This window comes from Globicephala melas, chromosome 5 (assembly GCF_963455315.2).
Source record: "Globicephala melas chromosome 5, mGloMel1.2, whole genome shotgun sequence".
Lineage (NCBI taxonomy): Eukaryota > Metazoa > Chordata > Mammalia > Artiodactyla > Delphinidae > Globicephala > Globicephala melas.
In genome coordinates this window covers 54,198,036-54,270,124 of record NC_083318.1, presented here as the reverse complement: position 1 = coordinate 54,270,124, position 72,089 = coordinate 54,198,036, and positions in this window count along the sequence as shown.

The following is a 72,089-nucleotide window of genomic DNA, read 5'->3' as shown; positions in this document are numbered from 1 at the left end:
TTATAATGTATAATATCACTTAGAGTGCCAATTTAAATTCATATTTCTGGGCTTCACCCTTTAAAGAATATGATTTATGAAGGGTTTTGAGATGTGCTGCTGATGCAAAGTTTATATTTACAAAAATATTTCAGAAATTCTGGTCTAGGAGTATGACATGATGAATTCTAAGGTTTATTCCAATCGTTGTATGCCATGAATTAATAAGATAAATGCCTCTAGCAGAGATGTGATTCAGTCTGGGCCTCAAATGATGAGTATACTTTCACAATGAAACTCAATATCGTACAAAATGACATTGCCCTGACTAGCATTATCTAAATCAGGGGACAGGTAAGTCTTTAACTTCAACTAATTTCTAAAATATTAGCAATTTCTATAGTAGGGATCAAAGATATTTGACCTAATGATAGTATCTCTCCAGTTACCATATCTTACATATAATGAAGCAGAAATCTGGTGGCATTTATTGCTTCTGAGACAATACATGATACTTAATGTACTCTATATTAATGAATGTTTATGTCATTGTAACCTTACTGAGCAAACTGCAATATTTATTTCAAAATTCAATTACTTCTTGAAGTAAGAAAAACCAAATGTATTTTAACAAAAGTATGAGCTATTTCGGAACTGGTGCAAACTTAGCACTGTACTTTTGAAAACTGACAGTACTTTAAGTCCAGTTGGTTGGAATGAATAACAATAACATTTCATGCTTATAAAAGCCTGCTACTTATTAAGACGGCATAATAAGTAGAGGCATAAGAATCATACAATTCTATGATTTTCACCCTGGGAATATCATTTTTTTTATTTAACAGCTTTCCCCTGAATGCATTTAAAATAAGAAGAACAAGGGTTTTATGTGCAATTATATATTCTAGAACGTGTAGTGTTAATTCATATTTATTAAATATTTAAAACACATTACTGTTCAAATATTTTTGAAGGTGATATATAACTAATCTCCCATTCATCTCTCATTCTACTATATTTAAATAATCATAACCAAGAAGTAAAATCAGCTAGAATATAGCAGGGTGTGGCTACTTTTGACACTAAAACCAGCTTCATGCAGAGATTTTATAACAGCAGCTTAAATACTTGAGATTTTAAAATTACGTAATTTCCAAAAAAAATAAAGACATAAGTGAGAAAGAAATCTGCTGTTTTAAAATGGGGTTACTTTCACATCCCAAATTTTAAAAATGGTATAATCTTCATTAAAATGCAACTATTAGCCAGTATGTAAGAAACATTACTTCACAGTTGATGAAACCCTATATTAGCAACGGTAGAGTTGTCTCACATTGTATATGAGCATGTATCCTAAGCAAAGGAAAGTATTTCATTCCCCAAAGCAGACACCTGAGCTAGTGAGGGTTTGTTATTTAACTTGCATCACTTGCATTTTGTTTGTATTAGAAAAATTTCATCAACCAGAGACTCTTTTTCATATTGCTATATGATAGACACCCCTCCAAAAACCAGCAAAGAAGAGGATGTCTATTTCTGGAACCACTACGGCATCATCAAGAACGGGGAAAATTCTGGGGTTTGATTTAGCCTTGTGTTTGTAATTAGCAGTTCTGAGTAAAGATGTTTTAATAACCAAATAAAGTTTATAAAACATTGAAGTAGCATATTGACTTGTCTCTGTGCCCAAAAGACAAGAGAAGCCCCTACTAAAAAAAAGAAGGCTCTGATTGACTCCAAATTTTTGCTTTTTATTAAGATTCACTGTCTATTATTTTCTTTCTCTCTCATCAGCATAGAGGATTGATCACATCTATTCCCCAACTAATAGCATCAAAGAAAGTTTAAAGTTCCGCCTTAGAGCTTCTGGTGTTTGGTTCCTCTTCGTATTGTTTGCTAATTTCTTCTTCATTTTTTGATCTTTCTTTTTTTATAGTTTTTTCTTTATTAATAATTGCTTTAGTATTTTTTTGAGTTTACAAATATACTCTGTACTTAGGCTTAAGCTAGTTGTGATTCCAGCTATTGAGTATACTTTTTATTTTAATGATTGTATATGTTTCCTTTCCCAGATTTCCTGCTGGTTACTTTTTTTTTTTTTTTTTTTTGCGGTACGCGGGCCTCTCACTGTTGTGGCCTCTCCTGTTGCGGAGCACAGGCTCCGGACACGCAGGCCCAGCAGCCATGGCTCACGGGCCCAGCCGCTGCGCAGCATGTGGGATCTTCCCGGACCGGGGCACGAACCCGTGTCCCCCGCATCGGCAGGCGGACTCTCAACCACTGCGCCACCAGGGAAGCCCTGGTTACTTTTTATATCCATCAGTTCTTGATACATATTCATTTATTTTGTTTTATTACTACTTCTTGTTCTTTTTTAATGCATACTGTCATTTCTCAAACTTATTGAGAACCTAAATTTAGTGAACTTTTGTTAACTTTTAAGTTACTGTGGCAGTTGCCTACATAGTACTTTGGTTAAGTTGGTAAGTTAGTCTGACATAAAGTGAAAATGTCCAGAAAAAGACACTTGTCCAGATAGCAGTTGGTAGATGAGACTAGATGACAGAGTTTTCCCAGTGTTCAAAGCTTGTGATGGCCCATGAGCTCTGGGGTAGAGAAGACAGAAAAATAACATACAAAATACATTTTCTGGATCTTGAGAGTGTGGGACTCAGCAACAGTATGTTCTAATAGGATAAGGTACTTCACCAAAGAGTGTCTTAATTTGTGACACTCACTACCTTCTGTAGGTGCTCAAGTATTCCTGTGTAAATATTCTGGGGACTCAGGAGCAATCATGAGTACACTGATCACCTGAAATGAAAGAAGGAAAGAGGAATAAACAAACAAATAAATAATAAAGGCATGAACATGCAGAGGAAAAAGGATAGACTTGAGATTAGAGGTCTTTTATTTAAGTCCTTTATTTAAGAGTTTTACAATTATGGGCAAGTAAATGTCTGAATTTTCATATCTGTAAAATGGGGATTAAAATACTACTTAAATTCCAAAAATGTCATAGAAATTATGTTATTCACCTTAGCTTTGATGTTCTTTGAAAATTGTAGAACCATAAAAATGTCAAATGGTATTAAAGTATAACAACAACAACAACAACAAAAATTCCAGAAAATAGGGCTTCCCTAGTGGCGCGGTGGTTGGGAGTCCGCCTGCCGATGCAGGGGACGCGGGTTCGTGCCCCGGTCCGGGAAGATCCCATGTGCCGCGGAGCGGCTGGGCCCGTGGGCCATGGCCGCTGGGCCTGCGCGTCCGGAGCCTGTGCTCCGCGGTGGGAGAGGCCACAAGAGTGAGAGGCCCACGTACCGCAAAAAAAAAAAAAAAAAAAAAAAAAAAAATTCCAGAAAATATATTGTGTAACCATGCTTTGTTTAAAACCATCTCAGGACCACTAGTGGCTTAAACAATGCAGCCCCACTAGAAAATAGAAGAAATTATCTTAATATGCTTTAAAATATATATATGTCCCATATATGAATAACAGTATCTCTAGGTTCTCCTAGGTTCTGGTTAAATTGTTACACATAGGTACTGGGAGATAATATAGCAAAGATTTGAGTCCATTAGACTTAGTATCTATTGCAGCTTTGCTACTTGTCAAATTTGTACCAATGAAACTATGATATTATCATAAACTTCTTAAGATTGTTGTGAGTATCCAATGTGAGTAAAATTGTGTATGATTCCTAATTCATGCCTACCACATAGTAGGCACTTGAAAATGTTATTATCAAAGAAGCAAAGAAAAACAGACTTAGAGTAAATATGTTGGTTCACCTCACTCACCTTCAACAGAAACCTCACTCCCAGTCGGTGGGGGAAGTGACTCATTCAACTCCCTGGACTTGGAGGTCACTTTCAGACAGCCAGCTCTGTAATGAGAGCACCAGCATGAAACCCATTGCCCTGCCATCAAAGCACTGGACCAACACAGGAGTGATTTTAATTACTTGGAGGACAGATGTCTTGCCAGTGGTCATGGGTACGTGTTCCCCAGTAGTGTCTCCCCATAAAGTCGATGGTAGCATAAATTTGCAAACTCCTCATCACAATTCCAGGCAAAAGAAAGTCAGTTTTAATGGAAGTCCTTTCCAGATGAATATGGCAATAATTTGTGAGCCTGAGCATCCCATTGTTCAGGTTGTTGCTGCTGTTTTCAGCGCCTAAAGAATCATTGTGCAACACCTCATTGCATGTGAATTTATGCAAATTGACAATTAAACAAGGGGGTTATTTTAGTCAAATCAATCAGATATTGTATCTATTTGAAACGATAATACAAGCATAACTGATGGTGCATAATTAATGATTATCCAAGGCTGTTAATAATGAAATGATAAGAAGGTGTGAGAGGAGGGAGGCGCCAAGGAACTCGGGCTCTAAAGAAACTAAAGAAGACTTTTGCTTCATTTCCTCAAACTACTGGAACCGTTTCTTGCATTTATAACCATATCCACATCTTGTGAGCCTGAACACTTGCACATTGTTCTCTAAAAACATTCTTGAGGTAGTGAAGTGAATAAATATGATGGTGTTACAGAATCCTGACTGGTTGGAATCCTGGATCTTTCTGTGTTTAAATCCTGGTTCTAACAGTAGCTAGCTACCTGACCTTGGGAATACAATTAATCTCTCTTAGTTTTACATTCCTAATTTGTAAAATGATTTTTATGTTATAGAGCCATGTATATATACTTGTGGTGAGGATTAAATCAAATATCAAATGTAAAGGTCTCAGATGTTTTCCAGAAACTTTAAACATACTAAATAAATATTTATAATTCTTATTTCTTTTGAAACCTCTTTAGTTCTCATTTTCCCACATAAAAAGTTACTTTATGACAAGAATTTAAACCATAGTGTCTCAGCTTTCCTCTTAACTCTGAGCTGAGAAACCCCTGCTAAAAAATATGGGGTCACAACACAAAGGGCACAATTTATGAAAGAAATAATTGCTAAGCTGGACTTCATTAAAATGAAAAGCTTCTGCTCTGAGAAAGACAATGTCAAGAGAATGAGACGACAAGCCACAGACAGGCAAAAAAACATTGGTGCATATATATCTGATAAAGAGCTGCTTTTCCAAAATATACAAAGAACTCTTAAAGCTCACCAATGAAAAAAACTAACAGCCTCATTAAAAAATAGACAAAGACCTGAATGGACACCTCCCAAAGAAGACATAGCTTTGGTAAATAGGCATATTAAAAGATGCTCAATATCATATGTCATTAGAGAATTGCAAATTAAAAAACAATGAGAAATTCCTATGTATCTACTGGAGTGGGCAAAACACAAAACAATGAGAACAACAAATGCTGTTGAGGATATGGAGCAATAGAAATTCTCATTTATTGCTGGTTCCCGCCCAAATGCAAAATGGTACAGCCACTTTGGAACACAATTTGTTAGTTTTTTATGAAACTACACATACTCTTATCATATAATCCAGCAATAGCAGTCGTTGGTATTTCATGAAATGAACTAAAGATTATGTCCACACAAAAACCTGCACCTGTATGTTTTATAGCAACCTTATTCATAGTTACCAAAACTTGGATGCAATTAGATGTTCTTCATCTAAAAAAAATGGATGAATACACTGTGGTGAATCCATAAGATGAAATGTTTTTCAGATTTATCAATAAAAGCAATAAGCGATCTGGCCTTAAAAAGACATGGAGGAATTTTAAATGCATATTACTAAGTGAAAGAAGCCAATCTGAAAGGTTACATACTGTATGATTCCAACTATATGACCTTCTGGAAGAGGCAAAACTATAGAAACAGTAAAAAGATCACTGATTGCCAGGGGTTAAGGGGAAGGGAGGGATGAATAGGTGGAACACAGAGGATTTTTAGGACAAAATACTCTGTATGATTTTATGATGGGGAATACATTTCATTATACATTTGTACAAACCCATAAAGTACACAACAGCATAGAGTGAAACCTAATGTAAACTATGGATTTTGTATGATAATGATGTTTCATTGTAGGTTCATCAATTGTACCAAATGTACCACTCTAGGGCAGGATGTTGATAATGGGGATTGTGCATGTGTAAAGGTGGAACACTTCATATCCTCCACTCAATATGTCTGTGAACCTCAAGCTGTTCTAAAAGAAAAAAAGTTTATTAAAAAAAACATGGAATCTCAGTCTCTGTAATGCCCATGCTTGTGGTAACATCTCATATCTCATTTAATGACATTCTTCTTGCCCCCAGAGCTATCCGAATTCAATTGATTTAATAGCTATAGGCCTATTCAGATGTCTGTTTCTTCTTGTGTGAGTTTTGGCATCTTGGATCTTTCAAGGAGTTGGTCCATTTCACCTAGGTTGTCAAATTCATGGGCATAGAATTGTTTATAATATTCCTTTATCATCATTTTAGTGTCCATGGGATCTGTGATGATGTCCCCTCTTTCATTTCAGGTATAAGTAATTTGTGTCCTCTTTCTTTTTGTCTTAGTTAGACTGACTAGAGACGTATCAATTTTATTGACCTCTCCAAAGAAACAGCTTTTGGTGGTGATTTTCTCTACTGATTTGCTGTGCTCAATTTAATTGCTTTCTGCTCTAATTCTTATTTATTTTCTTCTCTTACTTTGGATATAATTTGCTTTTCTTTTTCTACTTTACTAAGTTGATTGATTTTAGTTCTTTCTTCTTTTCTTATGTATGCGTTCAACAGCATAAATTTCCCACTAAGTACTGTCTTTGCTGCATCACACAAATTTTGATGTGTTTTTATTTTAATTTACTTGAAAATAATTTAAATTTCTCTTGATATTTCTTCTTTGACCCATGAGTTATGTAGACACATATCATTTAATCTCCATGTATTTTGGGAGTTTCCAGTTTTTCCAGTTAATTCTCTGTTATTTGTTTCTAGTTAAATTCCATTGTGATCTGACAGCAGACATTATTTGATTTCTATTCTTTTAAATTTGTTAAGGTATGTTTTAGGCCCAGATTGTGGTCTATCCTGGTGAATATCTCATGTAAGCTTGAAAATAATGTTTATTCTTCTGTTGTTGGATGAAATTGTCTATAGATATCCATTATATCCAGTCCATTGAAGTTGTTGTTGAATTTGACTATGCCTTTACTGATTTCGGGCTTTCTGGATCTGTCCATTTCTGATAGAGAGGTGTTGAAATCTCCAACCATGAGAGTGAATTCATCTATTTCTCCCTGTGATTCTATCAGTTTTTGCCTCATGTAGTTTGATGCTCTATTGCCAGGCACATACACGTTAAGGACTGTTATGTGTTCCTAGAAAAGTGATCCCTTCATCATTATGTAAAAGCCCTTCTTTATTCCTAATAAATCTTCTTAATGTCTTCTCTGCCTCAAATTAATAAAGCTTCTCCTGTTTTATTTGCTTAGTATTATCATGGTATATTTTTCAACATCCATTTGGTTTCTAGGTATCTTTATATTTACAGTGAGTTCCTTGCAGACAAAATATAATTACATAGTATTTTTGTATTTACTCTGATGAAGTGTTTTTTCATTAGATCATTGACAGTCAAAGTGATTATTAATATAGTTAGATATCTACCATATTTGTTACTGTTTTCTATTTGTTGCCCTTGTTCTTTGTTCCTATTTTTGTCTTCCTGTCTTTTCTGCATTTTTTGGTTTTAACTGATCATTTTGTATGATTCCATTTTCTCTCCTTGCTTAGCATATCAGTTATACATTCCTTTAAATTGTTTTAGTGGTTGCTCCCATTACTTTATATCCTATTCAGTTTCATGTTTTTCTGTAATCTTCTGCACATTGTAATCCTGAGTGAATTATTCTTTCTCTAACACCATTGTACTACTTATGACACTACAAGATGTTTTGAGGTATCTGAAATACAAACATAGACACCAAAAAGGCATTGTTTAATTATTGCTCAAGTACAAATTCCATTCTTACACATGCATAACTTTCTTCCCCATGGTAATGTTAAAGCCATTTGTTGAAATTTAATACATACTATATTAATTGTGTCAGTGATGCATATCACAACCATGCTGAAACTCAGCAGGATTCAACAATGTTTTCAATAACCTCATGAGTCTGAGAGCAAGAGATATATATTGACCTTGATTGGGTGTCACTTTCAATCTCTGCCCAGTTCAGTTCCATGCCTGGGTTGGCTAGCTGTCAATTGATTTAGACTGTCCTTCCTTGGGTGACTGTGCTATTGGCATTTTCAGCTCTTCTACACGTATCTCCAACCTCCTACATGTAACCTCAGTCATGTTTTAATGGAAATGGTAGAAACACAAATGCACAAGCAAATTATATAAGTGTGTTTTTAAGCCTCTTCATGACTTCAAGTCTACTCACATCCACTGGTCATGAGTCACAAAACCAAGTTCAGATTCAAGAGGTGAGGTAGATCTTGTCCATAATGGTTTGACACTGGAAAGTTATATGACAAAGGATATGGATTAAAGCAGGGCAAAAAAATTGAGCCAAATACTTTAATTTTCCATATTCACTATCCTTTTTATCAGGTTGGCCAAAACGTTCATTTGGGATTTTCTGTAAAATGTTAATGGAAAAACCCAAACGAACCTTTTGGCCAACCCAATATTTTTAATCAGTTTATGATGTATAGAGCACAAATGTTTTAAAAATACCAGTTAGTATTTTGCTTGAATTTTGCCGAGAAAAATGACACAAAGACAATGACTGCAAAGCAAAAATGCATTTCCTACTTCTGATTTTTCTATTTCAAAAGACAGTTACTCAGAGGAACAAAAAAGTGTTCTAGAAATCTGTTTGGGGTGCATTTTTTGTGTGTCTAAGAACGAGCACATTCAATAGTCAAGGCAAATCTCTAACTGTCCCATTCAGTTATGTAGGACATATTAAGTTTCTGTAACATGTCACATGGTGCTATCTCTTGATTTGTACGTATATAAGTGTTTCAGTTGCAGTGCTGTGTAACTAACTGCCACATATCTGAGTAGTCTGAAACGATGGCATTTATTTTGCTCACTAATCTATAATTTGGGCAAAACTCTGTGGAGATAGCTCATCTCTGTTCCACATGGCATGAGCCAGCTCAGCTAGAAGGCTGAGGCTGGTTTGTTCACTTATATTTCTAGTGGTTGACACTAAGAAGACTCAAATGATCAGGTACTGAAATTTGAGGGACTACTTGGACATCTCTTTCTAATGCCGTGTGGCTTCTTTAATATGTAAACTTCATGATAGATGTGCACCTACATGTCAGCTCACAGATCTCAAGGTCAGATCCCAAAAGAGAAGGAGAACCAGCTAGAAGCTGCATCACTTTTTGTTAGCCATGGAATCCATGAAGTGTCACTTCTACCACACGATGCATGTCACCATATATGATTCCTTTTTGAGGGGACAACATTCAGAATTCACCTTTTGATGGGAAGAGTATTGAAGTTCTGAAAGACTATGTAACACTAGATATTTTGCTGTGACCATTTTTGTAAAGTGCAATTAACCAATGATGCTCTAAGACAAGAGCCCTGTCACAGTGCCCACCTTTATGGCTAGAGCAAGCTGTTCCCTCCCAGCACCATTCCATGGACTCTAGCATTTCAACTGATGTTTTGTACCTTTTATACCCTATAAAACAGTCACTGTGTGCTTCATTTCTTGAGGACCCTGTTCTCTTACAGGACAAAAGTCCTAGTAAGGGCTAACCAGATAAACACAGTCACTGAACATGTACAATATTTAAAAAATACATTAAGTTGTTGATATGTAGAAAAGAAAATGTATTCTTTCACAGTATATGGTGATGGATTTGAACTATCCTACTGAAGAAAATTGATTATCAGTTTCATAAAACATATCTGAAGTTAATTTATTTATTGCTTATAATTTCTCCCTAAAACTGCCCCCGCCCCGCCAGAAAGTATGATCCAAGAGAACAGGAACCCGTACGTTTTGTTTTTACCAGTGTATTCCCAGTACACAGAACAGTTGAATGAATTACTGAATTAAAAGCAAAATCAATTATGACTACAAACAAATAAGGGAGTTATTAGAGAAGTAAGGCCAGACTTTACACACAATGGATAACAAGAAAATCTGTTTTGTCAACAATTTGACAAAACTTGGATTAGAGTTCCCGCTACGGAGCAAATTTCTTTCTCTCTGCAGGCAAGAAAACTGAGGTCATTTTATTTGGACTCTTCATGAGTTAAGACACATACTATACTAAAAAATGAATTGATCCTTTCAATTATATTCCTCGGGACTGAAAAAATACTATAGAAACTTCTAGGGTGCTTATAAAAACATATTTAACTAGGCAGGAATCCAAAGACACTTCACTGTCTCTGAAAGCTCTTAAAAGCTTAAATAAGCCATTTCTATTTCTATAAGAAGTTTTACCAGCTCTGTTTATGACTTGGACCAAGGATTATGTGGCAACAGAGTCCACTTAAAGTGAAGGCTCTAAACATCTGTCTCTGAGAGATTGTTTTAAGTGAACTATGGATGTGAAATTTAAACAACTGAAGTATCATAAGAATACCACTCCTTTTTATTTAATTGGAGATGATTATTAACATTCTAATGAAAATCTTTGTCACTTAAGATTAAGATTTTGAATTCTATAAGAAAACAAGTTACATTGATGTGAATAAGCTTTCTACTACTATCATTTAGCATGAGGTGGGGAAGAGAGTATAAATGTCAGAGGAAGACACACTTAGATTTATATCACAGTTCCAACAACTACGACTCGAGTGTCTTTGGACAAAGTACCTAATCCTCAGGAATCTCAACTGTTTTTCCCATTTTTTGGTTGCACCTATAAAGCTTAGCACACACTTTGGCTTTTAAGATTAAATGAAAGAGCATATTTAAGCATAAAACAGTGCCCAGTTAATAAATAGCAGCTGATCTCCAAATTCCTACTTATCGTAGATGCTTAATATTAAATAAATTACACACTTTTGATAATAAAGAGGAATTTAGTTATTACCTCCCATAAAAGCCAGAAAAATGGAAGTTACACTTGAAATTTTACTTATCAGTCTTTCTCTAATAATTGAACCTCAACTTCTAACAACACAGGCAACCATCCTGCAACAGTCAATCCCTTCTGCTGGTTGTCTTCCTCCTGGATGCCTGGGTTCAGGGCATCTCCTAGGCAGTCCCCAACCCCCTGTGCTTTATATCACAATACTGCTTACATTCTAATATTATTTCCCATTGGTTTCCCAAGTTCAAACATAGATTCTCTCTATAACAGTTGTAACAGTTTATTACTACTACATTGTACAGCCCATATCACAGTGCCTGGCACATAATAGGGGTTCAAAAAGTGGTTCCAAAAAAAAAAAAGTGGTTCCAGAATGGCAGAATTCATGGACGTGTCCCACTGTGCACACATCAGCAAGGACACAGAAGCTTCATCAAAAGTGTCCACACTCACTACTATACATAAAATAGGTAGCTAGTGACGACCTACTGTATAGTACAGGGAACTCTACTCAATACTCTGTAATGGCCTATATGGGACAAGAATCTAAAAAAGAGTGGATATGTGTATATGTATAACTGATTCACTTTGCTGTACACCTGAAACTAACACAACATTGTAAATCAACTATACTCCAATAAAAAAAAAGTGTCCACACTCACAGTATAATCACATCATCACGATCATTACCATTAAAATTCAATTGCATATGATATTTTTTAGCTTTTGTAAGTTATTGAATTCCCACCATTTCCAGTATCCAGCTCCATTTTACAGCAATCAGTCTTAAGTAAGTTTCTATCACCAATTTTCAGGTAGGGCCAGAGGGTCAAAGCAGTTTTTCTACAGTTATACGTACACTTAATAGCACTGATGCCCTCAGAACTCGTGTCTTACTTCTCGGGCCAGATCTTCCAGGATCACTTCAATTATTCCTAGGGATTCCTGCTCTGTAAGACTTATGAAAGTATTATTTAGGATGCAAGATTTTGATTCCTGACACATTATCCTTTCTGTTCCCATGGGCTAAATAGACCAGGAATTAACATATTTTGTATGGATTAAAGCTTTCATTCAATATCTCTGTGGAGAAGGTCTTAAAGCATTGTGTTCTCTTCCATGCATGCTGATTTGAGGAAAGCAGGAGAGAGAATGCTTATTTGTTGACATTTTGGTTTTGGTAAATAAAGTGACCTTTTTTTTTTTTTTTTTTTTTTTGGCAGTACGCGAGCCTCTCACTGTTGTGGCGGCATGTGGGATCTTCCCAGACCGGGGCACGAACCCGTGTCCCCTGCATCGGCAGGAGGACTCTCAACCACTGCGCCACCAGGGAAGACCTAAAGTGACCTTTATCTTCAGTCACACACTTGAATTTAAGTAAAGATAAGTGAAAGTCTGGAAAGCCTGGCTAAAAGCCAAGTATATTTTGAACGAAGTATGCCTTGTCCTCAGAGGAAAATACTCTTTACTTCTTCCTTCAGGCCTACTTTCCTTTAAAATATCCAGATAATCATGAAAGATAGATTAGATAAACAATTCCTGACCCAACAGTTTCATTTTTCTTTGCAAAAGCATTGATAATAGAATTCTTTCAAAAAAGCAAGTTCCTTGAGCAGATGTAAAACATCAAAGACTCTGGCCCGGCAACTTTGTGCCTTTCTTCAATGGAGATGCATGCAGTGGTCCAGGCACTGTGCTAAGTGGTGAGGCTTCACAGAAGGCAAAAGACACAGTAATAATTTAGGCTTTTTAAAAGAAGCAAGACAGGGCTTCCCTGGTGGTGCAGTGGTTAAGAATCTGCCTGCTAATGCAGGGGACACGGGTTCAAGCCCTGGCCTGGGAAGATCCCACATGCCACGGAGCAACTAAGCCCGTGCGCCACAACTACTGAGCCTGAGCTCTAGAGCCCACAAGCCATAACTACTGAGCCCACATGCCACAACTACTGAAGCCTGCGCGCCTAGAGCCCGTGCTCTGCAACAAGAGAAACCACGACAATGAGAAGCCCGCTCACTGCAACAAAGAGTAGCCCCTGCTCACCACAACTAAAGAAAGCCCGTGCACAGCAATGAAGACCTAACACAGACATAAATAAATAAATTTAAAAAAAAAAGAAGCAAGACATAGTTCATTATTTTTATATCTATTTTAAGAGGACCTTCACTGACAGGTAATATTAAACCTACAGGCATAGATTCAGCTTTTATCTAGATAAACATGAGCTGTGCATTTGCTTGATGTCAGAGAAGTTTTGGTAAGGAACCAAGTACTGATTATCTTTCAGAACAAGCCAATGGACTTTTCAAATGAGTTCAGATGTCTATCTTTCCTAACACCAACGTGCCCATACATATCTATTATAGGTTATGTTCTCATTCTAATATTTAGGTGGGAAAGATTTGTATTTTATCTGCTCCAGAGATAGTTCATAGAGTTACAAGCATCCTTGCCCAAGTCTCACTTTTACCTCTGTTTTGCTTCCTGTACCCTGTTCCAGACCCTCCCCAGGAACATGGATCTTCCTCTGATGAAATATGGCTGTGATTATTGTCCTTAGCAGAGAGGTGACACAAAAAGGCCTCACATACTTATGTCTCAGTTTCAAAATTTTCTACTATTCCACTAATACATGACTAGTGTGCATGAGTGGCAGAAAGAGAGAGAGAGAGAGAGAGAGAAAAACCCCTTCTTTAATTTTTGATATTGCCAATCCCTCCCCTCTTTGGAGCATCTCAACGTCTACACATAGAACATGGTATCCCTCTAGGATCCCCACCACTCACTTCACCCATACAATGGCACATAATAATCCACAGAGTACACTGTTTGGTCTCTGAGGGATTATTCTCAACATCCCATAGGGCTTTATCAGAGTAGTCCAGGAGTGGGTCTGTGATGTTTAATTTTATGTGTCAACTTGACTGCGCCACAGAGCACCAGATATTTGGCAAAACGTTATTCTGGGTCTGTGAGGGTGTCTATAGAGGAAATTAACATTTAAATTTGTAGACTGAGTAAAGCAGATTGCCCTTCCAGTGTGGGCAGGCTTCATCTAATCCATTGAAGGCCCGAATAAAACCAAAAAGCAAAGTAAGACAAATCACTTTCTCTGCCTGACTCTCTTCGTGCTGGGACAGTGGCCTTGTATTATCTTTGGACTTGGACTGGACCTTAAACCATTGGCTTCTCCGTCTTCTCAAGTCTTTGGACTCAGACCAGAACTACAGATTTAGGACTTCTTAGCCTCCATAATCATATGAGCCAATCAATTCCTTATAATAAATTTCTCTCTCTCTCTCCTCTCTCTCTTCTCTTTCTGTCTCTATCTATCTGTCTACCTGTCTCTCTGTTTTTCTCTCTTTCAGAGAGATAGAGGGATAGAGATGATAGAGATAGAGACAGAGATAGAGATATTCATATCCTATCTGTTCTGTTTCCCTGCAGAATACTAACACAGGGTCCAATCCCACTAGAAGTACTGCAGCCAGTGTGAGGTGAAAGTATGTGCCTTTTAAAAAAATTTCTTCTGGCAACTTTTAATTATTGAGCAAAGCACACACACTTGCATTTACGTATATACTACAAATACCTTGAGAAACCATATAAAGAAGATAACTATTTTTTCAAAGAACATGTAATCCACAGACATTCCTATGGACCACAAATAGAGTATATCTTTCACATTACCCCACAGAGTAGTTTTAGTTCCATTCTTTATCCTTCTCCTTTTCCATATTCATTTTCAGCCTGTGCACTGGAAATTTTAATTTTAGTCTTTATTTGTAATACTTTTTTCAAAACCTTGGAGCCATCAACGCTCCCCACCCCCAATATAAGGAGTCACTCCTTCATTCTGCACCAGCTGGGCAGAAGCTTTACAATTTGAACCTTTTCCCATTGGAGATAGAAATTGAATTATTTGACAGTTGTGTTTTTCCTCCCCAAAAACTCCATATGTGAAAGGGAAACAGCATAATAAGAGTGTATTTTGCCCATTCCAGAGAAACCTTCATGGGTCCCAGAATCTCAGAGCTTCATGACAGACTCTCCTTACACTCAGGCCTGGGCATACCCCTGCTGGCTGGACGCTACTTACTGTCACAAATTCTATGACTGTATCATTATGACAATAGAAGCCCATTGAGGACAGGGATTTGATCTGTTTTGCTCTTTGTCTTATGCCCAACTCTTAACATAGGGCCTACACATAATTTTTACTCCCTAAATAAGCTCAAATGAATCGCAATAATTCATACATTCAAGACATTTCCTAAGGGCACATTAGTGCCAGGAACTGAGAGAAAAAAGTGAGGAGAATGTGCAAGAAAGAATACTGAGATGAATAAAGTAGTCCTAAAGTCCAGTCACAGGCATAGAACTAAAATGCCAAGTGTTGGCTAAAGAAAAAGAAATAGTGTCTAGGAACTTCTATGGCCCAGCATCATTTTCTGTCTTGCAGCTCATATTTGAAAGACAGATTGCATTTTTTTTTCTCAGTTCATCTTCTTTTTTTTTAAACATCTTTATTGGAGTATAATTGCTTTACAATGGTGTGTTACTTTCTGCTTTATAACAAACTGAATCAGCTGTACATATCTCACCTTCCTTTTATGTGTTATTAAACAATGAGGCAGAGCATTTTATCCTATTTTCATCAAAAATTTTAGTTCTAAAGTTTTCAATGAATAGAAGCATTAGAATTGAATTATAAGAAGAATAGATGTACCACAGCAGTACTACAGCAATTTCAGAGTGATTTTTTTTTTAAAGATAGACTATTAAATTTAACCACATTGTGCCATGTGGTTATTAGTCTACTTGGTATTCATCTTCAAATACTATTTTTTTAATGAAAGAAATGCCAATTCAGCCATTTGGGGATATTTATTATAATGATGGTTTATGGGAAAACAAACTACCTAATTGTTAAAGGATTTTAAATCTATTAAAGTGGATGACAGAAAGAGAGACCGAGTGAATATCGGCAAAAATTATACATTGTTTCCTGGAGAGTAACTAAGAAAATTGGAGTCATTAGAATTTAAAGATTATTTCCAATAAATACTAGTAGGTTCAAAAGAGTTGAATGGGAAATTTAAGAGAGGTAAAGACACAAAGATTAACTCCCATGTGAAAGTAAACTTTAAATTTTGTAATATCTTGTTTGCAAACTCTGGCATTTTCTTGTCAAAGAACATAAAAGTAATAAAAATAATTAATATTTGCTTAGCATTTGTACTATGTCAAGTTCTGTGCTGATTATAAATGATCAAATTTAGACTTCAAAACAAACGTATGAGGTGTTTACTTTTTATGCCTATTTAATGAATGGGCTATAGTGGGAAGTTCATACTGGTTAGGTAACAGTACAAGGCCAGGAAGAGTCAGAACTTAGGTTTAAAACTATTCAGTCAACTTTCTTATTCATCAGGTTAAATTGCCTCTCACAGTGGAAAAGAGGGAGAGAAAAGGAGGAAGGAGTAGAAAGAAAGATTGTAGGTAAATGCATGGCTCTGAGGGATATTTTTTGTCCTCGATTCTATCAGTTCAGGTAGCAATTTTGTATTTAAAGCATCGATCTCTTGCTCACTAATTTTGGACCTTACAACGACTCTCATTCTGGTCCTTCTTCTTGGTTCTGAGCCCTGGTATTTCATAAATATCTCAAGCATGCTCCACTGCCACACAGCAATGCCAGCATACTCTTACCTTCCTACCTCAACTCCCAGAACCTTAGCCCATGACATTGTTCCAGGCCTTCCTACATGCCTAGAATGAGCATTCAAGGGCATTTTAATCACTGGATCGTCCATTGCAAGTATCTCTAGAAAGTTCATCAAATGGCCTCATGCCTTAAGTCTCCACGTTGCCTTCCATGCACTAACAAGCAGACAAACAAAAAAAACCAAAACTTTACATACAAAAGATAGTTCTCAGTGAATCAGAAGAGTTGCCTAGTTTTATTATTGTTTTTAGTTAAGTATTCCAGCTGTGACTGTAGAGTGGCCAGCCTTTTCTTAATCAATCAAAAATCTTTTTTGACTCACTTTGCAGAAAGAAACAGATTTGCCACTGCTGTTTCATTTTGCTTTTCATTTGTGCTATTGTCCATCAATCCTTTTCAGGCTCCTAAAAGTAAGTAAAATATAGCTTTGCCAGTATGGGATTACATTTATCTGCTGTTTTAGATTGCCCTAGTCCAGCACTTTTATGTAATTATTTCCCTTGATTATTGAATCATATTTCCAAGATTCAACTCTTAAAAGAGAATATCAAAAAAGAATTTCTTTAAAAAGGAGAAACACATTGGCTTTTGAAAGAAAAAATATTATTATGTTTCTCTGTACTTCCCTAGTGTTTAATTTCAAAGAAATAGTGTACTGCAATCAAGAGTTTATAGACAATATTCAGAAACCAAGTGTATCATCTTTATAAACAAATATCTGTCTGAAGGAATAGTTTGATAAACAGAGTTTCAGATCTCTGATGATATAGAGTTGGGTGTTCTGCTGCAAAAGAATAAACTCAATAATACCGGGTGACTGTAAGTATGGAATAGAATCATAATTCGATCTGGACCTCTGGGTCACAATATAATTTTCCTGGGTCTTAGTCATTTTTGTGTTTGTGGGTCGTTTCTTCAACTAAACAATAAACTTGCATTTTATGATTGTTTTCATATAAAGGTGAATGTAATCCAGGCTGGTTATATTAATTTATTTTTCTGATTTTACAATAAATTAAAGCATTCTTGTGCACCTTTAAACTTATCACGGGTCCTAAGATGCTATGGCATCTTACCTAAGGGATAAGTTGGCACTCCTGGATTGGTTCAGGGTCAAGGTAGGAAGCTACACCCATAGTATGCTTTAGATGTCGTTTTGAGATTCTGACTTTCCAAACCGCCCAGCTTATTTTAGCACAGCTCTCACTTGATAGTTGGTCTAAGATATTTAGTTTTTACGTTGCTCATTTGAATAGAGATCTGTGGACAGTATGAAGGTATCATTCAACCTGAGGCAATAGGAGTTTTCAAGATGCATTTTCTTGTTAGTTCGGTGGAACTCTCAAATTTAGTTTTTTCAAATGATCTAATCAGGACCTTTGAAGGAATAGGGTTCAGACATTACAGGCTGACATGGGAGTGATTGTGCAGAGGCTCTGGAAAACTGGGAAAGTGGTATCTAGAGTATGCTCCTGTCCATTTCCAAAACCTGCTGTATCTACAGTCTAACTTTCTCAACTCAGTTAATATCAATCCTGTCCTTCCAGATGTTCAGTCAAAACCTTGGAGACATCCTTGACTCTTCTTTTTCTCATACACCACATCAATCAGTTAAGAAATCACATCGTCTCTACTTCAATAGACTCAGAACACTTCTCTCTAATCCCATTGCTATCACTTTCTGGATTATCGCAATAGTCTCCTAATTGGTCTCTCAGTTTGTATCCTTTCTCCTTTCCTGGCCCTTCTCAACACAGAGGCCAAATATTTCTTTCTTTTTTTTTTTTTTTTTTTTTTGAGGTATGCCGGCCTCTCACTCTTGTGGCCTCTCCCGTTGAGGAGCACAGGCTCCGGACGCGCAGGCTCAGCGGCCATGGTTCACGGGCCCAGCTGCTCCGTGGCCTGTGGAATCTTCCCAGACCCGGGCACAAACCCGTGTCCCCTGCATCGGCAGGCAGACTCTCAACCACTGCACCACCAGGGAAGCCCCAAATGTTTCTTTTAAAAAGTAAGACATTCATCTGTTTCATACTCTTTGATGCCAATCTTTTTGCCAAAAGTAACAGCCCAAGTCTTTACAATGCTTTACACAGCTGGACACAATCTGGTCCCTCTTTTCTTCCTAATGTCACCTCTTATTTCTCTCCTCCATGATCACTACATGCTAGAACTATAAGTCTTCTGGAATCCTCTCTCTGCCTCAGGCCTTGGCATTGAATATTCCCTCAGATTCCCTTGTTTGTCCATCTCTCCCCTCCTTCAAAGCGTGCCTACGTCATTTTCTCAGTGAGACTGATAGCATCCACCATTTTTAACCTCTGCCCTAGACTCCTTAATTCTCTTCCCAGATCTATTTTGCCACAACATTATAACCTCTTAACATAACATATTTTATTATCTATTATTTATTGGTTGCTATTTGTCTCCCCCAAAACAGAGATTACTGCCTGATTTTATCACTGATGTATTCTTAGAACCTAGGACCATTCCTGACACATAACAGACATTCAATACATATTTATTAAGTGATTGGAATAAATGAATGTGGAGACACCAGATTGATGGGTACATAGTCAGTTGGACCTTATGCATTGTCTCCTAAAGGAAGAGGGTGTTTGGTCAGTTTTAATGTATTACCTGGGAATGGTGCTGGAAACTAGTATTATAATGATCTTTATATAGTTTGCTCAGGTAGAGCATATATACAAGTTTGATTGGATATAGCCTTTTTTATTCTTCTAATGATTATCTGTAATCCTAATTCAGAATGCAAAGGTCCCTGTGAGTCCTTGAAACAAAGATTATTCCAACAATTTCAATGATTTGCAATGATGGACGTTGCTGCACTTAGCATTGCCCAAATTGAAAACAGACCAAGATAGAAGGGAAGATGGGGTGTCTGGCCAGAGGGTCACTGATGCCAGGGGAGAGAGTTTTTTGGTTATTGCTTTCTCTCTCTTATGGATGCATCTGGAAACATTATATCATTATGCTATCCTAGCTGAAACTAAAATCTATGGAAGCATGACTATGTCTTGGATAACAGTATTTGGGAACATAGAGCTCCAAATTTTAAGAGACTGCTTCAAAATGTTAAAAATGCTTTAACCATTTTAGTAGCTATTTTAACAGTTTAATATTAAACTGTTTTTAAGAATACTTTGGGAGCATTCATCGGGAGATTTGGGGTTATGCTTCTAGGTACTATATAAAGAACTTCTGGGATTTTGTGAGGAAGCCAAAATTCCAACAGGATAAACTGATAATAGTGCAGAGATTACCTTAAAAAAACCAAAGTCCGTATCTTACTTCAGAAAACAAACTTGTAAAGAAGCATTGTATTAAAATAGAAGAGATTAATTGGTCAGCACAGTCATTCTCTCCTTTATAAAGTTCCAGGGAGGAAGGATGTATATTGATTATTCACTTCTGTGCAGTAGATCTCTCTCTCTTTTTTTTTTTTTTAATTTTTGAAGTATAGTTGATTTACAATACTGCATTAGTTTCAGGTATACAGTATCATGATTCTGATTTTTTGTGTGTGTGTGTGTATTATATTCCATTATAGGTGGCTACAAGATATTGGATATAGTTCCCTGTGCTATACAATAAATACTTGTGGCTTACCTATTTTATGTATAAATTTGTATCTGTTAACTCCATACTCCTAATTTGTCACTTTCCTCCACCTTTGGTAACCATAATTTTGTTTTCTATGTCTGTGAGTCTGTTTCTGTTTTGTATACAGATTCCTTTGTATTATTTTTTTTTTAGATTCCACATATAAGTGATATTATGTATTAGAACATTCTCTCTCTGTTTTGTTTGGAAGCTCACGATTTTTTTCATGACTTTGCACTCATAATCCTTTTCTAATCCTATCCCCTCCTGCATTATTGTAAACACCCTGCAACAAACATGTCATTATAAACACTGAACAGGCTGTGCACATAGCTATTCTTATCCTAGATTTCCATTCACTTCACTCTGGGCCTGGCCTTCCCATTCTGTAAGGCTCACCTAAATTACCTTTTCCTTTCTAACAACTGTAATATCTGGGTGAGAACATTTGGATCTTTGCTTTGAGTTCTGGTGGCACGTTCCATTTACTTTTGGTGCGCACATCACTCTGCCTAGCATTAGAGTCAATATTTTACAGGTTTGTCTCACCTGCTGGTAGTACAACCCTTGAAAGCAAAGTTAGTCTACTTCCTAATTTTATAACCTAACTGCTTAACTATAACAAGGCTCCTGTGGTTATATGGTTATATGCAGACCTTAAATGTAAGATTTATGGGCTTCCCTGGTGGCGCAGTGGTTGAGAATCTGCCTGCCAATGCAGGGACACGGGTTCGGGCCTCGGTCCTGGAAGGTCCCACATGCCGCTGAGCAACTAGGCCAGTGAGCCACAACTACTGAGCCTGCGTGTCTGGAGCTTGTGCTCCGCAACAAGAGAGGCTGCGATAGTGACAGACCCGCGCACTGCGATGAAGAGTGGCCCCCACTTGCCACAACTAGAGAAAGCCCTCGCACAGAAACGAAGATCCAACACAGCAAAAGTAAATATATTAATTAAAATATTCAGGGGACAAAAAACTTTAAGAAGTATGAGGCCAATAAATGTCTAAAAAATAAATAAATAAAATAAATAAATAAATGTAAGATTTATAAGGAGCCTGAGATACAGCTTCAGAAATTCAAATCCAGTAACCCCCCCCACCCCATTCTTGGTTTTGCTTTCCACGGTTTCTGTTATCTGATGTCAACGGAGGTCCAAATATAGTAAATGGAACATTCCAGAAATAAACAACTTATAAGTTTTAATTTGCATGCCATTCTGTGATGAAATGTCCCACTGTCCCACTTCTGCCCCACTGGGATTCTCCAACCATCAACATCATCTGCTCCTGACATCAAATCATTGACATCATTATGGCTCAATGATCCAGGATCACGCAATGCAGACAGTCCTCCTTCTAATGTGTTATCAGAAGATCAGTATCCATGGGGGGTTTGCTCCAGAACTTCCCATGGATAACAAAACCCGTGGATGCTCAAGTCCCATATAAAATGGTGTAGTACAGTCAGCCCTTTGTAATTGCGGGTTCTGCATCTGTGCATTCAACCAATCACAGATCAAGTCCACAGGTGCGGAACTGCCAACTGAAGTAGCCTAATGCTACATCACAATGCCTGCTTCATTCACCTCATTTCACCTCATCATGTAGGCATTTGATCATCTTACACCATCACAAGAAGAAGTGTGAGTACGAAACAATAAGATACTTTGAAAGAGACCACAATCACATACCTTTTATTACAATATATTGTTATAATTGTTCTATTTTATTATAAGTTATTGTTGTTAATTTCTTACTGTGTCTAATTTATAAATCAGACTTTATTATAGGTATGTATGTATAGAAAAATAAAGTATATATAAGGTTCAGTACTATCCATGTTTTTAGACATCCACTGGGGGTGTTGGATAGTATCCCCCGCTGATAAAGGGAAATGACTGTAACTACTCTTGAAGAGAGGTTAGATTTACTTAAGTGACTTCAGAAGTAGTGTTTGGGAAGATGGGTGGAAAGCCAAAGAAAATTTTAACAAATGCTGAAGATGCTCAAAACTGGAATGAATATTCTTAATAGTATAATAGAGATATTCTAATTTATACTAAATGAAGACTTGTCAGAAATAGTAAGAATCCATTAAGGCTTCAAGCATTCTGTTACTTAAAGGTTTCTCCCATATCTGATTTTTTATGACTCTATGATTCTGTAATTCATGTCAATAGAAAGCATGCTTTAAAGTGTTAAGGTAGAATCATCTTAATTCAGAGGTTTGTTTGGAGAAGAAAATGATATACTGCATGTGGAAAATGCCTAGGATCATGCATGCACATAGTAAGTATATTTTCAACAAATCTGAGAAGCAGTGTAATATTTTCAAAAAATTCAATGTATCTTTAGAATTGTTCCACACTATCTATTCAGGCATCAAGAGTCTCTTTAAGATTAAAAATCAGGCAAAATATCTCTTGAATCCGTGTCCTTGTACATTTACTAATTTTTCCTGGAAAAACTTTACCCAACTCGAGGTCTGACTACAGCCTCTCGATCTTCAGCTTTTTTTTTTTTTTTTTTTTTTTTTATGCTATACGCGGGCCTCTCACCGTTGTGGCCTCTCCCGTTGCAGAGCACAGGCTCTGGACGCGCAGGCTCAGGGGCCCAGCCGCTCCGCGGCATGTGGTATCTTCCCGGACCAGGGCACGAACCCGTGTCCCCTGCATTGGCAGGCGGACTCTCAACCACTGCGCCACCAGGGAAGCCTGATCTTCAGCTTTTTAATCCAAATTTCATGTCATCTATGAAAACTTCTGGAATCTCAAGACTGTGTGTCCTTCCTATGTCATCTTGTAGCACCCTATAATTAACGTTAGTATCCAACTTAGTCACACAGCGTTTAATTGCCCCTTTACTTGCTTGTCCTATCCACTTTGTTTTAAGTTCTTGGAGGTTACCTTATGTGTCTTATTCCTTTCCACGCCCCAGGGCCTAATACCCTGCCTAAATAATAGATGTTTCAGCTGTATGTGGAATGTGGAAAGGAATACATGAACCAGTGAAAAAAATCTCTTCGGTTTGTTGTGAGAACAAAATCCCTTTATGTAGATGAAAACATATTTTGTAAACTCTAGCTTGTGATTTTATTATGGTTGCAAATACTTTTCTTCATGTCCTCTGCACCTAGCATTTTCCCTATATGCAGTTTATGTATAATAAAGATGTCTGAGTAAATGAGTGACTAAAATAGAAAGTCCTATAGTTTAAAAAAATAACATAAAGTAAGTTATTAGAGCATAAAAACACGTTATTGTAATATTGTTCTTTTTGAGCCAAATTAAGTCACTTTGCAACATGCATTTCTTTACTCAGCTGAAAATATTCACTCTGCAAGTTTTAAAATGGCTTTCCCTTCTATTTGTCTTTTCCTTCTCATGAATTAGGCCAGCACACATCATTTCTATACTACCCAATGCCAACTTCTAAGCTGTTTCCATTATACATTCATTCCAATAGAAATAATGACTTCCATTTACCACAGTGTCAGAGGTCAGTGAAGCCAAATCAGCTGCAGCTGTATTGTTTTATAACAGAAGATAATGTTTTCCCCATTGTAGTTACAAGTGTGATTTCCTCAGAGTTCAAATACTCTTGGAGCTAAAATGTGATTTGATGTCTAATGGTCAGCTCGCGTTCTGGGGATTAAGTTAATTAAAACAGTTGCCCTACTCTATTATAGCTCCCTGTAGACTAATTATTAAAGTGCCAAGAACCACTACAGACCTACAGCAATTGAAAGTCACAAAAGGAGTTGCTTATACTACGGGAACTCCAGAACTCAGTAGATTATTGTCGGTAGTAAAAGAACATGCACACTGAGAAGTAGATTACCTTCTCCACAGCCACTGAGCTATTATAAAATATACAAAGGAAAAGCCAAATGCACAAGCATTTGGATTCATAGCTTTTAGAATCTGCAATTTCCAAAGCTAGTCAAATATCAGAAAAGCAGTTTGGTAAAGTGCAAAGAGCTCCGTTAAGGGAATCTGGAGCGTAACTTTGAGTCCCAGCTCTCCCTCTAACTGTCTGGGTAAGCTCAGATAATTCCCTTCAAATGCCTCATCTCTAAAATGAAGGGTATATATGTGACCAGTGATTCCATCTTAACATATTTTGAGTTAAGTCTTTTACCAACCAGCATCTTTGGGTAGAAGGTACAGGGGTACCATGAAGTGGTGAACGCAGTGTCTAAATCACTAGACCTTCTCCTTTTCAGAAATCTTCAAAGAACTTTGCTTCACAGAATATACTTTAAAAGCTTTATGTAAAATAGCTAGTGGGAACCTGCTGTATAGCTCAGGGAGCTCAGCTTGGTGCTCTGTGATGACCTAGATGGGTGGAATGGGGGGGGAGGGAGGTCCAAGAGGGAGGGGATATATGTATACGTATAGCTGATTCACTTCATTGTACAGCAGAAACTAACACAACATTGTAAAGCAATTATACTCTAATTTAAAAAAAAAGCTTTTTTGTTCTTTCCTGGTGCAGAAAGGAGATGCTTGATGTTGTTTTTGTTTTTATTTTTGGCTTTCTGGTGAATCCCACAGAAGTCGTAAGCAAACAGATTTACACTTTTTTTTATTATATGCTTTTACGTAAAATACGTGTTTTCTTTCCACAATAAGTCAGTAATAATCACAATAATAAATCAAAAGTTTTTATACCTGTATTAATATAATGGAAAGAGCATTGGTTATAAAGTTAGACTGACCTAGATTTTAATTCCAAATTTAATAGCTTTATGGATTCAGGACAAATTGTTTTTCCTCTTGGAATTTTGGTCCACATTTATGATAGATAGATAGATAGATAGATAGAGATAGAGATATCCCAGCTCATAACTCTATTGCCAGAATTTAGTAGGATACACCCACCCACACATCATGCAGCGGGCAGTTAAACTTATTTTCCTTCCACCTGTATAGAGCAAAGAGATAATATCCTTTTTACAATATGCTTAATATAATCAGATTTTATTTTATTTCTGAAGGCTGGGCTGTAGTTCAAGACATTTAATAGATGAGTACATGGCATTTCATGTTGTATTCTGATTAAAAAATGCCATTATCACTGGTATAGGAACACAAATTTTGGAGACTGCTGGGATGAGTAAAATCAAGGCAAGGAATTGGATAGATCTATAGATAATTATTCTCTCAAGGTTATCTATGAGCTATCACAACCATCAGGTATTTGGCTACCTATATTACATGTAGTTGATTTTCCAGCCTGCAAGCCATTAAGATATAGGACTTAGGTATTTTCATTTTGGATATGTCAGTACAGAAATATTTGTTTTAAATCAGCTTTTTATATTAACTTTCCATTTATGTAAGTTTAATATCAACTGGTAATATTATTGTTACTTGTCAGCCAGCAAATCCGTTTTGGAATCATTTTGGGTAGTCAATAAATCATCTTGTAAAATCCCTTTTCTCACTAGAGTTAACAGCAATACCTATTAGGAAGCAGCAGTTCTCATTATTACTCCAAAGGGTGCCAGGGCATCAAAGTATATAAGCTCTGGCAGAGCTCATTCATCAAGGTAAGAAGTCTGTTTCCAGCACTAAAACAGGGGCTGAGAAACACCAGAGACCAGTACTTGTGTGAAATAAGTAGAAATACAAAACAGGAAAGAGAGTTACAGAGAGAAGAAAATATAGTTTATCTAAAGTTACATATGTGAACTGATATTCAATTATTGATATAACCTTGCCCTTCACAAATATACAAAGTAAATGGCTTAATTTACAGAGGTCTATATTTTTTAAAAGGCTACAATTGTGTAAAAAATCTTTTAAAACAGATTCTTCACTTATTCTGATCATAAATCTAGATATTCAGAAATTATATCCTATAATATCATTGATTTCTTGATTAGTGGTAGATTTGTTATAAAATTTAATAACAAGTTTATTTATATCTGAAAACATGCAGCTAGAATAACCTCAAGATTCATTCTGATTGGGTCTTTCAGTCAAGTCAAGGTGCAGGGTACATTTATTTTCTAAGAAGCATGGATCACAAAAAAATTAGTACTCATAATTTCCAAGTGGATAGAGATTAGGATGATGGTTCCCAAAGTAACAAGTGAAATAACTCCCAAAATCTACCTGTTGATTCAATGGCTTTTTAAACAAAGCCCAAATTGGAGTAATTTCACAGTTATCTTACTATCATTTAAAATTTTTAATCTGATTGTGCAAATTGATTAATGTTGGTCATGTTTTAAAATATGCAAAAATGAATAGATCCAAAATGGCATCAGTCTCTTCATTTGGGCAAACATAATGATAGATAACTAATGTCACACAGCCTATTTGACAATAGTGTTATTACCTATTATTAGTAAGGTTTCAATCAGCCATGGCCCATCGCCTACCTGGACTGATCACATTAACTGGATAATTGCTGACTGTTCACTTCATATTGTCTCTATAATAAATTATTGATGTTTGCCAGGTACGCTGGTGGGATAACTAACTTGATTTACGTTTTCTATTCCTCTAAATATTTAATAGAACATATCACACTGAATAACCTTGTTCTTTCAAACCTAGCATATGTACCTATATGTTTATTTAGACTTGGTGGAAGAAAAGGAGAAAAAAAGAGAATACTAAGCTGATTTATTCCCTAACATAGGCCTATTTCTTTCTTCCAAATTTGGTTAGAACTCTTCTCAAGATGAATGGGAAGTTCAGTAAGCTTTAGAGGGGGTCTTGGCTGCAGCAGATTAGATGGAATTTTGACAGCTGTGGAGATCCATGATTTCACAGGCAGTCTCTGGCCATGCCTGTTGGCATTTTAGCTCCTAATTGAGACCCCTTCAATACCTAACATGGCTGCCATAGAAAGATTGCTACTCATAAACTATCTTTTTTATATAGAAGCCTCTCATCTTCAGTCTGACATGAGTCAGAGTGAGCATCAGGGACTCAGAGAGGAGTAGAATTATTTAGAGAGCTGTGTTAAATCACCACCCAGAATTTTACATAAAGCAACATAAGACATTGGCAGTATCAGGCAACTGGGTTTTGATCACAACAACAAAAGTCTAGTTTTCAGCTCTGGGCCATTGCCTTCTGAAAGAACTGTCTGAAGAATAATAGAAAGCAGAGAATGCTCAGAATAAGTTGTCTCCATAGCCTCATTTTCTGTGACTGTCTGTCTCTGTCTGTCTCTTTCTTTCTCTCTCCATAACTTCATTTTCCCAGATTGCTGGAATTTTATTATTTTTTCATTTTTACATCATTTAAATATATTCATTCTACTTATTGCTGAATTTCCTATATAATTTACAGAAAAACAATGCACTTTTTTTTTGCTAAACTTATATTTGGCCATCTTGCTAAATAATTATTAAGTTGGTGAACAAAATAATAATCTGTAAAAATACAATAGACTTTTCAGAGATACAGCAAAATTGTGAATCTCAAATTTTCACGTGCTATCTAATGTACATAGAATGGCTGATCATAGAGTAGTTGTAAGCACAACAAAGGGGCAATTCAGATATTGTCTGAGGACACATGGCTGTGATGCACTGAACAGCAGAGAAATCACTGAAGTGTGTGGTGGTGGAACTTGCTGGAATCTACCATTTTGGGTTTGTGGGAAAGATGTTCCCAAATATAATTGCCTGAGGGTAGTGTCAGAAGTTCTTGATACTGCTGAGCTGAACACAGTGCTCTGCAGGATCCCAGGTGCTGGAGAAAATTATTATGCTACAGAAGGTTGGAGCTGGAGAAGCCTCCCACGCTGTAGGAGCCAAACTCTGGAACAGTCCTTTGCCCTTCAGGAGGCTGCTGAGACAGCATACTGGAAGCAGGGAGAAAAACCTTTCTCTTGTAATGTCTCTTCAGTGCCCTCTCCTGCAAAGGTTAACACATTCCAGCTAACAAAGAGAAAACATTTAAAGAGCTCATCCTCATTTTCTTATAACCAACAAGGAAGGGTGAATTTGCAATTGCAAGGAAATAAATTGATGATTGGCACGTTATTGTGAAAATAAAAAGAAATAAGTTTTGAGCAAAAATATGAAGAGATTGAAGGAATTATCCAGAAGAGTATATTTCCAGGCAGAGGGGGGACATCTTGGAATACGCCTGGTGTTACAGAGAAACAGAAAAGGATCAATATGGCTGGAAAAGAGTGAAAGATAATGAAATATCAGACAAAAAGAGAAAGGGAAAATAGCAACTGTATCATGTAGGGCATTTTATACCTCTGTAAGATGTTGACTCTGAGTAAACTAGAGAATGATTACAGAGTTGTTGGTTTTTTTTTTTAATTTTAAATACAATTTTAAAGGTTACTTTCCATTTACAGTTATTACAAAATATTGTCTATCTTACACTCAATAGTTTGTGCCTCCCTCTCCCCCATCCCGATGTTGCAAAGTTTTGAGCAGAAGCTATGATTTGACTTTCATTTATGATATTAACTCTGGCTGCTGTTTGGGGAGCAAATTATAAGGAGTGGGGTCAATTATAGTGAGAAGAATATCTGTCAGAAAATTAGTGCACTAAGCTAAATGAAAATTAATGATGGCTCAGGTGGAAGTGTTAGCGGTAGAGGTTATGAGCAGTGGTGGGCTTTTAGATATACTAAAATTCGGAAGAATCAGTAGATTTTCACAGTAAATCGAATGTGGAGCCAGATGGCTTCAAGGTTTTTGGTCTGTGCAGCTAGAATTATGGAATTGTCATCAACTTAGATTAGAAGACTTCCTTTGAGTGGAAGGGGGGAAACATTCAGAATTCAGTTTCAGTCATACACATTTTTATATATCTACTAAATATCCATTTGGAGATGACAAGTAAAAGTCAAGTAAGCTTCTGGATATATACATCCATATATCAGCAAAAAATCTGAGCTGGAGATATAAATTTTAGATTTCAGGGCATATAAATGTATTGTTTAATGGCATGCAACTAGAGAAGGTCACTAAGAGAGTAATGGCAGACAGAGATGAGTTGAGATATAAGAACTAACTCAGGAGTTCTCCAATGTTGAGAGGTTTGAAAGACTTGAGAAGGTAGTACATAAACTGAGAAGCAGCCAGTGAGAGAGAACAAAAACCAAAAATGCATGGTGTCCTGAAATCCAAGTGATATGGTAAATCAAGGAGGAAAGCATGGTCAACTGTTTTATCTAAGTAATACTTTATGATTGAGCATTAAATATAATGAAGATTATTAGTGGCCTTGAAGAAAGCAATTTCTATATACTAGTTGGAGCAAAATCCTAACTGATATATCAGAAGGTATCATTATTTTGCATACTATGTTAATTCCTCTATTTTGTAAAGTATAACTTAAGATTTACATCACACTTTAGATGTAAAATAGAATGATATTTCTGTGCTTTGGGGTTTTTTTTTGTCTGCTGTGCTCTGTCAGGTATTGATATGTGTTACAAAAACAAAAAATTCTGGTTATTTTCCTCATTTTGTTCACTTATAAAATTAAATTATTGAGAAAATCATATGTTGAAAGTTGAAATTTTTCATATAAAAATCATTAATGGATTACTTATTTTTGACAAATAATTTTGGAAATTAAATTTTAAAACAAATATTACCTTAAAATAATACATCATTTAAGTTTCAAATTTATTAGCATGATATTGTAAAAATCAGTTTTTGACTATTTTAGTGTCAATGTGCATTTGTCTGAGGCCTTACTTTCTGCATTTTGATTACATTAATCTAATTAATTTATATATTCTTTTGTTTGGTCAAAGAAGGGTTTTGGACATTTTAATAATCCTACTTTAAAAAATCTATTTAATTGTTAATGTCTAGCTTTGTTCTTATTACCATTTCTGCTTTCCTTAATCATCTTTAATTTTATGATTTATATATTTCATTTCTTTTTTTGGCTTCAGTAATGAAAGTGTTGAATTCTATGAATATTATTCTAGACATACTTCTTACAACAGCCAATAGGTTGTGATCTATAAAACAGAGCTAGCATCCTCATGATTGGCTTAAAATGTGCATGCATTTTGCACTATTAAATTGAACAGTAAAGAAGTTGGGCAGGCTACAGATAATCCTGATATAATCTCATCCTATGAAAGCCAGCACTGATGCTAGAAATGAAGATGGGGACGATCTTAGGGCAGCTGTGTTTGGAGCAGGTCAAGCCAGAGTAAATCTCCTACTTAAGATGACCAAAGAGTATACTCCCCTACCAAGCTCTGAAGAACTAAACATGCTTCCCACTAGAAAGCTACCATTTGTTGTCTGACATACAGAGGACATCAATGATTATTAGCGTCCACCAAAAGAGAAGCAACAGCCGAAAAAGGATGTTACATAGGCCGTCAAGTATATCAGGTAACCTCTAAATTTTCTCCTACTCTTAGATGATTGAGACAGAAGAGGGGAGAAAGGAAGAATAGCTAGCAGAATCCATCACTACTATACACATACACACAGGTGCACAGACACATACATATGAACACACACATAGCAGTGGGCTGAGAGAAAGGAATAGGTGAGTGTATATGTGACTGACTGGAATTTTTAACTTGAATGAAAGTTTGTTTTTTGTTGTGTTTTAAATGACTAAAACTGCTATGGAAGCCCCTGACTGATCAAACAGTGATAAGAAATTGAGATGCACAGAGTATTATCCAAAGAAATATCAGGAAAAAATAATTTCATATCTTCACACTACCAAATTAAGATCATTTAAAAACTGGGTTGCATCGTCAAGAATGTAGTGTTTTCAGAACTTTACGAAAATGTTATAGAAAGATTTTGTAAAGTAATTCCTTTAGTTAAAAATGAAAGTGAGAGATCCCATGATTCTGCTTTTGGTAATTCCAAGAACATTTAGATTCTCTCTTCAATTTTCCTTTCCATTTCGACTATGAAGGCAGGTGCCATGTGCTCTAGGGGCACGAATTCTGTAAGTTGGCTTTTTGTTTTTTCTGTAGCTTTTGGCATACCTATGGCTGCTAGCTTCCCCCTGAATGCCTAGTTTAGCACAACTTAGTTTCCCATCTGTTTTTTGTTTTTTCATTTTGCATATGCAGCATTGCATTGTGGGTAAAAGGCTGGCAAGACCAGCATACATAAGATCTTAAGAAAATCCAGATTATCTTTGTGCCTACCAAAGTTTTTTTTTTTGTTTTTGTTTTTTTTTTTACTGTTCTTAGTTGTTGGGAATTTCAACCATATCCATAAATAGCAAGAAATCAAGTTTGCAACGTTAAAAAGTTATAAGAAATAGATTTTCTTATTTATGGACTTGAACTCAACAAATATTGAATCAAGAGTGAAATATTACATTTCATACTAATTGTCTCCTTTTTGCTTAATTGCCAATTGGAGCCATTAGTAGTGGAAGAGCAAAAAATGTCCACTGATGATAATGATCCTCGAATAGTTGACATAATTCTCTGCTGAAGTTAGATTAAATCGACATGTTTTGAACCTCAATCCAATTTAAGAATTTCACTGCTCTTTATTTACTTAAAAAGCTTTTCCTGCCTACTCATAAGTTATTTTTAAAGTTCTGTTTTATACCAGAATTGGCATCATATATCATTTGATGTGCCAGCTGCTAATTAACTAAGTAAAATTTGAGTTTTCAGTGATTAAAATATTTCCCCAAAATGCATGGATTAGAGTGCTCACATGGTAATAATTAGGTGTTCTGGACTCATCCTCTAAATGTATTATTATTATTTTTTTATCACCAGCATTTGGCTGCTGGCACTTTCATAAACCCACTTACAAGCTATTATACCACACAAAAAGGAGTCTGCCTAGAAATGCTTCTTTCTCAGCCCTTTGCCAAAACCTCATTTTTTCTAATAATAAAAATAAGGGGGGCATATGATAGCATTCTTTGATAATTTGCGAAAATTAACTGAGATATGTGTGAACACACAAAGAGTTGTACAAACAAACCACTTTCATTGTGAAATGGCCCAGCTTCATTGCCTTTCCTGTGTCCTCCTTGATTTCTTGTTCTTCGGAAATGTGTGTACAGCAGTGCACTTCCCCTAAACAAGTCTCCCGGCTTGGCTTCTGTATAAAATGTCACTCTGTATATCTCATCATGATATTGAACTAACTAGCAAGGCGGCAAGAGAAAGTGACAATTTCATAGGAGACTTAGTGTGTTGAGATAAAGTGCCTGTCATAATCCCATTCCCTAAGGGAAGAGTGAAGCTTGAACATCAGAAAATGAGAAAGAGGTGGGCCAGCTTCTGCCCCCAGGTGTTCATACATGAGGCTCAAGGCCAAACACTTAGGCAGGAAAAGGCAATTCATCAAGGCCCAGCCAGCACCCTGTAGTGCTTGGTTATGATAATTACAAGAATCTGTCTTAATATTTTTATGGATAAAATAGGAAGATAATTATTTATCAAAATCTTGTACTACAGCATATTACTCAGCCTCGAAATAGATCTTAACATTTCACATGGTGTGCATTAGATGGAAAAATGATTTGGAAAGTGAAACCTTTTAATCACGGCAGCTAATTATCTTACATTTTCTTTTCTGCCCTCCTGGATTTCTCTCATGTCATCCCCACACCCTCTTTCCTCTGTCTTTTCCTTGCTCTCTGCCTCCCACCCTCACCCCCTCAAATCCGGCTTTCCAGGCATCTTTTTGGGAGCACAGAACAGGCGTGTGTGACAGTTCTCAACTAATTCAGACTTTCATCTTTCAAGTATTAGATGAAAGCTTTAATTCAGACTTTCATCTTTCAAGTATTAGATGAAAGCTCAGGCACTGTCACAAACACAATGTAAACTCTCTGTCTTACCCTATGTGGCTTCCTTGACCCAGAATATAATTAAATTATATGACAAATTGGACAGTGGAAAGGCTTGATGGGAGACCTCTGTTTTATATTTTCCTTCAATTACATTTTTTTTTCTTGCTTTCTTCGTAGAGGGAGTAAACTGCTGGAGCCAGGATCTACTAATTACATCTACAACCCTCCTCATTCATTCATGCTTCATTTATTCAAACTCCAGTAGGTGCCAGGCTCTGTGTAAGACCCCTGAGAGTGCCAGTAACTGTAAGATATTGCTTCTGACTTCAAAGATCTTAAAGGTAAGCTCAGAATTTAAATGAAGGAATCTTTGGAGTATTATAAGTACTCCACTAAAAGAAAATATAGGGTTCTATATTTGCAAATAGAAAAACAGGTTTTGATCTCTGAGTTCAGGTAAGGTTCATAAAGGAGGTCAGCCCTGGTTTGAGTCTTTAAATGAAAGTCATAGCTCACCAGGTGGATCCAGGCAAAAGCATGAGAATGGTGAAGTTTGTAGATATGAAAGAATTTTGCTCCTTAGAAAAAAATAAAGCATGTTAGTCTCTACATATGACTGGAGATTAGAGTAGGGCAAAAAAGGAGACCTATTAGTTAGTTCGTCTTCTATGCCAGAGGAAGGAATTTAGACTTTATTCCATCAGCTCTGAGGGACATGACAGGTGTCTTTTTGCAGTGGAGTGTCACGTTGAATTGCATTTTAGGAAGAATGCTCTATGGAGTGGTAGTTGGTTGGGGAGACATCAGGAAAACTGGAGGCTGGACACTAGTTAGATACCTCTCACAGTAAGTCAAGCAAGATAGAATCGGGGACTAATGTGAAGTTGTCACGGTAGGCACCAAATGGAGGGAATTCTCATAAATGATTTGAATGTGTAGAATAGATAATATTGGAATCAGAGAGGTGGAGGAGGAAAGGGTTGCCATCAGGTTTCTGGCTGAGATTAGAAGCACAAAGAGAACAAGGAAAGTTGATGTCTTCCATTTTCAATTATGGACACTGTGGGACACAGTTTTCAGTTATGTGCATCATTACTCCACTCGTCTTTACTTATTTCCTTCTTTTTCCAGATACCAAAGAGATTGAAGCATGATATTTTAATTCCTGGCTCTACCTGTTTGGCACTATGTTATTTTGAGGAACCTGGTTAATATCTCTATGCTTCAAATTATTCATCTATCAAATAGGATCAATTATAGTACTTAACTTAGAGTTTTATTTATAATTTATTAGCAGGAGTTGGCATATAGTAAGCACTGAAAAATGTTAATTGTTGCTATTGTGTTCATATTATTATTATAATTATCAGCATTATGCTTGGCTAGAGGCAGAGAGAAAATGGAACTGATAGAATTTACCATTCTAATGTCACAATTTCTGTGAGTTTTCACTCTCCTCATCACAGCTCTGAGAGTAACCTCTATAAACCATGTTTGTACCTCTACAGAATCAATTTATATTACTTTACTGGCTCTCTTTTCTCAACCTTCATCCATTTACATAAACTTCTCCTTGCCTGGAATCCTAGATAAATATATTTTCATCGACCTCTCCCCTCTAATCCTTGTCTCTATGAATTCTATCCTTGAAGGTCAAAATAAAAAGACATTTCTCTCAAAAGTCCATTCTGAGTTATCTACTCAGATATTTGGGTGGTTTTATATCAATATTTACTTTTTTGTCTTTTAAAGAATTCATATTTCCATTTTATATTGCTATGCATCACATATAAAGATACACATATCATCCACCTTTTCTTAGTCCCTCGAAGGCAGATCTCATGCTTTAGAATCTTTTTTTTTTTTAATCATTGAAGGTACTGAGTATATGGTCTTTTTCACACCAAGGATTCGACAAACATGTATTGAAAAAATAAATGCATTAATTAATGAGAGGAGTAACCACTCAATTTTAACTACAATAAGTATACATTACTAGATGTTAAATCAGTTTGAATGAAGTTTTTAGAAATAAAAGTAGAAAGAGAGTCAGGATCCAAATGAGGTCTCTATACCTTCCAATCCTGTGTTTTGTTTTTTCTATCTTGTTTCAGGTACTGGGAAGAAGGGGAGGATAATATTCAGGATTATATTATTTTTGCTTCTGATTTTAATCATTAAGAATAAAATGTTCTAACCAATTAACAAAAAACCTTCAATTCTTTTGCATGTATGTAAAGTAAAGACAGAAAAAAATGGCTTGAAGAAAGAAAAGAAAAAAAAACAAGAAAACAGGCCAGAATAGAATTAAAATAATAATAAGCAACTAGGAGAATTAAAGAAATAAAAATAATGCTAGAAACCATTCCAACATAACGTATGTACAAAACATGAAATGCAATGATAATGTATTTATCCTTTTACTCATGAATAGTTGCTTAAATATTATAAACAATGTACTCAGTGATGCTTGCAGACCTTGTTCTTATTAACCTGCATAACCTTGACTTGTATAAATATTTTAATGTTTTATGTAATGCCATTAGTAAGCATAAGTAATTCTAATTCATAACTAGGCCAGGAAGCAATTGACCCAATCAGACTGTAGGATTCCCCTATGCCTTTTTTTTTTTTTTTTTTTTGCGGTACGCAGGCCTCTCACTGTTGTGGCCTCTCCCATTGCGGAGCACAGGCTCTAGACGCACAGGCTCAGCGGCCATGGCTCACGGGCCCAGGCGCTCCACGGCACGTGGGATCTTCCCGGACCGGGGCACGAACCCGCGTCCCCTGCATCGGCAGGCGGACTCTCAACCACTGCACCACCAGGGAAGCCCTATGCCATTTTTTTAATTAGAAGTTTTTCAACTTCTCTATAGTTCTGAATTCCATAGATTTCCTATACAATAAAAGTCTGCTTATCTTATGAAAGCAATAGCCTATAAGACCCAGTTCATGTGACAGCCCTCAAAATGCAGCTCCTCCATTGCTTAAACTGGATTCTTTATTTGGTTGCTCCAAAATGACATCCCATTTTTTTTTCACAGATGATTTGCATGGATGAGAATTGGCAGATAAATTTCTCCAATGCCATATTTGATATGCTTCCTTTCATCTGCTCTGTTATATTTCAGATTATTCCATTTGGAACATATTAGTGTATATATATTAAGAAATAAAGTACTTACATTTCACTCCAGATATGAGTCATATTAGCTTCAAGTCTCAATGGTATAAATGCTCATGAATACAAAGGAGGACGAGGTGGAAGAGGATGATGAGGAGGAGGAAGAAGAGGAGGAGAATCGTCCACAAGCTTAGTGAAAGGATTGGGAGGCAAAGGCAGAGAATATAAGGGAAGGGACTCTAATGGCAATCTTCACTTTGGCCTTGGGGAAGCCTAAGATGGAGTCGAATTAGAAAAGGTAATAGGGCTTCCCTGGTGGTGCAGTGGTTGAGAGTCCGCCTGCCGATGCAGGGGATGCGGGTTCGTACCCTCGTCTGGGAAGATCCCACGTGCCGCGGAGCAGCTGCGCCCGGGAGCCATGGCCACTGAGCCTGCGCGTCCAGAGCCTGTGCTCCGCAACGGGAGAAGCCACAACAGTGAGAGGCCTGCATACCGCAAAAAAAAAAAAGAAAAAAAAAGAAAAGGTAATAATTTTATAAATGCAATAATTATTTTACCTGCTTTTCCATCTGGTGGCCATGACTTCTCATGTCAGTACCTTAAGATGATGATGATGATGTAACAAAATAAAATTCTGTGAGGAAAATCTTGTGTCCTTTCTCCAATGGAAAAACTTCAAAGGAAAGTTCCCAACTGAAAGGAGCTCACAGAACTTGCTAATTAAGGTATAAAGAGCCTATGGGAAATATTTCACTAAGAGAATCATGCAGCCCAAGAGAGAGATCTAGAACAGTTTACACAGAAACTCTGGATACCATGGAGGTTAAGCAGAGAATTCTAATCAGTTCAAAACCAGCTAATGCCTTGTCCTGAGTAGAAGCACAGCCAAACACAAAAGACAAACATCTTCTGCCTCTGCTTTCCAGGTCTCCTTTCCCAGAATTCTCTGTGATGGATAATGGCCACACAATACTTTAAATCACCAAAACTTAAAATATGACATCTGTTCTTGCCTCCTTCCTCACCAGAATCTGTTGTCACCAAATTTTGATATATTTTCCATCAAAAAATACCTGAGTATTTACTATTTGGCATGTAGTAGTCTAGGAGCTCATGAAATCCAAGCTTTTGGACCAGTGACTCAAAATTTTATAACTTTTTAGTATTTTTTTTTAATCCCTCCTCTCTTCTACAAACAAATGAATGGTATAAGCCAGTTGTCAGAAAACTATGATACCTGGCCCAAATTCAGCCTCTGGCCTGTTATCCTGTGTTTAGCAAATAAGATTTTTTTTTACATTTTTAATGATTGAAAAAAAATTTTAAAGCATAATAGTATGTGACAAATGAAATTTAAACTTTAGTTTCCATAAAGAAAATTTTATTGGAACACCAACACGCCCATTAATTTATTAATTTTTATTTTTATTTTTGCAGTACACGGGCCTCTCACTGTTGTGGTCTCTCCTGTTGCGGAGCACAGGCTTCGGATGCGCAGGCCCAGTGGCCATGGCTCACGGGCTCAGCTGCTCCGCGGCATGTGGGATCCTCCCGGACTGGGGCACGAACCTGTGTCCCCTGAATCGGCAGGTGGACTCTCAACCACTGCGCCACCAGGGAAGCCCTCATTTACGTTTTGTCTACATTTTTAGCTACTGAGTTAGAGTTGAGCAGTTGTGACAAAGCTTAAAATATGTACTATCTGACCCTTTACAGAAAACAAGTTTTCTTGTTTCCCTGGTATAGGCTCTTAATATACAGGTCTGTAGTATTGAAGGCCCTTATGATTGACTTCCATGCTCGCTAATATTTTTCTACTCAAATCCATCTACTTCAGAGCCACCTTGCACCTAAAGCAATTAGAGAAAGAAGAACAAAAAACCCGCAAAGTTAGCAGAAGGAAAGAAATCATAAAGATCAGATCAGAAATAAATGAAAAAGAAATGAAGGAAATGATAGCAAAGATCAATAAAACTAAAAGCTGGTTCTTTGAGAAGATAAACAAAATTGATAAACCATTAGCCAGACTCATCAAGAAAAAAAGGGAGAAGACTCAAATCAATAGAATTAGAAATGAAAAAGGAGAAGTAATAACTGACACTGCAGAAACACAAAGGATCATGAGAGATTACTACAAGCAATTCTATGCCAATAAAATGGACAACCTGGAAGAAATGGACAAATTCTTAGAAATGCACAACCTTCTGAGACTGAACCAGGAAGAAACAGAAAATATGAACAGAGCAATCACAAGCACTGAAATTGAAACTGTGATTAAAAATCTTCCAACAAACAAAAGCCCAGGACCAGATGGCTTCACAGGCGAATTCTATCAAACATTTAGAGAAAAGCTAACATCTAACCTTCTCAAACTCTTCCAAAATATAGCAGAAGGAGGAACACTCCCAAACTCCTTCTATGAGGCCACCATCACCTTGATACCAAAACCAGACAAGGATGTCACAAAGAAAGAAAACTACAGGCCAATATCACTGATGAACATAGATGCAAAAATCCTCAACAAAATACTAGCAAACAGAATCCAACAGCACATTGAAAGGATCATACACCATGATCAAGTGGGGTTTATCCCAGGAATGCAAGGATTCTTCAATATATGCAAATCAATCAACGTGATACACCATATTAACAAATTGAAGGAGAAAAACCATATGATCATCCAACAGATGCAGAGAAAGCTTTCAACAAAATTCAACACAGATTTATGATTTAAAAAATGCTGCAGAAAGTAGGCATTGAGGGAACTTTCCTCAACATAATAAAGGCCATATATGACAAACCCACAGCCAACATCATCCTCAATGGTGAAAAACTGAAGCCATTTCCACTAAGATCAGGAAGAAGACAAGGTTGCCCACTCTCACCACTATTATTCAACATAGTTTTGAAAGTTTTAGCCACTCAGAGATGAAAAAGTAATAAAAGGAATCCAAATCGGAAAAGAAGAAGTAAAGATGTCACTTTTTGCAGATGACATGGTACTATACATAGAGAATCATAAAGATGCTACCAGAAAACTACTAGAGCTAATCCATGAATTTGGTAAAGTAGCAGGATACAAAATTAATGCACAGAAATCTCTGGCATTCCTATACACTAATGATGAAAAATCTGAAATTGAAATTAAGAAAACACTCCCATTTACCACTGCAACAAAAAGAATAAAATACCTAGGAATAAACCTACGCAAGGAGACAAAAGACCTGTATGCAGAAAATTATAAGACACTGATGAAAGAAATTAAAGATGATACAAAGAGATGGAGAGATATACCATGTTCTTGGATTGGAAGAATCAACATTGTGAAAATGACTACACTACACAAAGCAATCTATAGATTCAATGCAATCCCTATCAAACTACCACTGGCATTTTTCACAGAACTAAAACAAAAAAATTCACAATTCGTATGGAAAAACAAAAGACCCCGAATAGCCAAAGCAATCTTGAGAACGAAAAATGGAGCTGGAGGAATCAGGCTCCCTGACTTCAGACTATACTACAAAGCTACAGTAATCAAGACAGTATGATACTGGCACAAAAACAGAAAGATAGATCAATGGAACAAGATAGAAAACCCAGAGATAAACCCATGCACATATGGTCACTTTATCTTTGATAAATGAGGCAAGAATATACAGTGGAGAAAGGACAGCCTCTTCAATAAACGGTGCTGGAAAAACTGGACAGGTACATGTAAAAGTATGAGATTAGAACACTCGCTAACACCATACACAAAAATAAGCTCAAAATGGATTAAAGACCTAAATGTAAGGCCAGAAACTATCAAACTCTTAGAGGAAAGGCAGAACACTCTATGACATAAATCACAGCAAGATCCTTTTTGACCCACCTCCTAGAGAAATGGAAATAAAAACAAAAATAAACAAATGGGACCTAATGAAACTTAAAAGCTTTTGCACAGCAAAGGAAACCATAAACAAGATGAAATGATCACCCTCAGTATGGGAGAAAATATTTGCAAATGAAGCAACTGACAAAGGATTAATCTCCAAAATTTACAAGCAGCTCATGCAGCTCATGCAGCTCAATAACAAAAAAACAAACAACCCAATCCAAAAATGGACAGAAGACCTAAATAGACATTTCTCCAAAGAAGATATATAGATTGGCAACAAACACATGAAAGAATGCTCAACATCATTAATCATTAAAGAAAGGCAAATCAAAACTACAATGAGATATCATCTCACACCAGTCAGAATGGCCATCATCAAAAAATCTAGAAACAATAAATGCCGGAGAGGGTGTGGAGAAAAGGGAACACTCTTGCACTGCTGGTGGGAATGTAAATTGATACAGCCACTATGGAGAACTGTATGGAGGTTCCTTAAAAAATTACAAATAGAACTACCATACGACCCAGCAATCCCACTACTGGGCATATACCCTGAGGAAACCATAATTCAAAAAGAGTCATGTACCAAAATGTTTATTGCAGCTCTATTTACAATAGGCAGGATATGGAAGCAACCTAAGTGTCCATCATTGGATGAATGGATAAAGAAGATGTGGCACATATATACAGTGGAATATTACTCAGCCATAAAAAGAAACGAAATTGAGTTATTTGTAGTGAGGTGGATGGACCTAGAGTCTGTCATACAGAGTGGAGTAAGTCGGAAAGAGAAAAACAAATACCGTATGCTAACACATATACATGGAATCTAAGGAAAAAAATGTCATGAAGAACCTAGGGGTAAGACAGGAATAAAGACACAGACCTACTAGAGAGCAGACTTGAGGATATGGGGAGGGGAAAGGGTAAGCTGTGACAAAGTGAGAGAGTGGCATGGACATATATACACTAGCAAACGTAAAATAGATAGCTAGTGGGAAGCAGCCACATAGCACCGGGAGATCAGTTCGGTGCTTTGTGACCACCTAGAGGGGTGGCATAGGGAGGGTGGGAGGGAGGGTGACGCAAGAGGGAAGAGATATGGGAACATATGTATATGTATAACTGATTCACTTTGTTATAAAGCAGAAACACACCATTGTAAAGCAATTATACTCCAATAAAAATGTTAAAAAAATAAATAAATAAAATGAAAATCTATCCTTGTCACTGTCTTAATTAAAGCCCTCCTTTGACTCATCACAAAGTCTAATACAGTCCCAGTTTTGTAAATTGGCACATGAACAGTTCATGAATCTGTTGATCTACTCTTGTTCACCCCACTCCCTTAGCCATACTTCTATTGGTGAGAAATTCCTGTTTAGAGAAAAGGAGAAGCCACAATTGTACTCTGAAATTATCCATTCTAATGTAAAAAGATTGAAGAAAGGGAGAGACAAGACAACTTGTAGAGGAAGGGGCCACAGCTGAGGGAGGACCTCCACATCCACTGGCAAGACCCCACGCTTCTTAGAGCAGTGTGGTAGAGTGCAGCCACCCCAGTGATGGAGATGGAGATTATTGATGGAGATGGCACTGCCAGTCGTGGACATCAGCAACATCCAACAATAAGTGGAACTCTATTTTTTGGAACTACTTGTTCCAGGCCCTAAGATAGGTACTGGAAATCAAACAGAGAACTGGGTAGACACAGATAGGAATGTTAATCAGTCTAGGAGAAATCCACTGATGATATAAGCTCAGGGCCCCATGGAAGTGCAAAGGAGGGGCCCCCTCTTCAAGATATGAAGTGCCAAGGAAGACGCCCTGGAAGAAATGACCACAAAGCAAGTAAGGAAATGGTTAATTATGTAAGGATTAGTGTTTCAAGCTGAAGATGTGTTTTGCAAGGCTTGGTAGCAGAATGGAGTGTAGGAACCAAATATCTGTATATGAAAACATTTGAACACTATCTGAAGTCAGAGTCTGTGCTTTATCTGTTGTACCAGAGTTTCTGTTTCTAAGATTTTCTACCACTGTGACCAGTGCTGAACCTGTCAGTGCTTGGCATTGATCAAAACATGGAAACCAGCTACATGCATCTCTATACTTGAAACAAAGGCATTGCAAATTAAAAGTAAGTGAGAATTAATGTTGAAAATGTACATAAAAAATAGTGTGCATCAAAAATTCCATAGCAGGGAGTGAACATATAAGAGTTTGGATTCAACTTTAACAAGTCCTTTTGTGGGACTCCTAGAAGGGTATGAGAAGATCTAGTAGTTTCAATTCCTTTTCTGCTCTTAGTAACAAAATGAGCTATTTTTGATGAAGTTCTGAAAAAAGAGACTATGGCGTTAGTATACTCTCAGATGAATAGAAATATGTAGAGGTTGGATAGACATTACCCCATAAGGTAACTTAAACGTCATGGAAATTTTAGTTTCTCAGAAGTTTACGGCTGTCATTTTGGGAATGAATAATAGATTAATGAGGTAAACTTTCCTCTTTCCCCTTTGTTCCAATGAGACAGTCACCTTGTGTTAATGCCTCATTTATTCTGTTATCTTCCTGTGTATTTTTGATCATTTGTGATATTGTGCTTCCATATTTTTGTTTTTGTTTTCAATATTTCATTTGTTTTACACAATTGTCTAAAACTTAGGGGAAAAAAGAATCATGTACCCATGGAACTATTAAATGTAAAAGATTACTGCAATACTTTGTTCAGGAAAGCCAGCCACTCTGTTTTTATCATTCTTTTATTTTGGCGTATTAAGTAGGACAATTTATATAAAAGTTTGAGCATAGCCACTGGTACATAGTAATCATTCAAAACATGTTAGCTGTATATTTATCCAGTGTTTTTATTATTACCATTCTGAGGTTCCACAATGGGGCAAGCATTATAAAATATCAGCCACACCAAGTATGAGTGAGAAAGTGTTACAGTTTTTTGCAATATGTCTGATCAGGAAAAGAAATATCTTACAGAATTATGTAGTTTCCATTTTTATGGTAATTATAATATAATAGATCATTTTAAAAGTCTTAAGACAAATATAATATGAAACACTGCTGACACAATATTTTTTTGGAAAAAAAGTATATTGGAGAAAATAATAAACTCAGGGTCATTAGACACACATTTGAGAATCTGTTTTAGCTCTTACTGCCTTTTTTAGAATTTAATCTTTTGGAGTTTTCATTCTCTATATGATATAATTGTCTTGAAAGTGCTAGTGTAAGAATAACAAGAAATAAACAAAAAAAGTAAAAATCTGAAACCAAGAATGTCAGACAAATGGAATACATTTTTATGTTCCACTGGTTCATTTTATAGGGCTATTTTATGCAAGATATTTTCAGCCAACTTATCTCAAACTGTCCACTTCAACTAATTGCTTGGATATGCTATGATATTTAGTTCTCAATTACATATGTATAGGATTTCTTGTATAAGCCATAGCATTATGAATTATACACAGGTGCTTTGAAGTCAGAAAAATTGAGTTTAGATCGTACCTCCACCATTTACCAGCCATGCAAACTTGGGTAACTATTCTGTGATTCATATCCCTCTTCTGCAAAATGGAAATACAACCTAACTCACAGGGCTGCTGTGAGTAATACTTATAATCCATAGACAGTGTTGCTTAGCTCAGTTCTTGGTACCTAACACACGCTCAAGAATGGCAGTGTTGTTTGTTAGTGTTTTGCTTCTCCTCCATCTCATCAACATAACCATACATTTCTCTCATTAAAAGTTGAAAAAATGCAGTCCAAAATCAGCAGAGAAAGCCTTAAGGCAAACAAAAACTCAAAGAAAAAGAATAGGAGGTCATTTAAAAAAGAGAATCAGATGAAATTTTATTCTCTGTAGAATAGTGAGCAACCTTGAGACACTAATACTAAACTTAAAAAAACCCATAATTATACAGTGAGCTCCACTGGAAGGTCAAAATCCTTTCTAGGATGGAATAGTGAGTCCTATGATATAAGAAGCCACCCAATTTTCCTCTCCAGTATCACAGAAGGATGAATACAATTTTTGTACCTGTCTTGGGTTCTAAAGAATACTTTAAAATTTATTTTAACAAGTAGTTCAACTACATTATATGTCAAATAGCCTTTTGTGATATGGCCTGATGAACTAATAATCTTGTAGAATATTCCTCCTTAAAAGCATAATTGCTAAGTCCCAAGCAATTGACTTATACACAAATGTTAAGTCTCAAGCATTTGCTAGTTGGAGACAAGATGGTTTAGTACTAACACATCAGGATAAATAAGCATTTTAAAAAGCGAGACCCCTAAAACTGATGTCTGTTTAGATATTTGCTTAACTACTAATTCCCAAATTTGTTTTCTCTCTGCTGTCACCACAGAGTAACACTGAAGTAAGCCTAATTTAAGTGTATGAGCAGGCAAACAGTAACGAATTTAAAGGCGTGACATGGCATTTAGGCAAGTGCTGTATATTTAGGGTTGTCAGATAAAGTATTCTCACATTTGAATTTAAGATAAATGATGAGTAATTTTTTACTACAAGTATGTCTTATGCATAATTTGCTAAATATTGAAACTTGTTTTAATTTTAGGATATATAATGTAAATGTATATACAGATATATACACACACATATATCTTGTGTTTATGTATATAAACATATGTGTATCTTTTATATATGCATATAAGCATACATATGTGCTATAACAGATACCCTGCATACACTATATATAAACATATTAAATATGTAAAAATATTATATATATTCTTTATACATAGCCTTCTATAGAGCTTTGTGTAGTGTTTTCTGATAGCAAATATATGATTTTTTTTTCTGACACCAACTAGTTATTTTTCCATACCAAGCTACTCTCCAATTTTCTAACAACTGAGAGGAGGGGGGAGGGGAATGAGGGAAGGAGAATAGAGAGGATGAAGAGAAAGAACAACAATAACAAACAACACCAACACCAGCATGAGCCCAATTTTAAAAATTTTATCAATTTACTTTACTTGTTTCATTCTGTTGGTCAAGAAGGGATAAAGAGATAGTATAAGCGACTTACTTATATTACTGAGAATTATAGCTTTGACATCTGGAAGACTGAATATAATATTAACATGCATAAGTACATTCATGCTGTCATTTTTTGAACTTAATAATCAACTAAAATTTATTAAGCAGTTACTATATATTTTAAATTTTGTTCATCATAAGATTCAGCATAAAATTCAGTAGAATTTTAGATGAATCTTGATGATAGATTAACTTTTAATACATTGTATCTGGAAACATGCACATAATAAATCTTTTTTGGTGGAAGTAATCAAGAGGAAGTGATCACTGGACCTGGGCAATCTGATGCTCTTTACCTCCTCCCCTGTCCCTGGAATGTACATTCCACCCACTGGTCCCCCAGTGGGAGTCATTTTCAAGGACGCAGCCTTGAGAGAGCATGTGCTGTTGACACCGTCTGTACTGTATACGTGACTCAATCCAGTTAAGGCCTCTATATTAGACTTCCATGCTTTTGGTGGACAGATGCAGAGATCTACTCGTCATGTGGCCACCTAAGACAAGCCTCGTAATTAAGTCCCCTTGCTTATTAAAACTGCCACTGACCAATCTGGAGTGGTCTGCCTCTTTCTCCAGTCCCTTCTTACCCTCCACGTACACGAGCCAGTTTCAGATTTCACCAGGGAAACTCCTAAGGTTTTGAATCAACAATATCTCAAGTTTTATTATCAGGGATTACTTTATGCAAAGATGTAGTTTATTCACTAATTCATTGTTTAGGAGGCCATTTACAGATAACAAGCAGGGAATCAATCACTCAATCACCAGATACACACATTTTGAGACCTTATAATGTACAAGTACAAAAGATAACTAAACGTACTAACTGGGTAATAAAACTTTGGAAAGCATTTATTTGTTTGTTTCTTGTTTTTTTTAACATTGCTTAAATGTCTGATATCAAAATTAAACTACTTTAAATCTAAAGCACAATTTAGAAAATGGTTAGAGCCATTATAGAAGTTGGCCTTGGAGAGTGAAGCAGAGCTTCCCAGGAAGAGAGCATTCGGAGAGTGAAAGATAGTAAGAATTTGCCAAAGGAAAGAGTGCAAAGAAAATGGCATAACGGCATAGGCAATGCAAGGTGATAGGAAAGAGCATTTGTTTAACAGCTTTATATTGAGCCCATTTATATTCCAGATAATCTGATGACACACTGATATTCTTTTTATTCAGAAACCTAACATAATTCATTGTTTCTGAGGCACAGTACCTATGTGTATACATGTAAATGGAGGGAAATAAAGGAGGATGAATAGAGGTGAAGTAATAGAAATGAGCAGGGATCCAGTTATGAAGACTTAGTCTATCATGCAAAAGCATATGATTTTATCACGAGGTTCTAAGAGCCACTGAAGAATTTGGACCAGTAATTAACATGACCATATTTAAATTTTAGAAAAATCATATGGCAGCAGGGTGACAATTATAGTGGGATGATGTTAGAAGCAGGGATCCTAACATGGAGTTATTATTATATTTAATATTTTACCAGAGGTTTGCTGCCTATCAGTCCTTCATTTTTCTCCAGTTGAGTCTGGTCTGCACCACATCCCTGGGTGGATGCAGAGGCTAGTTAGAGAGCAGTTAGTTTCACAGTCTTTGGAACCTCTGGCTTTAAGCCTTAGTTTCATAGCTCACTATCCTCATGAAAGTTTCATGAGGAAACTATATAACCTTTCTCTGCCTCAGTTTTATCACCTGTGAAGTGACAATATCTACTAGGTCAGGTTATTTGAAAAATCAAATGAGTTAAGAGTATTATGTGCTCAACAGCGTTTCCAGATAAAATACAGAATGTGCCATTAAATTTGAATTTCAGATAAACTAATAATTTTTAGTGTAAGATGTCCCTAATATTGCACTAGTTTGTCTTAAATATTACATGGGACATATTTAAATTTAAAAAGTAAATTGTTTATCTGAAATTCAAATTTAACTGAATGTCTTGTACTTTTATTTGCTAAATTTGCTAATAAGACTTCCTTGCACATAGTAAGCAGTACCTAGGTGTTAACTCTTAATAGAAGCAGCTCCTTTTCCTCATTTACAATTATACCTCAGGCATCCATAGGCACTGGGACCTGAAATCTCTTTTTAGATTCTCCAGGATCTCTCCTTTTATCAAGGTACATGGTCCAAATTCTTTGAAAATGTACTCTATTATTCTGATTCTTATGAACCTACATGTAAGGCATGACAGTTGAAATTGTGTTTTGGGGTTTCACAAAATAATTTCACATATGCACTTATAGAGAATTTCTCCAAAGTTTCTGTACAGCTGCTATCAAGAAAAAACATTCAATAGAGTTCAATATCTTTTGAATAATTATGCATTTAAGTAAATTAGCCCAAGCCTGGAGTTATGAGAAAGTGTCTCCCTCTTGAATAACTACGCTTTCTTCTTCTGCACCTCTTTGTCAGTTTTTGAAGAAACTCAGAGTTAAGTTTTCTGACTCTTATCTATTCACCTCGCTGTCCTCCTAGAATTCTGACGCTTTCCTATTACTCTTATTGTAGCAATTTTTTGCTTTTGTAGTATTTGAGCCTATTATTGCAAAAGTTCTCAAATTACTTGGAAAAAGAGACAAAATTTATATGTGTTTAAAGATTTGTATGAAACGCTAAAATTCTAAATGCATTCATATGCTAAATATATTGTTTCTATTCGTTTACTGAGTTTCCAAGGCAGTCTTCCATTTCCGCATGTCCCTACTAGTCAATTATAATAATGAAACCATAGTCCCGTAATGAAATGGACAATAAATAAATGGATTATCCTCATTGCTCTAGCTTTGCTTCCTATCATGACAGTAAAAATTGTTGTTAGAATTATACATGTAAGGTTAATTAGTCAATGAAATAGGAAGATGGTTATCTGTATCTTTTTAGTTTTATTATTTATCTTTGAATTTTATTTTATTATTTATCTCTTTTCAGTTTTATTATTTTTGATCTATCTAATCTGGCTCTATCTCTCTTTTTAGTTTTACATGTAGGGTGGGCAAATGAGAAAACAAAATGTGCCTTTCCTTTACCACAGTTACCTTTTTCACCATCTGTTGCACATGCTTCGAGATGGAGTGACAAAGGATCTAATATACTCATTCACACTGAACTGGCAGCATTGTCGGTCTTCTCTCCCATGGAGGCACACATTTGATTTTGCAACTAAAAGCTAAAGCAAAGGGACACTGCTTAATACAAATGCTCTAATACACCTGGTAAAATTTTAGTCATTGTGGCACCAAAGTCTGACTGAGGCTTCAGACTTTAGAAGTTTAGTAATACATCAAATCAAAGCATGCCGGTACTGCTTCTCCAGCATACTCCCTAGGTCTGCAGACTGACTTAGGAGAAAGCTCTTTATGCAGGTTCAAGAGAAAAACCAAGAAGCCCTTTCTTCTCCCTTGTCAAGATAGAGAATAAAATCTCAAGGGTCATTAATTAATTATCAAATCTTAGCTCGTAGAAAGGTAAACTAATAGTGGTATTTTATTATAAATAATATTCATTGCTTAATAATAGAGAATACACTGAGAACAACATTAGAACTAAGAAAGCACAGTCATTATAGAAAGAAACCACCTAGCATCTTTTAAATTAAGGAAAACATATTCCCTTGTCTCTCTTAGAATGACACACTGTAAAGCTTTTAAAAACCTTTGTTAACAACTTTATGAATATTAAAGAACACCATGAAAACTTTTTTAAAAGAAGAGATTTATTATTTAATGCTTATTTTATTTTTATTATTGTTGCCAAGCAAGCAACTTCCTACTGGTGAAGTAAGAATGTTTTCATATTTTAGTGCTATAACATTTAGTTCATCTATTATTAATACAACTCATAAATACTCTCACCATCAAAAATATCCTCAAACAATCTTATCTGGGCTGACTCAGACTTCACTTCCTCTCCAAGGGTTTCTGGACTATAATTAGTTGTCATCTATTCTGACAGAGAAGATTCTACCAACTTTCCCCCATGTCTCAATAATGTTCTTGACAGTTTTTATATCCTGAAGCAACCTAAACAGTTTACTAAGTGAGACCCACTTGTAGAGAAGGAAAAGGTAGAATGGGAACAAACTTGTTATTTTTAGCTAAAGGTGTTTTTGTAGGATTATTTTCCTGAAAGCATTCATATTTTGCCAAATGTGTGACACAGGTTATGTCACCTTTTAAAACAATTTTAGTGACCTGTTTTAACACCCTGATTGTACATCTGTATGAAAAAGGAAGTATTCTCTTACTAATTAAGGGCCCTCCATTAATAAATTTATGCTGTTAAATTATTCTTTTACATTTAATGCTTATATGTTCTGTCAAATATCTCAACTGTCATTTATTTCCTAAAACAACTGAGATAATACACGAGCATATGAAAATCTTAGTAGATTATACTCTTGGTAAATAATAATACTTCACGGCTACATTTAACATGAAAAAGCTGGTCTTTCTATGACTATCTCAAGAGGTAAATGAGCCTATCTTCCACTGTACAAGCACAGTGGCAAATGTTTCCTGAGGAAAAGCAAAAAATAATCATAGCATAATCAGGCTGGGCTTCACTATCAGAGTGATGGCAAAGGTGGAAATCATCTTGTTTTTGAAGGCAGATCTTTACTGAATCATGTATAGCTGTGTTTCAACCTTCTTGGCTGTACAAGGCATGTATACATACAATTTTTTAATTTGCACTCCCTCCGTGTTTTAGGCACAGTGCTCCTGTTCTTAAGATAGAGCAGTAAATAATACAAGTTCCAGATTTCAGGATTCAAGTTCTTGGAGCTGGAGTCCATAAGTAGATAAGTAAAGGGCAATTTACAGCATAGCATTATGAGCACTGTGGTAAAGATTCCAAGACCCAGAAAAGGGGCTTTCCATCCAATTCAGAGGTGAGATAAAAGTGAGTATTTAGTAAAGTTGTTGTAGAAGTAACAACATCTAAATTGAGTCCCGAAATATAAATAATACATCTTTAATGTGGAATTTGAAGTGGAAGTACAGATATGTCTTAAATTAATAATTCTGATCATAAGATGCTCTTTCCTAGAAATTTTCACTGTACCTATCTCTAATTCTGATTGTATTTTCCATCTTTTCTACACTCCTCAGTTTACTCCTAACTCCAGTGGAGTGGAACGGAGTGGTATATCAGGAAGTGAAGAAAAGCATGTTTTTGGAAATCACAAGGGAAAAGGCTGGTCTTTTGCAGTGGTAAAACACACTAGTTAAGAGTATGACCTGGATCTTCTTCTGTTAGATTTCCAGTGCATCCTTTATGTGTTACTTTGAGCAAATTATTTAATCTCTCTTTGTCAAAGTCTCTTTATACGAAATATTGTCAAATCACAAGCTTGCCATGAGTGTTCAAAAATGAGTGAGTTCAAAAATGTACTAGATGTAAGAATATTCAACATTCAATATGAATATTGAATATTCAATATTCATCTGATGACATGATGATGATAATGATGACGGTGATGTTTTGTCAGCCTGTAACTGCAGGTGAATATTTAAACACTGTTGTCTCTATGGTAATATTCTAGACCAGGTTCTAACAAGTTCATTTAAATCAAGCTAATTCCTCTTTAGATTGAGACAAAGATGCACTTTCCTCAAAAGTATTGCTTTGAGATAAATATAGCAAACCTGACACCTCAAGTTTTTTTTATCTAAATGGAAATAACACATATTTAGGATTTCCACTTCTAGCCATGGCACAATTACTATATCAGACTATTGTACACTTTGTAAACAAGTACGAAAAGAGAGAAACTATATGAGGCAGTTGTTTTCAAGTAATGGACAACAGAGGGCAAGCCTATTTTATCTGAAAGAAGAGAAACACTCTTACAAGTGAACTCTGCATTCACTCTGACTTGTTGCCTAGGCGATTGTTTTTAGACCACAGCACAGGGAGGAGGAACCCAAGACAAAATCTGCAGTCTCGATGAATGAAGCAGGCAGAAATAAGAGTTCCGAGCTTCCGAGCTGGAATTGGTTTGTGAGGCAAGAGAGTAGAAAAGAAAGCTGTACAGAGAAAAATACTTATGCCAGCATGTTATTACCTCTGTCCCTTGGCTGAAGGAAAGGCTATGAATGCTTAGGGTGAGATTTTAAGGCCTGTCAGAGAGTAGCTGCCGGGGACTAATAAATGAACCAGAGGTTTCTCAGTGCTGAAAACTTTACAGTACGGCCCAGCCAGAGTGGAGATTCTCGCTGAGTACCCTAGGTGTGCAGTTGACACAGAAAAATCATGCCTCCAAAGTAGGATCACAGACTAGAGCTAAGCAAAACATTGAAACAGAACCATGCAAACAAAGCCTAAAATAAAAGCTCATAATGATCGATTTTCATTTAGCTGTCTGCCAGAACAAAACACAATACTTTAGAGGAGGAAAGATAATCTAGACATTTAACAATATAGCAAAAAGTCATAATTACTAGACATGAGAAAACAGAAACCAGAAATGTAATCCATAGCCAGGGGAAACAGAAATGTATTCTTCCACCAAAAAAATAAAAGAGCTAATAGAAACAGACCCCAGAATGAAATTGATGTTCAGATTTGCAGATAAGGACTTGAAAACAGATATTATAAATATGATCAAGAATTTGAAAAAAAGAAATATGGCTGAGAATCTCAAAAAAATATGGGAACTGTGAAAAAGAATTCTAATGAATTCTGAAAAATTCAAATATAAAATATCTGATATGAAAGAGTTACAGGAAAAGCAGAATGATCAGCAAATTTGAATTCAGATTAATAGAAATTATTTAAACTGAGTCAATGGAAAAAAACCTGGGAAAAGAACAACAGAGACTCACTCAGTTACATGAGGGATCAACATGCAATTGGATTCTCCAAAGGAAAGAAGAGAGAGAAGGAAAAAATTGAAGCAATATTGGCCTCCAAGTTTTCTAAATTTGGTGAAAAATGAGAATTCACAGATCCAAGAAGCCCAGTAACTCCAAAGGAAGATAAATATAAAGAACCACACGTAGGTGTATCATAGTCAAACCTCTAAAAACCTAAGATAAAGAGAATAGGCATAGGACAGAAAAAACTAGATATATTTTATCAATGTAAAATTCCAGGAGACTTATCAGAAATAGTGAATGTAGGATGAAAATAGATGAACATATTAATATGTTTAAAAAATGTTGTCAACCTAGAATTCCATATCTAAAGAAATTACCCTTCATAAAAAGAGCTGAAATTGAAATAAAGAAATAAAGAAATTTCAGATAAACAAAAGCTGAGAGAATTAGTTACCAGCAGAAGCTACTATGAGAAATGGTTAAGGAAGTTCTTCGTGCCAAAGGGAAATGGTACCAGATAGACACTCAGAAACTCAGATATACATGAATGAATGGAAGGGACTGGAAATGGAAATTATAAGGATAAATATAAACATTATCTTTGTTTTATTTTATTAGTATATTTAAATGACAACTGACTACATAAAGCAAAAATAATAACATTAATAAAATATATGACAAGAGACACAAAGGTTTGCAGGAATAAATGGAATTATATTATTTTGTTTTGTTTTATTTTACGTTTCATGTGAAGTAGTACAATATTAAGTTTGAGTAGAATATAATATATTGGAATCCCTAAAACAAATCTGGAGAAATTATACTCTCTGAATAACAATATGTACTGTAGTAATCAAGGAAATGCAGTTTTCACATAAGGATTAAAAAAAAAACATATTAATGAAACAGAATAGATTCCAGAAATAGACTTGCACATATATAATTAATTGATTTTCAACAAAGTTGTCAATGCAATGAAATGAGAAAAGGACAGTCAGAATAATCATATTTTTAAAAAACTGAACAAACAAGCAGACAACAAAAACACAATCTACTCCACATCACATCATACAGAAAAAGCAATTTGCAACAGATCATACATTAAATGTAAAAGGAAATATTTTAAAGGTTCTGTATGAAAATAAAAGTAGCTGTTTTCACAACCATGGGCTAGAAACACACTTTTTAGATATGGCACAAACAGTTCTAATCATAGGAAACCAACAGACCCGAGAGTGTATAAAACTGCTAGGACCTTTCCTTCAGAGTTCCCTTATCACCAACCAGCCTGCTGTTCCATGGGGGAAAATAGAGCAGTCACTTGCTTATGCTATCATAGTAAGTGATTAAAGGATTGATTGTTACTTGCCTTGTTGTCTTGCTGCTTTAATGGCTATTCTGACACCTGACAGCTCAGCTTTTGCCAGTTCAGTTGACCTCCTGACACACCTAGGGCCAAAATCAAATAGCAATAATAAGTAGACATCTAGATGACTGAGACTCTTCTTAAATTAGAATTTAACATTATTATCAATAAGAAAACCTGAAATTAACATATTATCACAGGAAAATCACTTATCTCCAAAATTAAATTTGGTAAATATTGATGTGATTCTTACTTTAGGGAATGGGGAGGGCATTGGTAAATTTGACAAGTAATAAAGGTCTTTATTTTGTAGTTAACTTTTTTCTGATGTACAATAAATATAAAAGGGTAAATAAATCAGTGAGTGTATAGTATAGTACAGCCTGAAGAAATATCACAAAATGGACACACCATATAACTACAAATCTAGCCAAGATATACCACATTAGCAGCACTCAAGAACAGCCAGGCTTTTCCCTATCTCCCAAGTACCATCTCCTCTCTCTTTCCAAAGTTAAAAATTGTGAAGACGTCTAACATTATAGGTTAGGTTTTCCTGCCTTTTAATTTTATATAAATAAAATCATAAGGCATATATTCTTGTATATTCTTTACCTCTTTAGCTTAACATTAAGTTGGCACTCTTCTCTTTTAAACTTTTCTCTATGTTTCCTCTACATATATCATTCCAGATAGTCTTTTCATATTTATGTTATGGATCTTCAAAAAATATAACTAAAAATAAAGCTTAATGGATCACTTTAACAACAGATTAAACATTGCTGGGAAAAAATTATGAACAGATAGAGACAAAACTTCAATTATAGAATTTTCATTTGATTCCTGTTTATACTCCATAGTTCTCTCCAACATAATTTGCAATTCCTAGACTTATTAAATAGGTTAATTTAAAGTCTGTATCTGTAACTGCATCATCCAGATTTCCTATGGACCTGTGTCTATTTCCTGTTTTTGTCTCTAATGGTCAAGACTTGTCTTTTCATATACTTGATTATTATGAATTAAGTGACAGACATTGCAAATAAAAATTATAGTTTAAGGTTCTGAGAGAATTTATATTCTCCCAGACAGGATTTACTTTTGCTCTGGAAGCCTGCTAGCAAGGGGAACCAGCAATTCCTTGTAATCTTGATCTAATCAGGGAAATGACACGATTCAAGTATGAGCTTCGGTCCTGCTAAGGACAAGTGGAATTCCACTTCACACTTATCCCTGGCATATATCCCATAGGAATCCTAGTTGAATGCCTGAGTAGTTTCTAGACTCCTCCTCCTTGGGAGGCACTGAACTTCACTTTGTACTACTCTTCCCTTTGGTTTCATGAGTCTACCAAGCACTTTTCTCATTCCTCTTAGACACCATTTTTAAAGTCAGCAACTGCATCAAAGGGAAAAAAAAAACAATGAGAAAAAAGTCAAGTGGAACTTTTAGAATTCAGTAATACAGTATCTGAAATTAAAAATTCATGGGAGAGACTAAATGATAGACTAGACATGGCAAAAGATCCAACAAAAAATATCCTTCAAAAATGTGTTTCTGTGCCTTTGATCTTATGTCTTTCTGTTTTCACAGTGTCCAGGGACATCCAGTGTGTGACACCCAGATGATAAATATTCCTTAACTTGGGTCCCCTGTGTGAAAATGACATGGATTACAGTGCCCACTGGACTAAGATAAACACGTGGTTCAAGAGAAATATAAACACTTGATTTTCAAGTCACTGAGATTAGGGAGTTGTTTTTTTACTCCAGCTTATTCTATAACATTCTGACTAATAAAGACGTTTCAATATTGGAAAAGCTATTAATGTAATTTCCTCATGTCTTATCAGATTTAAAAGGAAAATAGAATGATTGTATCAGTATATGATAAAAATATATGGTAACTTTCATCACAAATTCATAGTAAGAAATCTTAGTAAAGCAGGAAAAGGAGGAAGTTGCTTAATATTTTGAAAGGTCTTAGTAAATCCTTTTAATACACATTTTAAATAAAATTTTCATTTTAGAATAGTTTTAGATTTTCAGAAAAATTGAAAATGTAGTATAGAAGGTAGCACCAAGTTTCCCAGATTAATAGTACCTCACATCAGTATGATATATTTGTTCAATTAATGACCTAATATTGATATGTGGTTGTAATGGTTAATTTTATGTGTCAACCTGACTAGGCTAAGAGATGCCCAGAGAGCTGCTTTTTTTTTTTTTTTTTTTTTTTTTTTTTTTTTTTTTTTGCTGTACGCGGGCCTCTCACTGTTGCGGCCTCTCCCGTTGCAGAGCACAGGCTCCCGACGCGCAGGCTCAGCGGCCATGGCTCACGGGCCCAGCCGCTCCACGGCATGTGGGATCCTCCAGGACTGGGGCCCGAACCCGTGTCCCCTGTATCGGCAGGCGGACTCTCAACCACTGCGCCACCAGGGAAGCCCGAGAGCTGCTTATTTTTAGGCATGTCTGTAAACGTGGCTCTGGAAGATTTAGCATTTGAATCAGTGAACTGAGTAAAAAATAATCACCCTCATTCGTTCAAATGGGTATTATCCAAACTGTTGAGGGCCAAATAGAACAAAAAAATGAAGGAAGGACAAACTCACTCTGTCTCTTTGAGCTGAGACATCCATCTTTGCTTGCCCTCAGAAATGGAAATTGGTACTCCTTGTTCTTTGACTTTTGGACTCGGGACACTATTTGCACCATCACCTTCCCCCTACCCAATTTCTCAGGCCTTCGGTTTCAAACCGAGTTAGCTATACCACTGCTTTCTTGGTTCTCCAGCTTGCAGAGTGCAGATCACGGGACTTCTCAGCTCCATAAATGCACAGGCCAGTTTCTATAGTAAGTCTCCATATATATATATATATATATATATATATATATATATATATAAAATCTCCAGTTGATTGATTCTGTTTCTCTGGAGAACTTGAATACAATTTTTATGAAGTAAAGTCCACTTTAAGTTCAAATTTCCTTAATGGTCACCTAAGAATTTTTTCTATTCCAGTATCCCATCCCAAATACTATGTTGCGTTTAGTCATCACATTTTCTTAAGCTCCTCTTGACTGTGGCATTTTCTTAGATTTTCTTTGATTTTGATAGCCTTGACAGTTTTGAAGAATGTTGATCAAATATTTTGTAGAGTATTCCCTTAATGGAATCTGGCTCATGTTTTTTCTCATAGTAGACTGGGGTTTGTGTTTGAAGACCACTGACATAAAGTCTTATTTTCATAACATCATATCAAGAGTACAGGGCTTCCCTGGTGGTGCAGTGGTTGAGAGTCCGCCTGCTGATGCAGGGGACACGGGTTTGTGCCCCGGTCCGGGAAGATCCCACATGCCGCGGAGCGGCTGGGCCCGTGAGCCATGGCCGCTGAGCCTGCGTGTCCGGACCCTGTGCTCCAGAACAGGAGAGGCCACAACAGTGAGAGGCCCGTGAACAGCAAAAAAGAAAAAAAAAGAATTAGGGACTACATCCTAAACTCAAAAAAAGAGTACATACTACTAACATGACATCACTGATGATGTTAATCTTGATCGCCTGAATAAGGAAGTGTTTGTCAGTTAAGTTACTTTATTCCCCCATATTGCACTATTGGGAAGGACACGGGATCAGTCCGTACCTAAGGAGTGGACATTATGTTCCTCCTTTTTCAGAGCACAGTGTTTACATAAATTATTGATCATTTTTCAGCAAGGGACATTTTCTCTTCTCTCCCATTTATTTACTTATTCAATTATTTGTTTACATCAATGTGAAGTCATAGATATTTATTTTATACTTTGGGTTATGATCCAATACTTTGTTATTTTATTGTTCAAATTGCTTCATATTTCATCCTTGAGGTATTTTTTCAGTTGACTCCTGTATTCCCATCATTGTGGGGTTTGGGGATTTTTGAGTATTTCCTTCTTTTCTGTCATGAAAAGATGGTCCATGCTCAGCTTATATATTTCAATGTCCCAGTCCTATTAATAGCCATTAACTTCAAAGAGTCTTGGTTTCAATTATTGTAGAATGGTATTAAAAACCAAAAATCTGGGAACTAGATGTGCTTATTCCTACTGGAGTGTAATTGATTCTAGGGCATATCAGATAACAGAGTAAGGAAATATATATGTTCAATAAATATTTTAATGATGAAGTATTCTATCCGATGCATTCCCATTAAAGTCATGACCAATGCATGGTGCCCCCAGCCATTATTTCATTTCAACATTGCACAAAAAGATCTTAGCAAGACAAGGACCAAAAAAAATAAGTATCTAATAAAGTTGATTATAAACATATACTTAAGCTAGTAGTTACTACTAAAGAAAATCCTCACCCTATGGATATACATAAGACGTTAATAACAGCATTGCTTACAGCACTAAAAATTGAAACAATTTATTACATTTTTGGGTATAATAAATACATTGTGGAACATCATATGTGTCTCACTTTATCTACTGCTAATTCAAATGAATATACTAGAGCCATATATATTCAATTCATATATATATATGACAAATAATTTGTTCAATGAAAATAGAAAATGGCTTGATTATGAAAAATATTCCATTTATACAGTTTGAATACATGTAAAGCAACAGTGTATTTTATGTATAGATATATGCAATGCAGTAAAAATGTTTAAATATAGAAAAGAATGAATAGCCTTTATGATGAGAAAAAAGGAGGAGGATTGAAATCAAAGGAGTACTTAAAGTATTCTTTTCAAGATAATTATTGACCTCCACATTGTTTAATTCAATGACCAACTTTCAGTCGTGATCTTATTTGACATATCATCATTTACCAAAGTTAATAACCATCTTCATCCTAGAAGTGTTCTATCCTTGGCTTCTAGACATAACATTCTTTGATGTTTTTTTTTCCTTTGACACTGGTCATACTTTGTCTCCCCTATTTATCACAATTCTTATCAACTTCTTAAATTCGGAATGCCCTGGGAATCATTTTTTGACTCTTCTAATTTCCTTTTTTGTCAGTGATTTCTACTGGTTCACAATCTCAATTATCATCTGTGTACTTGCCATCTTTACTTGGAACACCTCTAAATTTGAAATTCTCCAAACACAATGTGGATTTTTCCTCTAGAACCTGCTCCACCCACACACATTCTTCCCCATCATTGGACTCCAACATTCTAGTCTATCCGAAACACAACAACAACAAAACAAAGCTTGATTCATCTTTGAAACATTTCATTTATATCCCACAACTAATATGTCCAAAAAATTGACTTTAGTTCAAAATATGCATAGAACCTGATGACAGCCCCCCACCTCCCCCCAGCCCCAAGCCTTCTCTAAGGCACTATTACCACTCGCCCAGGTTACTTGGTAATCTCCAATCCCTACTTCCATTCTTGTTCCAACAGAGACTCTTGGAAACACAGCAACCAAAGTGATCCTTCCAGTATGTCAGTGCTATCAAGTCATTGCTCTGTTGAAAACCCTCCAGTGTCACCTGATCACATTCGGTTTAAAGCCAGTGGCTTCCCAATGGGCCAGCATGCTCTGCACAACCCGAGTTTGTCAAAACTCTGACCTCACCACAAGTCTTATCTTCATTTGCCACACTATCCTCCTTGCCATTTCTCAAATATGCCAGATATACTCCTGTCTCAGGGTATTACCACTGTTATTTTCCTCTGTTTGAAACACTGTTCCCTTCTCCTTTATTCTTAGCCTGATTTCTTAAAACTCAGAAAAAAAAAGAAACCTTCCCACTCCCATTCATGTGCTCCCCAGAGGACACAACATACTCATCTTCTACCTCAAGCATGCCTCATCTTCTACCGTACTGTATAATGGACTTATTTATATGTTCACCTTCTTTTTCTTCCCATTAATAAGTACACTCCAAGGTTCATGATCATTCTTAGTTCTTATTCCTACATTCAATGTACCATATAGTGTTTGGCACACACTAGGGACTCAATAAAATTTACTGGGTTAATTAATTAACCTTTAGAAAGGCAATAAAATGGCCTGGAAATCTGCATTATTATCTGCATTATTATGGCAGCAAAATTGCATCGTAATCAGATTTTTGGTATTGTATTTTAACTATTTATTTAAGACAAATAATAAAGAAGCCCATTGTGTTACTAATAACAGTAATCATGTACTGCTGTTTTTTAAAGGAGAAACTCATTTTCAGAATAATAAAAGGATATAAGACATAATTACATAAGAATTCTGAAGTAATAAAACACAGGGATAAAAAGAATAAATTTTTAGGAAGTATTTTTTATTTTTTACATATATACAAGTAAACTGATATGACCTTCAAAAGGTTAAAAAAGAAAATAAGTAAGCTCTGAAGTTCATTTAATGAGTAACATTGCTGGCTTCTAAAAAGTCATCTTTATTATGAGAAGAGCAACTGGAAATATCTCAGCAAAGAAGTCTCAGGGGATTCTTCCACCAGACATTGCTGAAGCAATCTAGTTGCACTGGGGATTGGACATGACTAGTTCAAAGTCAGTGAACTGTGGGTGGCATGCCTAGAATAGAGACTTTTTTTGAGAGAAGATTACAAAAGTGATTCCAAAGAGAGATGTACCTGTCATTGACTTCTTATACTCTAGTACAACAGAAATAAAATAGTACAGTTTCTCTCTGGAAAATTAAAAATAGGCATTTTAAAGCTGGCCCTTTTACCATTTCTATAATCCTTTGCGAGCAACTATCATTGTTATTGTGTTTCTCTTGTTAAAGTGTATTCAACAGAAAAAAAATTTAATTAAGAGAATCAATGGTACAGTTATCTTTTGTTTTTCCCTCTTGTTGAGGATAAGATCTTAAAACCAAAAGACAAGATCTGGAAGCTGCTTTACTTAAACTTTCAGCTTAAACAAACAAACCTCTCTGTCTCTTTTGTCCAGATCTAATAGTGATATGGTATCACACAATTTGTTAGGAGTAAATGGATCTCAGGTAGCCTGTGAAATGATAAGGGCTTAGATAAAATTAAACTACACCATCAATTAGAATTGCAATTCATTTCAATATGTTTATTCTTTAAAAATATAACCAATTTTACTTATCCACAAAGATATCCATTTTTTAAATCACAATCAAGAACAAAATATCTTGATTTACCACATCCATTGAAACACACATGACACTTTTATACATCTTTCAAGATTGACTGTAAGAAAAATTACTGGTTCTTAGAAATGTTGAAAGAAAAAATTGGCATTATTTGCTTCTATGTAATTTGATTTTAAGTTTAACTTATGAATGGATAGATTATATAAATAAATTCTGGTTTATTGTTTATTGTTCCATCCCTGTTAGCCAATAAATCTCCCACAGATAACACAATACAGGATGTACTACCAATAATTCTGTGTTAGTTTTAACATAGATTCTGATCATCAAATGGTTCATGCAGAATGAAAATTTTTAATAACTGTTGAAAGTGGAATATATACAAATAAAATTGTTTTCTTCATTTGTTACAGTCATACCTAAAAAACAGTTGGACAGATTTATATCAAATTTGTAACATATATTTTGGATACCTTAAACTGGCGTTAATCTGTGCAGTGTGCACAAAATTATTTGGGCAGTTACCCAAGAGGAAACTCAAAGGGTGAGAGTGACCACCAAGACAGTGGGAACTTTGTAGCTATAAGAGGCTTCTGTGACTGCAAATCAGGAGAGATCTTCCATTTATTAAAAGCACCATGGAAAGGGGTTTCAAATAAAACACTGTAATTTAATAGCTGTAAAAGTCCATGTTCCAAAGAACAACTTCTGTTTTGTGATAGAGCACTTCTCATATGGGCACGTCTATACAGCAAGGCTTTAAATGCTAGACTCAGAGGTTTATATAATTTTGCTTCATGGTTCACAAACAAAATGGAGAATCTAACTAGTTTTAAATGAGATTCTAAATCAGGTTAGAAAAGCTGAAAGAGGCATAGCTGGAGTTCGTGATTTAAATATAAAATCATTTTTTTAAAAAATTTATAGAAAAGAGGTAATCCCTAAAGGTCTTATTGCCCCAGTATAGTTTCAGAATCCAACATTTTAGTTAAGCTCTAATTTGATTTCCAGTAGTACATTATCTTTGCAGGACTACCTTATGATCCTGAGATCATATGTACAGACACACAATAAATGTCCATTTTAAGTATTCATAGATTAAAATCCAGTTAATGAACAATTTCCTTAAATCTTCTGAGTTCCGTAATGTGTAATTGCATCTTTGTATGTACGTTTTCTTTGAGTTGTGTAGGGCTGATAAATTATTTGTTGACCAGTAATTCATAATCATACAAATTTCATATTTTCTGTGTTGTTTTCTTTAAATGTCTATATTTATCTCTTCTTTCTTTCATATTTCAAAAGGGCATGTTTTAAGTGAAACTACGCAAGGATAAGAGAAAGTAAAAAACAAAAGTTCACTTCAGGCCCTAAGAATCAGAATTTATATTTAGACCCCCTTCTCCAAACTGCTACTTAAGTCAAACAAGGAAAGTGTTGCAACAAATGTACCTTGTAGCCCAAAAACAAAAGAAAAAAATTCATTTTGAATGAATTAAAATGGATTCTAAGCAAACCAGGATATTTCATTCCTAGTGTATTAGTTTTCTAGGGCTACCCAAAAAATGCACCACACGATGGTTGTTTAAACAACAGAAATTAATTTCCTCACTATTCTGGAGGCTATGCCCAAGATCAAAGTTTTGGCAAAGTTGGTTTCTTCTGGTTTCCTCCTAAGCTTCTCAGTTTGTAGGTTTCTTCACCTGGTCTTCTCTCTGTAGCCATCTGTATCCAAATATCTTCTTCTTATAAAGACAAGTCATATTGAATTAGGGCCCACTATAATGACCCTATTTTAACTTAATTGCATCTTAAAAATCCTATCTTCAAATTACGGTTACATTCTGAGGTACTGGGAGTTAGGACTTTAACATATGAATTCGAGAGGCACACAATTCAGCCCATAACACCTGGGTCAAGTCACTTTGCCCTGAATTATGTTCTGATTCTAAATATGTTTTGAGAGTTAAGTCTGAAGTTTATATTGAAATGCAAATCTCCAATCAGATAAACAATTGTAACTCCCATGCACAATTAGAACATTGGGAGAGATAAATAAATTGAATAGCCATGAAAACATAAATGCCATAAGTATATTTAATGCCCCAGAAAGAGAAATACACAAGCAACTTGATGTTGAGAGTGATCAGAAAGACTAGATTATAAATTTGGATAGATAAGAATTTATTGATGTGGGACCAGTCACCCAAAATTTTAGGTATAAGACCCTGACAAGGGTCCCATGGATGGTTCAAACCTACAACTACAATGACTGCTAAAACCTTGAAAAAAACAATGGGCATACTGACCAAAGTTGAAATGCCAAAGTTCCCATGAAAGAAGGTAAAGAGAGGCATGCAAACTTGCAGTGATATGGGCATGATATCCACATCCAGAACACTCATCAAATGATTGTTTCATGAGAAAGCCAAGGCATACCATTTACCAAGTCCAGGAGAAAAACACTGTTGTGTGAATATCACTCAGTTGTGGATTCTCTGTAGCCAGGCCTGAGAGTAAGATAAAACTCTGTTAAAGAACTTGGCCTTCTTATGGCTATGGGGATAGTAGAATCCAAAAACAAGAGGTAGCAACATTTAACCTCCAAAAGCCAGGGGTAATAATTATTGCAATGGCCACCAAGACTGGAATAACATTCAAGGTGGCCTGATATGTAAAGATCTGTAGAGATAGTTAGTAGAATACAAGTGGAAGTGCAAAAAAAGTGGACATAAAACAATGTTAACCCTCAGATTGTGACAGCAGAATAAATAAAAGATAAATGCCTGGGAGACAGAGGCCAGTCATTCCAATGAAAACCATGATCCCATGTGGAATTTTCAAATTTGAGGCAGTTTTCAGGTCCAGAAACTAATGCATACATTGGTGACCATATATCCAGAGACAAGGGCCCTGGAAAATCATGTCAAGTATAAATGGTAATGACTCCCCAGTACTTACAAGGGACCTTTGGCCAAAAGAAGAATGTCCAGATATTTCAAAGACCTTTGAACACAGGATATGAGTTGAATAGTTGCCAAGAGCTCTAAAGCATCATCATGAACCATAAACACCAGCCCTGCACACCCTCTCCCCCAATTGGAAAGCCACCTGTTAGAACCTAGAAGATCACTATAGGCTACTGCTAGTTCATTCAAGAATTAGGCCAAATTTTAGCTATAGTGTCAGTTGGTCAGATACGGTATCTTTGCTCAAGTAGATTTGTAAGGTACTTCAGGTACATGGTTTGTGACAACTAACTTGACAAAAAAACATTCTTTTCTATATCATCAGAAAAGAGAAAAATTTTGCAAAAAAAAAATTGTATTCACATGGAATAGAGAACAATATACATTTACATTTTCCCCCCAGAAAAGTTGTAACTTTCATACCCTTCATCATAAAATAGTTCAAAGATATCTGTAGCCATCTCACAGAATAGCATACCACACGGATCAGTTACATTGACACATTATGTCGAATGGATGGATGGACTGAATGAGCATGAGATGGATTTGCATTCAGGACACCTTACTAAGAAACATGCGTTCTAATGTATAAAAGATAAACCATGTGAAAATTCAGAGATCTACCACATGTATAAAATATTTTTAATTGTGGTAGTCAGGTACAAACCAAGACATGGCCCCAAAGCCAAAGACAACTTACTGCATCTTGGATCTCTTATCATGAAAAACAAAACACAACTCCTGCCAGCTTTCAGTGGGACCCAGATTAGGAAAAGCTCTGAGGTTAAGACTGTGATGTAAGTGTTGTAGGTCATAGTATTGTTGGTCAATTAAAGTTCAAAATCAAACAAACAAACTCATAGTAAAAGAGATCAGATTTGTGGTTATCAGAGGTGGGGTGTGGGGCAGGGAGAATTGGATGAAGGCAGTCATAAGGCACAAACTCCAGTTATAAGATAAAGGAGTACTAGAGATGTAATGTAAAACATGATCAATATAATTAACACGGCTCTATGTTATATATGAAAGTTAAGAGTTCTCATTACAAGAAAAAATATTCTAGTTTTTAAATTTTGTGATGATATGAGATGATGGATGTTCACTAAACTTATTTTGATAATCATTTCATGATGTATACAAGTCAAACCATTATGCTGTACACCTTGAACATATACAGTGCTTTATGTCAATTATTTCGCAATAAAACTGGAAGAAAAAAATTGTGGTGCAGGTAGTCCTGCCACTTTTGCCATTAAATATAATAACCTTAGTACATCCTAGTGTTGGCGGTATATGTGGTTCAAAAAGACGCTGTGTAGAATTTGTGTCAAGACCAAGTGAGAGAATCACAATGAATACCTCTGAATTTTTGAAGCATCTGCTTTAGATAACTATATTCCTCTTAAAAAACAATTTTTATTATTATATTACCAGATCCTAGTAGAGACAGAATACTTGGACACCAAGTGACCATGAAACTGGAATTGCTCATAATAATTATTATAATCTGATAGATGCCCTACGGTAAGTGGAATAACGCCCATGTCCTAATGCCAGAACCTATAAATATGTTACCTTACATGGAAAAAGGGATCTCATATATACAGTTAAGGTTATGGAACTTGAGATGTGAAGTCATCCTGGATTATCCAAGTAGGCCCAGGCTAATCACCTGAGTCCTTGAAAGTGGAGAACCTTTCCAGGTTGTGGCCAGAAAGTTATGTGATGATGGAAGAATAACAGTCAATGAGATGCATCATTGTTACCAACCCCCTGGAGAAGGTTCCTAAAAAGAGTCCTTCTGCCTGGTGTTGCTTGTGCCAATGGAACAAGATCAAGTTTGGTTCAAAAGAAAAGGAAAGCTTTATTCTTTGATCAAGGAATGGAGAGGTTTGAGCTTCCAGAGCTCTTCATCAGTGAGGGGAGAGGGTGGAGTTCTCACAGGGCACGTGCTGCTCCAGTTCCAGATCTCAGGGCCGGGCGTGAGTCTCTGCACACGGCCCGCCACTGCCATCTTGAATGGAGCGTGTGCAAGTGCTTCTGCACACGGCCCTCCATGCTGAGGCCACAGCCATTCTGCACTGGGAACTCTGGTCTGATGTGCAGGGAGCAAGGTCTCAGCACATGGCACCCTATGAGCAAGGTTATACCCTATGAAACCAGGTTAAGCACAAACGAAGAGAAAAATACACACAAAAAATGGTTAGACTTTATTTTATTACCCAGGTTCTATTTTTATGCCCCAGGGAATTGTGAATCGGCTTTGCCAGTGACACCTTTGCTGCACGAAGATGCAGAAAGACGGTCAGGAGCCAAGGAATGCAGGCACCTTCCAGGAGCTGGAAGAGGTGAACAAACAGATTGTCTTCTACAGTCTCCAGACAGGAATGCAGATTTGCTGAGCCCTTGATGTTAGCTCAGTGAGACCCTTATCAGACTTCTGACCTACTAAACTGTAAGATAATAGATTAGTGTTGTTTTATGCCACTAAGTTTGTAGTAATTTGTTAGGACAGCAGTAAAAAATGAATACAGATTTTGGTACTAGGAGTGAAGTGTTACCATAACAAATGCCTAAAATGTGGAAGTGATCTTGGAATTGGGGAGGGAGGGTAAGCAGGGGCTGGAAGAATTTTTAGCAGTGTGACTAAAAAAGCCTAGATTTCCTTGAATACAGTGTTAGTAGATATATGGATGCTAACCATTGTGCTAACAAAGACTCAGATGGAAAGAAGGAAGATGGTTGAAGAAACATAAATCTCCCTGGAGAATTCCTAGATTGTTGTGAACAACAAAAATTTATCAATTTACATATCTGAGATTTGCAAAAAAAGAAAGCTGGATAATTCTAACTTTGGGCAGGAATATTGGAATCCAGTTACTCTCACTGATGAGAGTAGAACCTGTTCAGCGCTTTTGGGAAAGCACTAAAGCAATACAGCCACACTTGGTCAAAATAAGCATAAAGATAAAGTAATAAAGTAAGCATAGATACAGAGATGCCATTGCTGAGACTTTTAAAATTTTTCTATATTATTTATACAAGTTTATATATGCACATATATATATGTAAGCCTGGGAAGTTCTCACATGAAAATAAGTAAGGAAAAAGTGATGAAAGGCCATTATAGAATGCTATTAATTAAAGATCTATACACATGGTAATATGGGTTTAATCTTAAAAACATATTGCTAGGTGAAAAAGAAATAAGTCTAGAGCAAAATTAAATAAAGGTGAATTCAATTTATTTACACACAAAATAATAATACAAGTTTTATACACAGAAATGAAAAATATAGCCATGTTTTCCCATGAGGGTAAGAGAATCAGAGGAAAAAAGTAGAGATAAAATTCAATCAATGAATAAAAAGAAGTTATTCAAGTACCAATGACATCAGCATTACACAAACAGAGGAGTATCATTAACTCAACCCTTTGCACATACAACGCAACTTAGTGTATAAATAATAAATGTGAAACTAAAGTTTCATGTATAAAGTTTCATGTATATACCTTTCATATTGAGTTAAATTATAGAATAAAAATAAAAATAAATTAATGATTTAAGATATAAAGACAGGAAATATATTCAAAAATAAATATATGCAAAAGTCTAATTTGCATAATACTAGGTTTATTAATTTATACCACTCAGCTGCATTAAATATCATAAGCATATCTCTTCATTAATACTGCTATCTCACTTATTAAAAAGATAATAATTTATTTAAAATTGTATTGCCTCAAAGGTTTTTAAGAATTAAGTGAATTAATATATGTACATCACTTAGAAATGGATCTAGCATATGAAAACACCACAAAAGTGCTAGCTATCATCATTATTATTATTTCCCTGAAGTAAAGCAAAGTGAACTTTAAAAAGCAAAGTCTAAAATGGATATTTTTTAAAAAGCAAACTATTTATGTATTATTTTTATTGCAAAAGAACTATTCATGTTTTAAACTCCAAGAGTATACCTAGTATTTGATTTAATCCATTTTTCTTTTTCTAAAAACAGCTTTTTGCTTTGTAATAACTACTCCTTGGATTGGATATGTAACACCTTTCTATGAAGCAATTTTTAATGTACAGTCTAACCATCAGCATTAAACTGAGAGTAATTATATCTCAAAACCAGGCATGACATCCATACCCAAAATTTAACAATAAACTCCAGCTCCTCTGCTCCTACTCTGAAGTGTGGTTTTCCATGTGAGTAATGTAACCATCTAATTTGTCATTCAAACTGTGATGCTTTTGAGAATTGATAACTATACCAAGAAAAATTCCAGTACTGTCCCAGTTAAAATGGGTCATCAAATATAGATGTAGAGACAGTACAATCTCTCCTGAGAATGACCCTAAATTTATATTAGTATCACGTTCCTGTAAACTATGCTCAGAGGAACTTGAGCATAAATCCACTTTGAATCCTTGTTTTTCTCCCCAATTTTAATGCCACCACATTAGCAGGGACTATCATCTTCTCATGCCTAGATCACTATCACAGCCTCCTAACTGAGCTACCTGCTCTCCCTTCTCTTCCTCCCCTAGTGCATCAACCACGTAGCAGCAAAAGTCACACAAGTCACAGGAGCCCATTTCTGACCTCCAAAAACACCCCAATGACTTCTCACTGGCCTGTGAACAAAATCCAAAACTCTTAATTATGCACTACAAAGCCCCTTCTAGCCTGATGCCTGACTATCAATCAAGCATGCCTCTCATTCAGAAAGCTTTATTCACATCTTTCTTCTTGAAATTCCTGCAACTCACTAGGTTCTTTCCAATCTCAAAATTTATGACACAGAAACAGAAACAGAAATATATAATAATATGAGAGTTTAACATGCCTGTCTTACTCTGGTAGATCAAGGAGGCAATAAACTTGTCAAACACTAAAACACAGACAACCTTAACTCAAACAAGCAAATAGTATATATACACAAATGTAAATTTTCCACATGTAATAAAGTTAAAAATTAATAACAATATTCAAAAAAGGGCACTTCCAGAAGGAAATGAAAATCAAACAACCACAGAATTCTATTTAAAAATCTATTGAATCAAAGGTGAGATATAATTTAATATTGAAATTTTTTTATAAATTCAGGATAATCTCTTAATGTACTATGCTCTATAGGATATAACCAAAGCAGTGCTCAGCAAAAAATTCATAGTATTAAACATCTTTATCAATAAAAACAACAAATGAAGTAGACATTTGCAGCCAAAAAGATAAAACAAAATAATCTAAAATAAATAAAGCAAGAAATTATTAGAGATAAAATCTCAATTTATTTTTAGAAAAGGAAAAAGGAAAATAAATAAATTGTGCTCTGATAACTTAGAAAGAAACACACCATTAAATAACCTAGTTCTTTTAAAAGGAGAAAGCACAAATTCAAAAAGAAATGAAAAGAGCAATTAAAAAAAAATCATTCTGTGCACACACATTTGAAAACCTAAATCAAATTGGTAATTTTAGAAGAAAATAAAATGTATAAATGTGGCATACTAAAATCAACCTGAGGCATTTTTTAGCATAGCTGTAAGAGGTCTAATTGCCCTTAGTTGAGTTAGAAAATTTAGACAACTAATTTCCATAGAATAAGAAAACAGAGATTAGTCAAAAAGCCTCCTCACAAAAACTTTGCATTTCCCTTAATGGGTTCACAAAGGGTTTTTCAAAGCCTTTAAGGAACAAATAATCCTAACTTTATTTTGAACAATTACCACGAATAGAAAAATCAGGAAAACTTCTGAATATTTTTTAAAATGAAGATCCCAAGACCTGAAAAAGATGATATAGTGTATCAAAATTACAGACCAATTTCACTTATGAATAGCAATAAAAATTTTAAAACAGAATACTTAAATGGAATTCGTATACATTTTTACATTGTATTGTAGCAAAAACCTCCTCAGGGGAATTGGATGTGAGAAAAGTAGCATATTAGAAATAAGCTGAAAGACAGTTTTCAGCACCGGAATGAAAGGGGTAACGATTATACACCCTCTCTCACAGTTGTGCTAGGGACAGAGGAAGGAAAAGTAAGCTTGGTGAAACACAAAGTATTAAAATGTCACATGGGGAAATAAATGACAAAATCACATATATGCCACCTCTCCCCTCCTGCAAGGTTGAAGTTGCCCATCTCATGGTGGACTGTCAGTGACTGAAGCTGAGTATGTTACTGTGCCTGTATCAGATACTGATATCGGATCAATATCCACTTGCTTCTGCAAGCACCATCAGACGGGCAACAAATGGTAGATTTGTGCTAAATTTCCAACGTTGTGCCTGCAAATCCCATGTACTTCTAATCTCTGCCTGGTCCCCGATTCTCACTACATGTAGAGAATATCAGCAGTGACGGTGCCAGAAATAGGAGCTTTGCAGAAGCAGCAGCTTTGTGATTTTCCTGAGGAGTGGCTGAATTCCCTCAGAAGTACAAGCATTCTTGGGTGATAACGGCACCATCAGCCAGGAGGAATCACCACCACTAGACTTGGACAACAATATAGAAACACCAATTGTAAACGATAGAAATCCTTTCCTTCGAGCCATATAAAGGATGTTCAGAATTGCTATGATTCATTTGAATCCTAAAGATACCTTAGGTTTCTAACCTTGGAAAATGAAGATGCATTTTTTTTTTGTAGTTCCCACATTGAAAACAAAATATTTCATTCATGTGACTTGCTCAAAACACATCTATGGTATGAGTTACAATAACGAATTCAAAATCTTCAGTAGTTATAACTAGGAAATAGACCTTATTTGCTACCGCTTCCAAATCACCATGATGTTAAATAAAAGGTGACAATATTCTTCAGAATATATCTGTGTTTGTAATACTACCATTTTAAATTCTACACATTTTAAAAAAACAAAGAAAATGATAGACTTAATCATTCTGTGATCATTAATATGGCCAAATGTGTTTTCAACAAGCATAGGTTTCAACATGTCTCCAATTATAAATTTAGACTCATGAATAGTGATTAGCCAAAACTCATTGATAAGCTATAAATCGGTACATACATATGCATATGCATGTCAAATTCCATGATAGGGCTTCCCTGGTGGCTCAGTGGTTGAGAGTCCGCCTGCCAATGCAGGGGACGCGGGTTCGTGCCCCGGTCCGGGAAGATCCCACGTGCTGCGAAGCGGCTGGGCCCATGAGCCATGGCCGCTGAGCCTGCCGTCGGGAGCCTGTGCTCCGCAACGGAAGAGACCACAGCAGTGAGAGGCACGCGTACCGCAAAAAAAAAAAAAAAAATTCCATGATAAAATAGAGATTATAGTTAAAATTGTTACATTAGAACAAATACGAAATAACTACATGAAATACTTTATACACACAAACACACACGTATTCTTGGAAAAATTAAATTTCCTCCACAATCAAAAAAAATTGTGTTATTTGCAGATAGATTTCTCCATTTAAAAAAATCATTGAAAATGTTGCTTTCACCTCCAGGACAGGATTTTAAGATCGTAAAACTTAATAATTTCTCATGTCAATAAGAAAAGAGAGAAACATAAAAAGAAAAATGAGGGAATCTCTGCATAGGCCACATCTTCCCATTTGTCTAAGAAGAAAGTTAATGAATCTTATACTTAGATGTTGTTTATTCCCTATAACTGGGTGTTAAAGTCTCAATTTATTTTTTAGTCATACACAAAGCTGGAAGAACAGGAAAGTTTAATGTAAAACATAATAATATAAAACAGTAATATAAAACAACTAATATACCTCAAAATATTCAAATCCCATACCTACTAAGTTCTTTTCCTTATAAGTTATTCTTCCAGAAAGAAACTGAGTGACATAGCAAGTCCTTAAGGATGTACGTGTCTAAAAACCATTAAGAGGTTTCTGTTTCTAGGTATGATGAAGTAACAGGGAGCAGATTTACGCTACAGATTTAAACAGAAAACTAGACAAATTTATAAAACAAAAAATTACAGACAGTAGTGACAAGCAGTGCAGGACTATATTCTCTGAGAAGTGAGCAGTGGTCATCAGGCAAGGTAAGCCTACGTTTAAGGCTTTGAGGCAGCCTGCATGATACTATGCAGGAAGTAGAAACTCAAACAGAGCTTTGTGGTCTCCCTGGATTAAGGAGACATCTGAGATTGTGGAGGATGAGGCAGTTAACTACAGAAGAGGGCAGATAACACTCTATAGAAAGCTCCAGAAAACTGCAGAGGATACCCTTAAATTTTTAAGGAAGGCCTTTTTGAAGAAGTGACACTGGGGAAGAAAATCAATATGATGACAATACAGCTGCATTCATGAGATCAGGGAAAGAACATTCAAAGCTTAGGAATTAACAAGGGTAAAAACTTAACACAGGAATGAACTTGGAATGTTTGAAGTTAAAAAAAGAAAAGTAGCATAGGCAGTACAGGATGAAAAGAGCTAGATCAAATAAACATGGAACAGATGTTGTAGGACATTCTAGGACTTCATTTAAATTTTCAATTTTGTTGTTATCATCTTGATAAACCATTGAAGGAGCTTGGCATTATCTAATTTGAACCCGAGACTAGCCACATTGACTGCTTAATACTGGATGCGTGGTAGTGGCACCAAAATTTAAAAATTGTAACATCAGCTAGAATTTGAAGCAGTCTTAGTGAGGTCTGGTGATGA